The following is a 67,135-nucleotide window of genomic DNA, read 5'->3' on the forward strand; positions in this document are numbered from 1 at the left end:
GCTCCTTGGGGACCAGGATTCTCTTGCGGTGACTCTTTAAGGTCTGGCCCCTGGATGGAGGGGCACCAGGAGTAGAGGAGCAGGAAGGGGAAGGGGGTGGCCATGCGAGGGGACACTTTGAGGCCAAGTCCCAGCTTCAGCCTGATCCTCCTGGGAACCCCGGGGTGTACGTCACACCTCCTGGTTGTCCCGCTCTGAGACAAGGAGCCGGGCTTCGCATTCCCACAGCAGCCAGTCGTGGGCTGAGGACACCTGGGGCGTTGGGAACTCCCTGGCTTCTCCTTGGTTTAACATCTGGAGCTGCTTGTGAATCGTGCCGCCACACACACCCGAGTGCAGGTGTCTTCCGCACAGACTGCGGGCCTCGCTCTTCTGAATGCCGCTAGCTGGCCACCCACCCACGGGTGAACCTGGTCAGGGTACTTTCTCTCAGGGGCAGACTCTTTTCCGGGCGGGCTACCGGTGTCTCTGTTTGCTCCTTTCTTTCTTCCATTTCGGGAAAGTCTTCCTTGCTGGGTGTGGAAATCTCCTATGCCTTCCCTCGCCTATTCTGTCAGCTTTCAAATTCTCTTTCAGTTGCCACCCTCACAGATGGATTAGGAAACTCTTTCCGGTGCACTCATTAGTGAAATGACCTCAAGGAAGCTGGAATCCAATATCTAATCGCCGATTTTTAGCGAGTCCACACGCCAGGGTGGTCGGGGTCCAATGCAGCCCCGGCCAGGCCCAGGCCCCTTGGACCGGGCCACAGGAGGACACAGAGGAGGGTCCCGGCCCCCACGGTCGCGGTGCCGGCAGTTCTCCAAGGGCTTGGGCGTTTTCCAGAGGTAGGAGATGGAGGGGACTGATTTCTTCAGCGCCCCACAAACCACGCCACCCCACCCCACCCCACCCCACCCATGGGACACATCCCCAGAGAGAGATGCCCCATACACTCGCTCCCCTCCCCCTTGCGCTGTGCCCCAGCCCTGGCCCGGGGGAATAGGCGGCAGCCCGCCCACAGGGCGGGGGGCACAGCTGAAAGGGGTTGTGGGGGAGGGCGGCCCCTGGCTGGGGTCAAAGGGCGAGCGCCCGGTGCCGGTGCGCGCGTGCGCAGTCAGCGGCGGCGACGCGCTGGGGGTGGGCAGCGGGTAGGTGAAGGAGGCCAGGCGAGGAGACGAGGGGGGCTGGGAGGGCTCCACCTTGGCGGGTCCAGCCGTGGAGGCGCATCTTGTGTGAGTGTGAGTGAGTGTGAGTGTGTGTGTGTGGAGAGAGAGACAGCCCCCCGCCCCGGCCGCCCGGCCCGGCCCGTCACCCCCGTCCCTCGGAGCCCGCCGGACCCGGCCGGCGAACTCAACAGGCCCGGCCGGGCGCGGGGCCTGGGGCGGGAGGAGGCGGCGGGGAAGCGCAGAGACGCTGGGATCTTGAGCGGGGCAGGGGCGCCCTCCGCCGTCTAGGGCCACACCACCCTGAACGCCCCCCGGTCTCCTCTGGTCTCGGAAGCTAAGCAGGGTCGGGCCTGGTTAGTACTTGGATGGGAGAAGACCGCCTGGGAATACCGGGTGCCGTAGGCTTCTTCTTCTTCTTTTTTTTTTTTTTTTGCCTCTTGTTCTGTCCCCTTTCTGGGAGCGCGGCGGCGGCCCGGGGTGGGGGTCACCCCCACCCTCAGCGCCCGCCGTGGGGTGCCTGGCGCCCCAGCCCGCACCGTGGGGCCTCCTCTTGTCCCAAGCCGCGACACCGCCGCCACGCGGCAGCATGCGTGGCATCTGGACTGTCAGGTCTCAGACCAAAGGTCTGCTCTGTGGGAACCGACACGCTGGAGGAAACCTTGAGAGTCTGAGAGGGGAGGGAGTTCCAGAAGGAGGCCAGGATGTCATTTTGAGGGAGTATGGGACCAGAACTCGTCCCGTTGCTTTTGGGGTTCTATGGGCTCCACGTAGGAATCTTTGGTGGTGGCAGCTGATGTTGGGGGATCCGGAGTCACACCCAGACCTGCTCCACAGGCCTCCTTTTACTTTTCTCTTTGGAGTCGTTATTTTTAAAAAGTGTCTCTTACCTCTCTCATTGCATTTTCTTTTCTCTCTCTTTTCAAGCAGATGATGGGAGTACAAGTATTCAGGTGACATGTGTTGCCCGTGCCCCCCTCCCCCCTGTGTTCTTATTCATTTACCTCTCATGTTGTTCCAGCGTATTGTGGGGGCACCAATGTTAAGGTCGGGTACGTTGCCCTCTCCCAGCCTCCCCCCTCGGGTCAGAGCTTCAAGTGCGCCCATCCCCCAGTCGGTGCGCACCCACCCCATTCCTAATGGAGGTGTATGCCCCTCCCCTCCCCCCACCCGCCCGACACCCACCCGATGATGAAGGTGATTCCTCTCTGTCCACTTAGGTGTCCATCCGTTCGTACCCATTTGCTGGTGAGCGCGCTCACGGGGCGCTCGTGTGTCCATTCTTGGGATACTTGGCTTACTGGAACGGGTTCCAGCTCTGGCCAGGAGAACACGAGAGGCGCCCTCTCACCGCTGCTCCTCACAGCCCAATGGCACTCCGTGGTGTCCACGCGCCACATTTTATTAATGCACTCCTGGATGGATGGGCACTCGGGTCGCTTCCACATCTTTGCGATTGTGTGAATTGTGCCCTAACTGTCACCCTAACCCTTACCCAGCCCGTGTCCTCTGCCCCTGCCTGACGCACTCCTCCCCGGCCAGGCCCAGGCCCGTCACTGTCCCGGGCCCCCGCCTGACCGGCTCCTTCCCGCCCGGCCTGTCACCGTCCTCTGCCCCTGCCTGACATGCTCCTTCCCGCCCGTCCGGCCTCTCACCGTCCTCGGCCCCTGCCTGACCGGCTCCTCCGTCGCCTGGGCCTTCCAAGGGCTTGGTGTGGACGCTGCTTCCAGGAAGCCCTCCAGAAACCCGGCAGCAGGGTGGCCGCAGCAGTCTCCAGCAGCCGTCCCTAAGTCGCGTGCGGGGCCCCCGCTGTGCCGCGGGGACCCAGCCTGGTGTCTTCCCTGAGGCCCTGCGGCTGCCGCTCCCCGCAAGGGGAGAGTCGCGGAGGTGGGGACCGCCTCCTGATGGGGACGTACACGCAGCTCTCCACGTCGGATTCCGGGGCTCTCTGTCCTGCCCGAAGGCCCAGCTGGCCTGCGGGTCCTTAGAGTGGCAAAAACATCCGAAAGCTGAGATTGAGGGTCCGGTGGGTGTCTGCGCTTTTGTGCTGGGCACCCCAGGGAGGCCCGGGGGCTGGCTGGACAACGCGGTCTGCTGGGCGGGGGGGGGGGGGTTAGAGGAGCAACTGATGCCCTTTGCACTTTGGGTAGCAAGAGTCTGAGGTGTCTCTGAGCCCTGTGCCATGTCGGGGGGGGGCGGGGGGGGGGAAGAGGAGGAGGAGGAGGAGGTGGGAAGGGCCGGGGCCTGCAGCCGTGTTCCCGGGGTGGCAGGGCAAGTGGCTTCTTCCACAGGCTGCTTGGCCTGGGCTCCCTGCACCTGGGCCTTTGGAGGACCGGCCCTGTGCTTGCCAACGCTTCCTGCAGGGACCCAGAGCTGGGAGGTTGCATCTCTCAGCCCTGGGTCGGGCAGAGCCCCAGCGGGCCATGCCCACAACCTCTCTCAGCACCGGTCCCCCAGAAGGCTCCTTGGGGACCAGGATTCTCTTGCGGTGACTCTTTAAGGTCTGGCCCCTGGATGGAGGGGCACCAGGAGTAGAGGAGCAGGAAGGGGAAGGGGGTGGCCATGCGAGGGGACACTTTGAGGCCAAGTCCCAGCTTCAGCCTGATCCTCCTGGGAACCCCGGGGTGTACGTCACACCTCCTGGTTGTCCCGCTCTGAGACAAGGAGCCGGGCTTCGCATTCCCACAGCAGCCAGTCGTGGGCTGAGGACACCTGGGGCGTTGGGAACTCCCTGGCTTCTCCTTGGTTTAACATCTGGAGCTGCTTGTGAATCGTGCCGCCACACACACCCGAGTGCAGGTGTCTTCCGCACAGACTGCGGGCCTCGCTCTTCTGAATGCCGCTAGCTGGCCACCCACCCACGGGAGAACCTGGTCAGGGTACTTTCTCTCAGGGGCAGACTCTTTTCCGGGCGGGCTACCGGTGTCTCTGTTTGCTCGTTTCTTTCTTCCATTTCGGGAAAGTCTTCCTTGCTGGGTGTGGAAATCTCCTATGCCTTCCCTCGCCTATTCTGTCAGCTTTCAAATTCTCTTTCAGTTGCCACCCTCACAGATGGATTAGGAAACTCTTTCCGGTGCACTCATTAGTGAAATGACCTCAAGGAAGCTGGAATCCAATATCTAATCGCCGATTTTTAGCGAGTCCACACGCCAGGGTGGTCGGGGTCCAATGCAGCCCCGGCCAGGCCCAGGCCCCTTGGACCGGGCCACAGGAGGACACAGAGGAGGGTCCCGGCCCCCACGGTCGCGGTGCCGGCAGTTCTCCAAGGGCTTGGGCGTTTTCCAGAGGTAGGAGATGGAGGGGACTGATTTCTTCAGCGCCCCACAAACCACGCCACCCCACCCCACCCCACCCCACCCATGGGACACATCCCCAGAGAGAGATGCCCCATACACTCGCTCCCCTCCCCCTTGCGCTGTGCCCCAGCCCTGGCCCGGGGGAATAGGCGGCAGCCCGCCCACAGGGCGGGGGGCACAGCTGAAAGGGGTTGTGGGGGAGGGCGGCCCCTGGCTGGGGTCAAAGGGCGAGCGCCCGGTGCCGGTGCGCGCGTGCGCAGTCAGCGGCGGCGACGCGCTGGGGGTGGGCAGCGGGTAGGTGAAGGAGGCCAGGCGAGGAGACGAGGGGGGCTGGGAGGGCTCCACCTTGGCGGGTCCAGCCGTGGAGGCGCATCTTGTGTGAGTGTGAGTGAGTGTGAGTGTGTGTGTGTGGAGAGAGAGACAGCCCCCCGCCCCGGCCGCCCGGCCCGGCCCGTCACCCCCGTCCCTCGGAGCCCGCCGGACCCGGCCGGCGAACTCAACAGGCCCGGCCGGGCGCGGGGCCTGGGGCGGGAGGAGGCGGCGGGGAAGCGCAGAGACGCTGGGATCTTGAGCGGGGCAGGGGCGCCCTCCGCCGTCTAGGGCCACACCACCCTGAACGCCCCCCGGTCTCCTCTGGTCTCGGAAGCTAAGCAGGGTCGGGCCTGGTTAGTACTTGGATGGGAGAAGACCGCCTGGGAATACCGGGTGCCGTAGGCTTCTTCTTCTTCTTTTTTTTTTTTTTTTGCCTCTTGTTCTGTCCCCTTTCTGGGAGCGCGGCGGCGGCCCGGGGTGGGGGTCACCCCCACCCTCAGCGCCCGCCGTGGGGTGCCTGGCGCCCCAGCCCGCACCGTGGGGCCTCCTCTTGTCCCAAGCCGCGACACCGCCGCCACGCGGCAGCATGCGTGGCATCTGGACTGTCAGGTCTCAGACCAAAGGTCTGCTCTGTGGGAACCGACACGCTGGAGGAAACCTTGAGAGTCTGAGAGGGGAGGGAGTTCCAGAAGGAGGCCAGGATGTCATTTTGAGGGAGTATGGGACCAGAACTCGTCCCGTTGCTTTTGGGGTTCTATGGGCTCCACGTAGGAATCTTTGGTGGTGGCAGCTGATGTTGGGGGATCCGGAGTCACACCCAGACCTGCTCCACAGGCCTCCTTTTACTTTTCTCTTTGGAGTCGTTATTTTTAAAAAGTGTCTCTTACCTCTCTCATTGCATTTTCTTTTCTCTCTCTTTTCAAGCAGATGATGGGAGTACAAGTATTCAGGTGACATGTGTTGCCCGTGCCCCCCTCCCCCCTGTGTTCTTATTCATTTACCTCTCATGTTGTTCCAGCGTATTGTGGGGGCACCAATGTTAAGGTCGGGTACGTTGCCCTCTCCCAGCCTCCCCCCTCGGGTCAGAGCTTCAAGTGCGCCCATCCCCCAGTCGGTGCGCACCCACCCCATTCCTAATGGAGGTGTATGCCCCTCCCCTCCCCCCACCCGCCCGACACCCACCCGATGATGAAGGTGATTCCTCTCTGTCCACTTAGGTGTCCATCCGTTCGTACCCATTTGCTGGTGAGCGCGCTCACGGGGCGCTCGTGTGTCCATTCTTGGGATACTTGGCTTACTGGAACGGGTTCCAGCTCTGGCCAGGAGAACACGAGAGGCGCCCTCTCACCGCTGCTCCTCACAGCCCAATGGCACTCCGTGGTGTCCACGCGCCACATTTTATTAATGCACTCCTGGATGGATGGGCACTCGGGTCGCTTCCACATCTTTGCGATTGTGTGAATTGTGCCCTAACTGTCACCCTAACCCTTACCCAGCCCGTGTCCTCTGCCCCTGCCTGACGCACTCCTCCCCGGCCAGGCCCAGGCCCGTCACTGTCCCGGGCCCCCGCCTGACCGGCTCCTTCCCGCCCGGCCTGTCACCGTCCTCTGCCCCTGCCTGACATACTCCTTCCCGCCCGTCCGGCCTCTCACCGTCCTCGGCCCCTGCCTGACCGGCTCCTCCGTCGCCTGGGCCTTCCAAGGGCTTGGTGTGGACGCTGCTTCCAGGAAGCCCTCCAGAAACCCGGCAGCAGGGTGGCCGCAGCAGTCTCCAGCAGCCGTCCCTAAGTCGCGTGCGGGGCCCCCGCTGTGCCGCGGGGACCCAGCCTGGTGTCTTCCCTGAGGCCCTGCGGCTGCCGCTCCCCGCAAGGGGAGAGTCGCGGAGGTGGGGACCGCCTCCTGATGGGGACGTACACGCAGCTCTCCACGTCGGATTCCGGGGCTCTCTGTCCTGCCCGAAGGCCCAGCTGGCCTGCGGGTCCTTAGAGTGGCAAAAACATCCGAAAGCTGAGATTGAGGGTCCGGTGGGTGTCTGCGCTTTTGTGCTGGGCACCCCAGGGAGGCCCGGGGGCTGGCTGGACAACGCGGTCTGCTGGGCGGGGGGGGGGGTTAGAGGAGCAACTGATGCCCTTTGCACTTTGGGTAGCAAGAGTCTGAGGTGTCTCTGAGCCCTGTGCCATGTCGGAGGGGGGCGGGGGGGGGAAGAGGAGGAGGAGGAGGAGGTGGGAAGGGCCGGGGCCTGCAGCCGTGTTCCCGGGGTGGCAGGGCAAGTGGCTTCTTCCACAGGCTGCTTGGCCTGGGCTCCCTGCACCTGGGCCTTTGGAGGACCGGCCCTGTGCTTGCCAACGCTTCCTGCAGGGACCCAGAGCTGGGAGGTTGCATCTCTCAGCCCTGGGTCGGGCAGAGCCCCAGCGGGCCATGCCCACAACCTCTCTCAGCACCGGTCCCCCAGAAGGCTCCTTGGGGACCAGGATTCTCTTGCGGTGACTCTTTAAGGTCTGGCCCCTGGATGGAGGGGCACCAGGAGTAGAGGAGCAGGAAGGGGAAGGGGGTGGCCATGCGAGGGGACACTTTGAGGCCAAGTCCCAGCTTCAGCCTGATCCTCCTGGGAACCCCGGGGTGTACGTCACACCTCCTGGTTGTCCCGCTCTGAGACAAGGAGCCGGGCTTCGCATTCCCACAGCAGCCAGTCGTGGGCTGAGGACACCTGGGGCGTTGGGAACTCCCTGGCTTCTCCTTGGTTTAACATCTGGAGCTGCTTGTGAATCGTGCCGCCACACACACCCGAGTGCAGGTGTCTTCCGCACAGACTGCGGGCCTCGCTCTTCTGAATGCCGCTAGCTGGCCACCCACCCACGGGTGAACCTGGTCAGGGTACTTTCTCTCAGGGGCAGACTCTTTTCCGGGCGGGCTACCGGTGTCTCTGTTTGCTCCTTTCTTTCTTCCATTTCGGGAAAGTCTTCCTTGCTGGGTGTGGAAATCTCCTATGCCTTCCCTCGCCTATTCTGTCAGCTTTCAAATTCTCTTTCAGTTGCCACCCTCACAGATGGATTAGGAAACTCTTTCCGGTGCACTCATTAGTGAAATGACCTCAAGGAAGCTGGAATCCAATATCTAATCGCCGATTTTTAGCGAGTCCACACGCCAGGGTGGTCGGGGTCCAATGCAGCCCCGGCCAGGCCCAGGCCCCTTGGACCGGGCCACAGGAGGACACAGAGGAGGGTCCCGGCCCCCACGGTCGCGGTGCCGGCAGTTCTCCAAGGGCTTGGGCGTTTTCCAGAGGTAGGAGATGGAGGGGACTGATTTCTTCAGCGCCCCACAAACCACGCCACCCCACCCCACCCCACCCCACCCATGGGACACATCCCCAGAGAGAGATGCCCCATACACTCGCTCCCCTCCCCCTTGCGCTGTGCCCCAGCCCTGGCCCGGGGGAATAGGCGGCAGCCCGCCCACAGGGCGGGGGGCACAGCTGAAAGGGGTTGTGGGGGAGGGCGGCCCCTGGCTGGGGTCAAAGGGCGAGCGCCCGGTGCCGGTGCGCGCGTGCGCAGTCAGCGGCGGCGACGCGCTGGGGGTGGGCAGCGGGTAGGTGAAGGAGGCCAGGCGAGGAGACGAGGGGGGCTGGGAGGGCTCCACCTTGGCGGGTCCAGCCGTGGAGGCGCATCTTGTGTGAGTGTGAGTGAGTGTGAGTGTGTGTGTGTGGAGAGAGAGACAGCCCCCCGCCCCGGCCGCCCGGCCCGGCCCGTCACCCCCGTCCCTCGGAGCCCGCCGGACCCGGCCGGCGAACTCAACAGGCCCGGCCGGGCGCGGGGCCTGGGGCGGGAGGAGGCGGCGGGGAAGCGCAGAGACGCTGGGATCTTGAGCGGGGCAGGGGCGCCCTCCGCCGTCTAGGGCCACACCACCCTGAACGCCCCCCGGTCTCCTCTGGTCTCGGAAGCTAAGCAGGGTCGGGCCTGGTTAGTACTTGGATGGGAGAAGACCGCCTGGGAATACCGGGTGCCGTAGGCTTCTTCTTCTTCTTTTTTTTTTTTTTTTGCCTCTTGTTCTGTCCCCTTTCTGGGAGCGCGGCGGCGGCCCGGGGTGGGGGTCACCCCCACCCTCAGCGCCCGCCGTGGGGTGCCTGGCGCCCCAGCCCGCACCGTGGGGCCTCCTCTTGTCCCAAGCCGCGACACCGCCGCCACGCGGCAGCATGCGTGGCATCTGGACTGTCAGGTCTCAGACCAAAGGTCTGCTCTGTGGGAACCGACACGCTGGAGGAAACCTTGAGAGTCTGAGAGGGGAGGGAGTTCCAGAAGGAGGCCAGGATGTCATTTTGAGGGAGTATGGGACCAGAACTCGTCCCGTTGCTTTTGGGGTTCTATGGGCTCCACGTAGGAATCTTTGGTGGTGGCAGCTGATGTTGGGGGATCCGGAGTCACACCCAGACCTGCTCCACAGGCCTCCTTTTACTTTTCTCTTTGGAGTCGTTATTTTTAAAAAGTGTCTCTTACCTCTCTCATTGCATTTTCTTTTCTCTCTCTTTTCAAGCAGATGATGGGAGTACAAGTATTCAGGTGACATGTGTTGCCCGTGCCCCCCTCCCCCCTGTGTTCTTATTCATTTACCTCTCATGTTGTTCCAGCGTATTGTGGGGGCACCAATGTTAAGGTCGGGTACGTTGCCCTCTCCCAGCCTCCCCCCTCGGGTCAGAGCTTCAAGTGCGCCCATCCCCCAGTCGGTGCGCACCCACCCCATTCCTAATGGAGGTGTATGCCCCTCCCCTCCCCCCACCCGCCCGACACCCACCCGATGATGAAGGTGATTCCTCTCTGTCCACTTAGGTGTCCATCCGTTCGTACCCATTTGCTGGTGAGCGCGCTCACGGGGCGCTCGTGTGTCCATTCTTGGGATACTTGGCTTACTGGAACGGGTTCCAGCTCTGGCCAGGAGAACACGAGAGGCGCCCTCTCACCGCTGCTCCTCACAGCCCAATGGCACTCCGTGGTGTCCACGCGCACATTTTATTAATGCACTCCTGGATGGATGGGCACTCGGGTCGCTTCCACATCTTTGCGATTGTGTGAATTGTGCCCTAACTGTCACCCTAACCCTTACCCAGCCCGTGTCCTCTGCCCCTGCCTGACGCACTCCTCCCCGGCCAGGCCCAGGCCCGTCACTGTCCCGGGCCCCCGCCTGACCGGCTCCTTCCCGCCCGGCCTGTCACCGTCCTCTGCCCCTGCCTGACATGCTCCTTCCCGCCCGTCCGGCCTCTCACCGTCCTCGGCCCCTGCCTGACCGGCTCCTCCGTCGCCTGGGCCTTCCAAGGGCTTGGTGTGGACGCTGCTTCCAGGAAGCCCTCCAGAAACCCGGCAGCAGGGTGGCCGCAGCAGTCTCCAGCAGCCGTCCCTAAGTCGCGTGCGGGGCCCCCGCTGTGCCGCGGGGACCCAGCCTGGTGTCTTCCCTGAGGCCCTGCGGCTGCCGCTCCCCGCAAGGGGAGAGTCGCGGAGGTGGGGACCGCCTCCTGATGGGGACGTACACGCAGCTCTCCACGTCGGATTCCGGGGCTCTCTGTCCTGCCCGAAGGCCCAGCTGGCCTGCGGGTCCTTAGAGTGGCAAAAACATCCGAAAGCTGAGATTGAGGGTCCGGTGGGTGTCTGCGCTTTTGTGCTGGGCACCCCAGGGAGGCCCGGGGGCTGGCTGGACAACGCGGTCTGCTGGGCGGGGGGGGGGGGGTTAGAGGAGCAACTGATGCCCTTTGCACTTTGGGTAGCAAGAGTCTGAGGTGTCTCTGAGCCCTGTGCCATGTCGGGGGGGGGCGGGGGGGGGGAAGAGGAGGAGGAGGAGGAGGTGGGAAGGGCCGGGGCCTGCAGCCGTGTTCCCGGGGTGGCAGGGCAAGTGGCTTCTTCCACAGGCTGCTTGGCCTGGGCTCCCTGCACCTGGGCCTTTGGAGGACCGGCCCTGTGCTTGCCAACGCTTCCTGCAGGGACCCAGAGCTGGGAGGTTGCATCTCTCAGCCCTGGGTCGGGCAGAGCCCCAGCGGGCCATGCCCACAACCTCTCTCAGCACCGGTCCCCCAGAAGGCTCCTTGGGGACCAGGATTCTCTTGCGGTGACTCTTTAAGGTCTGGCCCCTGGATGGAGGGGCACCAGGAGTAGAGGAGCAGGAAGGGGAAGGGGGTGGCCATGCGAGGGGACACTTTGAGGCCAAGTCCCAGCTTCAGCCTGATCCTCCTGGGAACCCCGGGGTGTACGTCACACCTCCTGGTTGTCCCGCTCTGAGACAAGGAGCCGGGCTTCGCATTCCCACAGCAGCCAGTCGTGGGCTGAGGACACCTGGGGCGTTGGGAACTCCCTGGCTTCTCCTTGGTTTAACATCTGGAGCTGCTTGTGAATCGTGCCGCCACACACACCCGAGTGCAGGTGTCTTCCGCACAGACTGCGGGCCTCGCTCTTCTGAATGCCGCTAGCTGGCCACCCACCCACGGGAGAACCTGGTCAGGGTACTTTCTCTCAGGGGCAGACTCTTTTCCGGGCGGGCTACCGGTGTCTCTGTTTGCTCGTTTCTTTCTTCCATTTCGGGAAAGTCTTCCTTGCTGGGTGTGGAAATCTCCTATGCCTTCCCTCGCCTATTCTGTCAGCTTTCAAATTCTCTTTCAGTTGCCACCCTCACAGATGGATTAGGAAACTCTTTCCGGTGCACTCATTAGTGAAATGACCTCAAGGAAGCTGGAATCCAATATCTAATCGCCGATTTTTAGCGAGTCCACACGCCAGGGTGGTCGGGGTCCAATGCAGCCCCGGCCAGGCCCAGGCCCCTTGGACCGGGCCACAGGAGGACACAGAGGAGGGTCCCGGCCCCCACGGTCGCGGTGCCGGCAGTTCTCCAAGGGCTTGGGCGTTTTCCAGAGGTAGGAGATGGAGGGGACTGATTTCTTCAGCGCCCCACAAACCACGCCACCCCACCCCACCCCACCCCACCCATGGGACACATCCCCAGAGAGAGATGCCCCATACACTCGCTCCCCTCCCCCTTGCGCTGTGCCCCAGCCCTGGCCCGGGGGAATAGGCGGCAGCCCGCCCACAGGGCGGGGGGCACAGCTGAAAGGGGTTGTGGGGGAGGGCGGCCCCTGGCTGGGGTCAAAGGGCGAGCGCCCGGTGCCGGTGCGCGCGTGCGCAGTCAGCGGCGGCGACGCGCTGGGGGTGGGCAGCGGGTAGGTGAAGGAGGCCAGGCGAGGAGACGAGGGGGGCTGGGAGGGCTCCACCTTGGCGGGTCCAGCCGTGGAGGCGCATCTTGTGTGAGTGTGAGTGAGTGTGAGTGTGTGTGTGTGGAGAGAGAGACAGCCCCCCGCCCCGGCCGCCCGGCCCGGCCCGTCACCCCCGTCCCTCGGAGCCCGCCGGACCCGGCCGGCGAACTCAACAGGCCCGGCCGGGCGCGGGGCCTGGGGCGGGAGGAGGCGGCGGGGAAGCGCAGAGACGCTGGGATCTTGAGCGGGGCAGGGGCGCCCTCCGCCGTCTAGGGCCACACCACCCTGAACGCCCCCCGGTCTCCTCTGGTCTCGGAAGCTAAGCAGGGTCGGGCCTGGTTAGTACTTGGATGGGAGAAGACCGCCTGGGAATACCGGGTGCCGTAGGCTTCTTCTTCTTCTTTTTTTTTTTTTTTTGCCTCTTGTTCTGTCCCCTTTCTGGGAGCGCGGCGGCGGCCCGGGGTGGGGGTCACCCCCACCCTCAGCGCCCGCCGTGGGGTGCCTGGCGCCCCAGCCCGCACCGTGGGGCCTCCTCTTGTCCCAAGCCGCGACACCGCCGCCACGCGGCAGCATGCGTGGCATCTGGACTGTCAGGTCTCAGACCAAAGGTCTGCTCTGTGGGAACCGACACGCTGGAGGAAACCTTGAGAGTCTGAGAGGGGAGGGAGTTCCAGAAGGAGGCCAGGATGTCATTTTGAGGGAGTATGGGACCAGAACTCGTCCCGTTGCTTTTGGGGTTCTATGGGCTCCACGTAGGAATCTTTGGTGGTGGCAGCTGATGTTGGGGGATCCGGAGTCACACCCAGACCTGCTCCACAGGCCTCCTTTTACTTTTCTCTTTGGAGTCGTTATTTTTAAAAAGTGTCTCTTACCTCTCTCATTGCATTTTCTTTTCTCTCTCTTTTCAAGCAGATGATGGGAGTACAAGTATTCAGGTGACATGTGTTGCCCGTGCCCCCCTCCCCCCTGTGTTCTTATTCATTTACTTCTCATGTTGTTCCAGCGTATTGTGGGGGCACCAATGTTAAGGTCGGGTACGTTGCCCTCTCCCAGCCTCCCCCCTCGGGTCAGAGCTTCAAGTGCGCCCATCCCCCAGTCGGTGCGCACCCACCCCATTCCTAATGGAGGTGTATGCCCCTCCCCTCCCCCCACCCGCCCGACACCCACCCGATGATGAAGGTGATTCCTCTCTGTCCACTTAGGTGTCCATCCGTTCGTACCCATTTGCTGGTGAGCGCGCTCACGGGGCGCTCGTGTGTCCATTCTTGGGATACTTGGCTTACTGGAACGGGTTCCAGCTCTGGCCAGGAGAACACGAGAGGCGCCCTCTCACCGCTGCTCCTCACAGCCCAATGGCACTCCGTGGTGTCCACGCGCCACATTTTATTAATGCACTCCTGGATGGATGGGCACTCGGGTCGCTTCCACATCTTTGCGATTGTGTGAATTGTGCCCTAACTGTCACCCTAACCCTTACCCAGCCCGTGTCCTCTGCCCCTGCCTGACGCACTCCTCCCCGGCCAGGCCCAGGCCCGTCACTGTCCCGGGCCCCCGCCTGACCGGCTCCTTCCCGCCCGGCCTGTCACCGTCCTCTGCCCCTGCCTGACATGCTCCTTCCCGCCCGTCCGGCCTCTCACCGTCCTCGGCCCCTGCCTGACCGGCTCCTCCGTCGCCTGGGCCTTCCAAGGGCTTGGTGTGGACGCTGCTTCCAGGAAGCCCTCCAGAAACCCGGCAGCAGGGTGGCCGCAGCAGTCTCCAGCAGCCGTCCCTAAGTCGCGTGCGGGGCCCCCGCTGTGCCGCGGGGACCCAGCCTGGTGTCTTCCCTGAGGCCCTGCGGCTGCCGCTCCCCGCAAGGGGAGAGTCGCGGAGGTGGGGACCGCCTCCTGATGGGGACGTACACGCAGCTCTCCACGTCGGATTCCGGGGCTCTCTGTCCTGCCCGAAGGCCCAGCTGGCCTGCGGGTCCTTAGAGTGGCAAAAACATCCGAAAGCTGAGATTGAGGGTCCGGTGGGTGTCTGCGCTTTTGTGCTGGGCACCCCAGGGAGGCCCGGGGGCTGGCTGGACAACGCGGTCTGCTGGGCGGGGGGGGGGGTTAGAGGAGCAACTGATGCCCTTTGCACTTTGGGTAGCAAGAGTCTGAGGTGTCTCTGAGCCCTGTGCCATGTCGGGGGGGGGCGGGGGGGGGAAGAGGAGGAGGAGGAGGAGGTGGGAAGGGCCGGGGCCTGCAGCCGTGTTCCCGGGGTGGCAGGGCAAGTGGCTTCTTCCACAGGCTGCTTGGCCTGGGCTCCCTGCACCTGGGCCTTTGGAGGACCGGCCCTGTGCTTGCCAACGCTTCCTGCAGGGACCCAGAGCTGGGAGGTTGCATCTCTCAGCCCTGGGTCGGGCAGAGCCCCAGCGGGCCATGCCCACAACCTCTCTCAGCACCGGTCCCCCAGAAGGCTCCTTGGGGACCAGGATTCTCTTGCGGTGACTCTTTAAGGTCTGGCCCCTGGATGGAGGGGCACCAGGAGTAGAGGAGCAGGAAGGGGAAGGGGGTGGCCATGCGAGGGGACACTTTGAGGCCAAGTCCCAGCTTCAGCCTGATCCTCCTGGGAACCCCGGGGTGTACGTCACACCTCCTGGTTGTCCCGCTCTGAGACAAGGAGCCGGGCTTCGCATTCCCACAGCAGCCAGTCGTGGGCTGAGGACACCTGGGGCGTTGGGAACTCCCTGGCTTCTCCTTGGTTTAACATCTGGAGCTGCTTGTGAATCGTGCCGCCACACACACCCGAGTGCAGGTGTCTTCCGCACAGACTGCGGGCCTCGCTCTTCTGAATGCCGCTAGCTGGCCACCCACCCACGGGTGAACCTGGTCAGGGTACTTTCTCTCAGGGGCAGACTCTTTTCCGGGCGGGCTACCGGTGTCTCTGTTTGCTCCTTTCTTTCTTCCATTTCGGGAAAGTCTTCCTTGCTGGGTGTGGAAATCTCCTATGCCTTCCCTCGCCTATTCTGTCAGCTTTCAAATTCTCTTTCAGTTGCCACCCTCACAGATGGATTAGGAAACTCTTTCCGGTGCACTCATTAGTGAAATGACCTCAAGGAAGCTGGAATCCAATATCTAATCGCCGATTTTTAGCGAGTCCACACGCCAGGGTGGTCGGGGTCCAATGCAGCCCCGGCCAGGCCCAGGCCCCTTGGACCGGGCCACAGGAGGACACAGAGGAGGGTCCCGGCCCCCACGGTCGCGGTGCCGGCAGTTCTCCAAGGGCTTGGGCGTTTTCCAGAGGTAGGAGATGGAGGGGACTGATTTCTTCAGCGCCCCACAAACCACGCCACCCCACCCCACCCCACCCCACCCATGGGACACATCCCCAGAGAGAGATGCCCCATACACTCGCTCCCCTCCCCCTTGCGCTGTGCCCCAGCCCTGGCCCGGGGGAATAGGCGGCAGCCCGCCCACAGGGCGGGGGGCACAGCTGAAAGGGGTTGTGGGGGAGGGCGGCCCCTGGCTGGGGTCAAAGGGCGAGCGCCCGGTGCCGGTGCGCGCGTGCGCAGTCAGCGGCGGCGACGCGCTGGGGGTGGGCAGCGGGTAGGTGAAGGAGGCCAGGCGAGGAGACGAGGGGGGCTGGGAGGGCTCCACCTTGGCGGGTCCAGCCGTGGAGGCGCATCTTGTGTGAGTGTGAGTGAGTGTGAGTGTGTGTGTGTGGAGAGAGAGACAGCCCCCCGCCCCGGCCGCCCGGCCCGGCCCGTCACCCCCGTCCCTCGGAGCCCGCCGGACCCGGCCGGCGAACTCAACAGGCCCGGCCGGGCGCGGGGCCTGGGGCGGGAGGAGGCGGCGGGGAAGCGCAGAGACGCTGGGATCTTGAGCGGGGCAGGGGCGCCCTCCGCCGTCTAGGGCCACACCACCCTGAACGCCCCCCGGTCTCCTCTGGTCTCGGAAGCTAAGCAGGGTCGGGCCTGGTTAGTACTTGGATGGGAGAAGACCGCCTGGGAATACCGGGTGCCGTAGGCTTCTTCTTCTTCTTTTTTTTTTTTTTTTGCCTCTTGTTCTGTCCCCTTTCTGGGAGCGCGGCGGCGGCCCGGGGTGGGGGTCACCCCCACCCTCAGCGCCCGCCGTGGGGTGCCTGGCGCCCCAGCCCGCACCGTGGGGCCTCCTCTTGTCCCAAGCCGCGACACCGCCGCCACGCGGCAGCATGCGTGGCATCTGGACTGTCAGGTCTCAGACCAAAGGTCTGCTCTGTGGGAACCGACACGCTGGAGGAAACCTTGAGAGTCTGAGAGGGGAGGGAGTTCCAGAAGGAGGCCAGGATGTCATTTTGAGGGAGTATGGGACCAGAACTCGTCCCGTTGCTTTTGGGGTTCTATGGGCTCCACGTAGGAATCTTTGGTGGTGGCAGCTGATGTTGGGGGATCCGGAGTCACACCCAGACCTGCTCCACAGGCCTCCTTTTACTTTTCTCTTTGGAGTCGTTATTTTTAAAAAGTGTAAGTGTCTCTTACCTCTCTCATTGCATTTTCTTTTCTCTCTCTTTTCAAGCAGATGATGGGAGTACAAGTATTCAGGTGACATGTGTTGCCCGTGCCCCCTCCCCCCTGTGTTCTTATTCATTTACCCTCTCATGTTGTTCCAGCGTATTGGTGGGGCACCAATGTTAAGGTCGGGTACGTTGCCCTCTCCCAGCCTCCCCCTCGGGTCAGAGCTTCAAGTGCGCCCATCCCCCAGTCGGTGCGCACCCACCCCATTCCTAATGGAGGTGTATGCCCTCCCCTCCCCCCACCCGCCCGACACCCACCCGATGATGAAGGTGATTCTCTCTGTCCACTTAGGTGTCCATCCGTCGTACCCATTTGCTGGTGAGCGCGCTCACGGGGCGCTCGTGTGTCCATTCTTGGGATACTTGGCTTACTGGAACGGGTTCCAGCTCTGGCCAGGAGAACACGAGAGGCGCCCTCTCACCGCTGCTCCTCACAGCCCCAATGGCACTCCGTGGTGTCCACGCGCCACATTTTATTAATGCACTCCTGGATGGATGGGCACTCGGGTCGCTTCCACATCTTTGCGATTGTGTGAATTGTGCCCTAACTGTCACCCTAACCCTTACCCAGCCCGTGTCCTCTGCCCCTGCCTGACGCACTCCTCCCCGGCCAGGCCCAGGCCCGTCACTGTCCCGGGCCCCGCCTGACCGGCTCCTTCCCGCCCGGCCTGTCACCGTCCTCTGCCCCTGCCTGACATGCTCCTTCCCGCCCGTCCGGCCTCTCACCGTCCTCGGCCCCTGCCTGACCGGCTCCTCCGTCGCCTGGGCCTTCCAAGGGCTTGGTGTGGACGCTGCTTCCAGGAAGCCCTCCAGAAACCCGGCAGCAGGGTGGCCGCAGCAGTCTCCAGCAGCCGTCCCTAAGTCGCGTGCGGGGCCCCCGCTGTGCCGCGGGGACCCAGCCTGGTGTCTTCCCTGAGGCCCTGCGGCTGCCGCTCCCCGCAAGGGAGAGTCGCGGAGGTGGGGACCGCCTCCTGATGGGACGTACACGCAGCTCTCCACGTCGGATCCGGGGCTCTCTGTCCTGCCCGAAGGCCCAGCTGGCCTGCGGGTCCTTAGAGTGGCAAAAACATCCGAAAGCTGAGATTGAGGGTCCGGTGGGTGTCTGCGCTTTTGTGCTGGGCACCCCAGGGAGGCCCGGGGGCTGGCTGGACAACGCGGTCTGCTGGGCGGGGGGGGGGGGGTTAGAGGAGCAACTGATGCCCTTTGCACTTTGGGTAGCAAGAGTCTGAGGTGTCTCTGAGCCCTGTGCCATGTCGGGGGGGGGCGGGGGGGGAAGAGGAGGAGGAGGAGGAGGTGGGAAGGGCCGGGGCCTGCAGCCGTGTTCCCGGGGTGGCAGGGCAAGTGGCTTCTTCCACAGGCTGCTTGGCCTGGGCTCCCTGCACCTGGGCCTTTGGAGGACCGGCCCTGTGCTTGCCAACGCTTCCTGCAGGGTCCCAGAGCTGGGAGGTTGCATCTCTCAGCCCTGGGTCGGGCAGAGCCCCAGCGGGCCATGCCCACAACCTCTCTCCAGCACCGGTCCCCCAGAAGGCTCCTTGGGGACCAGGATTCTCTTGCGGTGACTCTTTAAGGTCTGGCCCTGGATGGAGGGGCACCAGGAGTAGAGGAGCAGGAAGGGGAAGGTGGTGGCCATGCGAGGGGACACTTTGAGGCCAAGTCCAGCTTCAGCCAGATCCCTCCTGGGAACCCCGGGGTGTACGTCACACCTCCTGGTTGTCCCGCTCTGAGACAAGGAGCCGGGCTTCGCATTCCCACAGCAGCCAGTCGTGGGCTGAGGACACCTGGGGCGTTGGGAACTCCCTGGCTTCTCCTTGGTTTACCATCTGGAGCTGCTTGTGAATCGTGCCGCCACACACACCCGAGTGCAGGTGTCTTCCGCACAGACTGCGGGCCTCGCTCTTCTGAATGCCGCTAGCTGGCCACCCACCCACGGGTGAACCTGGTCAGGGTACTTTCTCTCAGGGGCAGACTCTTTTCCGGGCGGGCTCCCGGGTGTCTCTGTTTGCTCCCTTTCTTTCTTCCATTTCGGAAAGTCTTCCTTGCTGGGTGTGGAAATCTCCTATGCCTTCCCTCGCCTATTCTGTCAGCTTTCAAATTCTCTTTCAGTTGCCACCCTCACAGATGGATTAGGAAACTCTTTCCGGTGCACTCATTAGTGAAATGACCTCAAGGAAGCTGGAATCCAATATCTAATCGCCGATTTTTAGCGAGTCCACACGCCAGGGTGGTCGGGGTCCAATGCAGCCCCGGCCAGGCCCAGGCCCCTTGGACCGGGCCACAGGAGGACACAGAGGAGGGTCCCGGCCCCCACGGTCGCGGTGCCGGCAGTTCTCCAAGGGCTTGGGCGTTTTCCAGAGGTAGGAGATGGAGGGGACTGATTTCTTCAGCGCCCCACAAACCACGCCACCCCACCCCACCCCACCCCACCCATGGGACACATCCCAGAGAGAGATGCCCCATACACTCGCTCCCCTCCCCCTTGCGCTGTGCCCAGCCCTGGCCCGGGGAATAGGCGGCAGCCCGCCCACAGGGCGGGGGGCACAGCTGAAGGGGTTGTGGGGGAGGGCGGCCCCTGGCTGGGGTCAAAGGGCGAGCGCCCGGTGCCGGTGCGCGCGTGCGCAGTCAGCGGCGGCGACGCGCTGGGGGTGGGCAGCGGGTAGGTGAAGGAGGCCAGGCGAGGAGACGAGGGGGGCTGGGAGGGCTCCACCTTGGCGGGTCCAGCCGTGGAGGCGCATCTTGTGTGAGTGTGAGTGAGTGTGAGTGTGTGTGTGTGGAGAGAGAGACAGCCCCCCGCCCCGGCCGCCCGGCCCGGCCCGTCACCCCCGTCCCTCGGAGCCCGCCGGACCCGGCCGGCGAACTCAACAGGGCCCGGCCGGGCGCGGGGCCTGGGGCGGGAGGAGGCGGCGGGGAAGCGCAGAGACGCTGGGATCTTGAGCGGGGCAGGGGCGCCCTCCGCCGTCTAGGGCCACACCACCCTGAACGCCCCCCGGTCTCCTCTGGTCTCGGAAGCTAAGCAGGGTCGGGCCTGGTTAGTACTTGGATGGGAGAAGACCGCCTGGGAATACCGGGTGCCGTAGGCTTCTTCTTCTTCTTTTTTTTTTTTTTTTGCCTCTTGTTCTGTCCCCTTTCTGGGAGCGCGGCGGCGGCCCGGGGTGGGGGTCACCCCCACCCTCAGCCGGCCCGCCGTGGGGTGCCTGGCGCCCCAGCCCGCACCGTGGGGCCTCCTCTTGTCCAAGCCGCGACACCGCCGCCACGCGGCAGCATGCGTGGCATCTGGACTGTCAGGTCTCAGACCAAAGTCTGCTCTGTGGGAACCGACACGCTGGAGGAAACCTTGAGAGTCTGAGAGGGGAGGGAGTTCCAGAAGGAGGCCAGGATGTCATTTTGAGGGAGTATGGGACCAGAACTCGTCCCGTTGCTTTTGGGGTTCTATGGGCTCCACGTAGGAATCTTTGGTGGTGGCAGCTGATGTTGGGGGATCCGGAGTCACACCCAGTCCTGCTCCTCAGGGCCTCTTTTACTTTTCTCTTTGAGTCGTTATTTTTAAAAAGTGTCTCTTACCTCTCTCATTGCATTTCTTTTCTCTCTCTTTTCAAGCAGATGATGGGAGTACAAGTATTCAGGTGACATGTGTTGCCCGTGCCCCCCTCCCCCCTGTGTTCTTATTCATTTACCTCTCATGTTGTTCAGCGTATTGTGGGGGCACCAATGTTAAGGTCGGGTACGTTGCCCTCTCCCAGCCTCCCCCTCGGGTCAAGAGCTTCAAGTGCGCCCATCCCCCAGTCGGTTGCGCCACCACCCCATTCCTAATGGAGGTGTATGCCCCTCCCCTCCCCCCACCCGCCCGAACCCACCCGAGATGAAGGTGATTCCTCTCTGTCCACTTAGGTGTCCATCCGTTCGTACCCATTTGCTGGTGAGCGCGCTCACGGGGCGCTCGTGTGTCCATTCTTGGGATACTTGGCTTACTGGAACGGGTTCCAGCTCTGGCCAGGAGAACACGAGAGGCGCCCTCTCACCGCTGCTCCTCACAGCCCAATGGCACTCCGTGGTGTCCACGCGCCACATTTTATTAATGCACTCCTGGATGGATGGGCACTCGGGTCGCTTCCACATCTTTGCGATTGTGTGAATTGTGCCCTAACTGTCACCCTAACCCTTACCCAGCCCGTGTCCTCTGCCCCTGCCTGACGCACTCCTCCCCGGCCAGGCCCAGGCCCGTCACTGTCCCGGGCCCCCGCCTGACCGGCTCCTTCCCGCCCGGCCTGTCACCGTCCTCTGCCCCTGCCTGACATGCTCCTTCCCGCCCGTCCGGCCTCTCACCGTCCTCGGCCCCTGCCTGACCGGCTCCTCCGTCGCCTGGGCCTTCCAAGGGCTTGGTGTGGACGCTGCTTCCAGGAAGCCCTCCAGAAACCCGGCAGCAGGGTGGCCGCAGCAGTCTCCAGCAGCCGTCCCTAAGTCGCGTGCGGGGCCCCCGCTGTGCCGCGGGGACCCAGCCTGGTGTCTTCCCTGAGGCCCTGCGGCTGCCGCTCCCCGCAAGGGGAGAGTCGCGGAGGTGGGGACCGCCTCCTGATGGGGACGTACACGCAGCTCTCCACGTCGGATTCCGGGGCTCTCTGTCCTGCCCGAAGGCCCAGCTGGCCTGCGGGTCCTTAGAGTGGCAAAAACATCCGAAAGCTGAGATTGAGGGTCCGGTGGGTGTCTGCGCTTTTGTGCTGGGCACCCCAGGGAGGCCCGGGGGCTGGCTGGACAACGCGGTCTGCTGGGCGGGGGGGGGGGGTTAGAGGAGCAACTGATGCCCTTTGCACTTTGGGTAGCAAGAGTCTGAGGTGTCTCTGAGCCCTGTGCCATGTCGGGGGGGGGCGGGGGGGGGAAGAGGAGGAGGAGGAGGAGGTGGGAAGGGCCGGGGCCTGCAGCCGTGTTCCCGGGGTGGCAGGGCAAGTGGCTTCTTCCACAGGCTGCTTGGCCTGGGCTCCCTGCACCTGGGCCTTTGGAGGACCGGCCCTGTGCTTGCCAACGCTTCCTGCAGGGACCCAGAGCTGGGAGGTTGCATCTCTCAGCCCTGGGTCGGGCAGAGCCCCAGCGGGCCATGCCCACAACCTCTCTCAGCACCGGTCCCCCAGAAGGCTCCTTGGGGACCAGGATTCTCTTGCGGTGACTCTTTAAGGTCTGGCCCCTGGATGGAGGGGCACCAGGAGTAGAGGAGCAGGAAGGGGAAGGGGGTGGCCATGCGAGGGGACACTTTGAGGCCAAGTCCCAGCTTCAGCCTGATCCTCCTGGGAACCCCGGGGTGTACGTCACACCTCCTGGTTGTCCCGCTCTGAGACAAGGAGCCGGGCTTCGCATTCCCACAGCAGCCAGTCGTGGGCTGAGGACACCTGGGGCGTTGGGAACTCCCTGGCTTCTCCTTGGTTTAACATCTGGAGCTGCTTGTGAATCGTGCCGCCACACACACCCGAGTGCAGGTGTCTTCCGCACAGACTGCGGGCCTCGCTCTTCTGAATGCCGCTAGCTGGCCACCCACCCACGGGAGAACCTGGTCAGGGTACTTTCTCTCAGGGGCAGACTCTTTTCCGGGCGGGCTACCGGTGTCTCTGTTTGCTCCTTTCTTTCTTCCATTTCGGGAAAGTCTTCCTTGCTGGGTGTGGAAATCTCCTATGCCTTCCCTCGCCTATTCTGTCAGCTTTCAAATTCTCTTTCAGTTGCCACCCTCACAGATGGATTAGGAAACTCTTTCCGGTGCACTCATTAGTGAAATGACCTCAAGGAAGCTGGAATCCAATATCTAATCGCCGATTTTTAGCGAGTCCACACGCCAGGGTGGTCGGGGTCCAATGCAGCCCCGGCCAGGCCCAGGCCCCTTGGACCGGGCCACAGGAGGACACAGAGGAGGGTCCCGGCCCCCACGGTCGCGGTGCCGGCAGTTCTCCAAGGGCTTGGGCGTTTTCCAGAGGTAGGAGATGGAGGGGACTGATTTCTTCAGCGCCCCACAAACCACGCCACCCCACCCCACCCCACCCCACCCATGGGACACATCCCCAGAGAGAGATGCCCCATACACTCGCTCCCCTCCCCCTTGCGCTGTGCCCCAGCCCTGGCCCGGGGGAATAGGCGGCAGCCCGCCCACAGGGCGGGGGGCACAGCTGAAAGGGGTTGTGGGGGAGGGCGGCCCCTGGCTGGGGTCAAAGGGCGAGCGCCCGGTGCCGGTGCGCGCGTGCGCAGTCAGCGGCGGCGACGCGCTGGGGGTGGGCAGCGGGTAGGTGAAGGAGGCCAGGCGAGGAGACGAGGGGGGCTGGGAGGGCTCCACCTTGGCGGGTCCAGCCGTGGAGGCGCATCTTGTGTGAGTGTGAGTGAGTGTGAGTGTGTGTGTGTGGAGAGAGAGACAGCCCCCCGCCCCGGCCGCCCGGCCCGGCCCGTCACCCCCGTCCCTCGGAGCCCGCCGGACCCGGCCGGCGAACTCAACAGGCCCGGCCGGGCGCGGGGCCTGGGGCGGGAGGAGGCGGCGGGGAAGCGCAGAGACGCTGGGATCTTGAGCGGGGCAGGGGCGCCCTCCGCCGTCTAGGGCCACACCACCCTGAACGCCCCCCGGTCTCCTCTGGTCTCGGAAGCTAAGCAGGGTCGGGCCTGGTTAGTACTTGGATGGGAGAAGACCGCCTGGGAATACCGGGTGCCGTAGGCTTCTTCTTCTTCTTTTTTTTTTTTTTTTGCCTCTTGTTCTGTCCCCTTTCTGGGAGCGCGGCGGCGGCCCGGGGTGGGGGTCACCCCCACCCTCAGCGCCCGCCGTGGGGTGCCTGGCGCCCCAGCCCGCACCGTGGGGCCTCCTCTTGTCCCAAGCCGCGACACCGCCGCCACGCGGCAGCATGCGTGGCATCTGGACTGTCAGGTCTCAGACCAAAGGTCTGCTCTGTGGGAACCGACACGCTGGAGGAAACCTTGAGAGTCTGAGAGGGGAGGGAGTTCCAGAAGGAGGCCAGGATGTCATTTTGAGGGAGTATGGGACCAGAACTCGTCCCGTTGCTTTTGGGGTTCTATGGGCTCCACGTAGGAATCTTTGGTGGTGGCAGCTGATGTTGGGGGATCCGGAGTCACACCCAGACCTGCTCCACAGGCCTCCTTTTACTTTTCTCTTTGGAGTCGTTATTTTTAAAAAGTGTCTCTTACCTCTCTCATTGCATTTTCTTTTCTCTCTCTTTTCAAGCAGATGATGGGAGTACAAGTATTCAGGTGACATGTGTTGCCCGTGCCCCCCTCCCCCCTGTGTTCTTATTCATTTACCTCTCATGTTGTTCCAGCGTATTGTGGGGGCACCAATGTTAAGGTCGGGTACGTTGCCCTCTCCCAGCCTCCCCCCTCGGGTCAGAGCTTCAAGTGCGCCCATCCCCCAGTCGGTGCGCACCCACCCCATTCCTAATGGAGGTGTATGCCCCTCCCCTCCCCCCACCCGCCCGACACCCACCCGATGATGAAGGTGATTCCTCTCTGTCCACTTAGGTGTCCATCCGTTCGTACCCATTTGCTGGTGAGCGCGCTCACGGGGCGCTCGTGTGTCCATTCTTGGGATACTTGGCTTACTGGAACGGGTTCCAGCTCTGGCCAGGAGAACACGAGAGGCGCCCTCTCACCGCTGCTCCTCACAGCCCAATGGCACTCCGTGGTGTCCACGCGCCACATTTTATTAATGCACTCCTGGATGGATGGGCACTCGGGTCGCTTCCACATCTTTGCGATTGTGTGAATTGTGCCCTAACTGTCACCCTAACCCTTACCCAGCCCGTGTCCTCTGCCCCTGCCTGACGCACTCCTCCCCGGCCAGGCCCAGGCCCGTCACTGTCCCGGGCCCCCGCCTGACCGGCTCCTTCCCGCCCGGCCTGTCACCGTCCTCTGCCCCTGCCTGACATGCTCCTTCCCGCCCGTCCGGCCTCTCACCGTCCTCGGCCCCTGCCTGACCGGCTCCTCCGTCGCCTGGGCCTTCCAAGGGCTTGGTGTGGACGCTGCTTCCAGGAAGCCCTCCAGAAACCCGGCAGCAGGGTGGCCGCAGCAGTCTCCAGCAGCCGTCCCTAAGTCGCGTGCGGGGCCCCCGCTGTGCCGCGGGGACCCAGCCTGGTGTCTTCCCTGAGGCCCTGCGGCTGCCGCTCCCCGCAAGGGGAGAGTCGCGGAGGTGGGGACCGCCTCCTGATGGGGACGTACACGCAGCTCTCCACGTCGGATTCCGGGGCTCTCTGTCCTGCCCGAAGGCCCAGCTGGCCTGCGGGTCCTTAGAGTGGCAAAAACATCCGAAAGCTGAGATTGAGGGTCCGGTGGGTGTCTGCGCTTTTGTGCTGGGCACCCCAGGGAGGCCCGGGGGCTGGCTGGACAACGCGGTCTGCTGGGCGGGGGGGGGGGTTAGAGGAGCAACTGATGCCCTTTGCACTTTGGGTAGCAAGAGTCTGAGGTGTCTCTGAGCCCTGTGCCATGTCGGGGGGGGGGGGGGCGGGGGGGGAAGAGGAGGAGGAGGAGGAGGTGGGAAGGGCCGGGGCCTGCAGCCGTGTTCCCGGGGTGGCAGGGCAAGTGGCTTCTTCCACAGGCTGCTTGGCCTGGGCTCCCTGCACCTGGGCCTTTGGAGGACCGGCCCTGTGCTTGCCAACGCTTCCTGCAGGGACCCAGAGCTGGGAGGTTGCATCTCTCAGCCCTGGGTCGGGCAGAGCCCCAGCGGGCCATGCCCACAACCTCTCTCAGCACCGGTCCCCCAGAAGGCTCCTTGGGGACCAGGATTCTCTTGCGGTGACTCTTTAAGGTCTGGCCCCTGGATGGAGGGGCACCAGGAGTAGAGGAGCAGGAAGGGGAAGGGGGTGGCCATGCGAGGGGACACTTTGAGGCCAAGTCCCAGCTTCAGCCTGATCCTCCTGGGAACCCCGGGGTGTACGTCACACCTCCTGGTTGTCCCGCTCTGAGACAAGGAGCCGGGCTTCGCATTCCCACAGCAGCCAGTCGTGGGCTGAGGACACCTGGGGCGTTGGGAACTCCCTGGCTTCTCCTTGGTTTAACATCTGGAGCTGCTTGTGAATCGTGCCGCCACACACACCCGAGTGCAGGTGTCTTCCGCACAGACTGCGGGCCTCGCTCTTCTGAATGCCGCTAGCTGGCCACCCACCCACGGGAGAACCTGGTCAGGGTACTTTCTCTCAGGGGCAGACTCTTTTCCGGGCGGGCTACCGGTGTCTCTGTTTGCTCCTTTCTTTCTTCCATTTCGGGAAAGTCTTCCTTGCTGGGTGTGGAAATCTCCTATGCCTTCCCTCGCCTATTCTGTCAGCTTTCAAATTCTCTTTCAGTTGCCACCCTCACAGATGGATTAGGAAACTCTTTCCGGTGCACTCATTAGTGAAATGACCTCAAGGAAGCTGGAATCCAATATCTAATCGCCGATTTTTAGCGAGTCCACACGCCAGGGTGGTCGGGGTCCAATGCAGCCCCGGCCAGGCCCAGGCCCCTTGGACCGGGCCACAGGAGGACACAGAGGAGGGTCCCGGCCCCCACGGTCGCGGTGCCGGCAGTTCTCCAAGGGCTTGGGCGTTTTCCAGAGGTAGGAGATGGAGGGGACTGATTTCTTCAGCGCCCCACAAACCACGCCACCCCACCCCACCCCACCCCACCCATGGGACACATCCCCAGAGAGAGATGCCCCATACACTCGCTCCCCTCCCCCTTGCGCTGTGCCCCAGCCCTGGCCCGGGGGAATAGGCGGCAGCCCGCCCACAGGGCGGGGGGCACAGCTGAAAGGGGTTGTGGGGGAGGGCGGCCCCTGGCTGGGGTCAAAGGGCGAGCGCCCGGTGCCGGTGCGCGCGTGCGCAGTCAGCGGCGGCGACGCGCTGGGGGTGGGCAGCGGGTAGGTGAAGGAGGCCAGGCGAGGAGACGAGGGGGGCTGGGAGGGCTCCACCTTGGCGGGTCCAGCCGTGGAGGCGCATCTTGTGTGAGTGTGAGTGAGTGTGAGTGTGTGTGTGTGGAGAGAGAGACAGCCCCCCGCCCCGGCCGCCCGGCCCGGCCCGTCACCCCCGTCCCTCGGAGCCCGCCGGACCCGGCCGGCGAACTCAACAGGCCCGGCCGGGCGCGGGGCCTGGGGCGGGAGGAGGCGGCGGGGAAGCGCAGAGACGCTGGGATCTTGAGCGGGGCAGGGGCGCCCTCCGCCGTCTAGGGCCACACCACCCTGAACGCCCCCCGGTCTCCTCTGGTCTCGGAAGCTAAGCAGGGTCGGGCCTGGTTAGTACTTGGATGGGAGAAGACCGCCTGGGAATACCGGGTGCCGTAGGCTTCTTCTTCTTCTTTTTTTTTTTTTTTTGCCTCTTGTTCTGTCCCCTTTCTGGGAGCGCGGCGGCGGCCCGGGGTGGGGGTCACCCCCACCCTCAGCGCCCGCCGTGGGGTGCCTGGCGCCCCAGCCCGCACCGTGGGGCCTCCTCTTGTCCCAAGCCGCGACACCGCCGCCACGCGGCAGCATGCGTGGCATCTGGACTGTCAGGTCTCAGACCAAAGGTCTGCTCTGTGGGAACCGACACGCTGGAGGAAACCTTGAGAGTCTGAGAGGGGAGGGAGTTCCAGAAGGAGGCCAGGATGTCATTTTGAGGGAGTATGGGACCAGAACTCGTCCCGTTGCTTTTGGGGTTCTATGGGCTCCACGTAGGAATCTTTGGTGGTGGCAGCTGATGTTGGGGGATCCGGAGTCACACCCAGACCTGCTCCACAGGCCTCCTTTTACTTTTCTCTTTGGAGTCGTTATTTTTAAAAAGTGTCTCTTACCTCTCTCATTGCATTTTCTTTTCTCTCTCTTTTCAAGCAGATGATGGGAGTACAAGTATTCAGGTGACATGTGTTGCCCGTGCCCCCCTCCCCCCTGTGTTCTTATTCATTTACCTCTCATGTTGTTCCAGCGTATTGTGGGGGCACCAATGTTAAGGTCGGGTACGTTGCCCTCTCCCAGCCTCCCCCCTCGGGTCAGAGCTTCAAGTGCGCCCATCCCCCAGTCGGTGCGCACCCACCCCATTCCTAATGGAGGTGTATGCCCCTCCCCTCCCCCCACCCGCCCGACACCCACCCGATGATGAAGGTGATTCCTCTCTGTCCACTTAGGTGTCCATCCGTTCGTACCCATTTGCTGGTGAGCGCGCTCACGGGGCGCTCGTGTGTCCATTCTTGGGATACTTGGCTTACTGGAACGGGTTCCAGCTCTGGCCAGGAGAACACGAGAGGCGCCCTCTCACCGCTGCTCCTCACAGCCCAATGGCACTCCGTGGTGTCCACGCGCCACATTTTATTAATGCACTCCTGGATGGATGGGCACTCGGGTCGCTTCCACATCTTTGCGATTGTGTGAATTGTGCCCTAACTGTCACCCTAACCCTTACCCAGCCCGTGTCCTCTGCCCCTGCCTGACGCACTCCTCCCCGGCCAGGCCCAGGCCCGTCACTGTCCCGGGCCCCCGCCTGACCGGCTCCTTCCCGCCCGGCCTGTCACCGTCCTCTGCCCCTGCCTGACATGCTCCTTCCCGCCCGTCCGGCCTCTCACCGTCCTCGGCCCCTGCCTGACCGGCTCCTCCGTCGCCTGGGCCTTCCAAGGGCTTGGTGTGGACGCTGCTTCCAGGAAGCCCTCCAGAAACCCGGCAGCAGGGTGGCCGCAGCAGTCTCCAGCAGCCGTCCCTAAGTCGCGTGCGGGGCCCCCGCTGTGCCGCGGGGACCCAGCCTGGTGTCTTCCCTGAGGCCCTGCGGCTGCCGCTCCCCGCAAGGGGAGAGTCGCGGAGGTGGGGACCGCCTCCTGATGGGGACGTACACGCAGCTCTCCACGTCGGATTCCGGGGCTCTCTGTCCTGCCCGAAGGCCCAGCTGGCCTGCGGGTCCTTAGAGTGGCAAAAACATCCGAAAGCTGAGATTGAGGGTCCGGTGGGTGTCTGCGCTTTTGTGCTGGGCACCCCAGGGAGGCCCGGGGGCTGGCTGGACAACGCGGTCTGCTGGGCGGGGGGGGGGGGTTAGAGGAGCAACTGATGCCCTTTGCACTTTGGGTAGCAAGAGTCTGAGGTGTCTCTGAGCCCTGTGCCATGTCGGGGGGGGGCGGGGGGGGGAAGAGGAGGAGGAGGAGGAGGTGGGAAGGGCCGGGGCCTGCAGCCGTGTTCCCGGGGTGGCAGGGCAAGTGGCTTCTTCCACAGGCTGCTTGGCCTGGGCTCCCTGCACCTGGGCCTTTGGAGGACCGGCCCTGTGCTTGCCAACGCTTCCTGCAGGGACCCAGAGCTGGGAGGTTGCATCTCTCAGCCCTGGGTCGGGCAGAGCCCCAGCGGGCCATGCCCACAACCTCTCTCAGCACCGGTCCCCCAGAAGGCTCCTTGGGGACCAGGATTCTCTTGCGGTGACTCTTTAAGGTCTGGCCCCTGGATGGAGGGGCACCAGGAGTAGAGGAGCAGGAAGGGGAAGGGGGTGGCCATGCGAGGGGACACTTTGAGGCCAAGTCCCAGCTTCAGCCTGATCCTCCTGGGAACCCCGGGGTGTACGTCACACCTCCTGGTTGTCCCGCTCTGAGACAAGGAGCCGGGCTTCGCATTCCCACAGCAGCCAGTCGTGGGCTGAGGACACCTGGGGCGTTGGGAACTCCCTGGCTTCTCCTTGGTTTAACATCTGGAGCTGCTTGTGAATCGTGCCGCCACACACACCCGAGTGCAGGTGTCTTCCGCACAGACTGCGGGCCTCGCTCTTCTGAATGCCGCTAGCTGGCCACCCACCCACGGGTGAACCTGGTCAGGGTACTTTCTCTCAGGGGCAGACTCTTTTCCGGGCGGGCTACCGGTGTCTCTGTTTGCTCCTTTCTTTCTTCCATTTCGGGAAAGTCTTCCTTGCTGGGTGTGGAAATCTCCTATGCCTTCCCTCGCCTATTCTGTCAGCTTTCAAATTCTCTTTCAGTTGCCACCCTCACAGATGGATTAGGAAACTCTTTCCGGTGCACTCATTAGTGAAATGACCTCAAGGAAGCTGGAATCCAATATCTAATCGCCGATTTTTAGCGAGTCCACACGCCAGGGTGGTCGGGGTCCAATGCAGCCCCGGCCAGGCCCAGGCCCCTTGGACCGGGCCACAGGAGGACACAGAGGAGGGTCCCGGCCCCCACGGTCGCGGTGCCGGCAGTTCTCCAAGGGCTTGGGCGTTTTCCAGAGGTAGGAGATGGAGGGGACTGATTTCTTCAGCGCCCCACAAACCACGCCACCCCACCCCACCCCACCCCACCCATGGGACACATCCCCAGAGAGAGATGCCCCATACACTCGCTCCCCTCCCCCTTGCGCTGTGCCCCAGCCCTGGCCCGGGGGAATAGGCGGCAGCCCGCCCACAGGGCGGGGGGCACAGCTGAAAGGGGTTGTGGGGGAGGGCGGCCCCTGGCTGGGGTCAAAGGGCGAGCGCCCGGTGCCGGTGCGCGCGTGCGCAGTCAGCGGCGGCGACGCGCTGGGGGTGGGCAGCGGGTAGGTGAAGGAGGCCAGGCGAGGAGACGAGGGGGGCTGGGAGGGCTCCACCTTGGCGGGTCCAGCCGTGGAGGCGCATCTTGTGTGAGTGTGAGTGAGTGTGAGTGTGTGTGTGTGGAGAGAGAGACAGCCCCCCGCCCCGGCCGCCCGGCCCGGCCCGTCACCCCCGTCCCTCGGAGCCCGCCGGACCCGGCCGGCGAACTCAACAGGCCCGGCCGGGCGCGGGGCCTGGGGCGGGAGGAGGCGGCGGGGAAGCGCAGAGACGCTGGGATCTTGAGCGGGGCAGGGGCGCCCTCCGCCGTCTAGGGCCACACCACCCTGAACGCCCCCCGGTCTCCTCTGGTCTCGGAAGCTAAGCAGGGTCGGGCCTGGTTAGTACTTGGATGGGAGAAGACCGCCTGGGAATACCGGGTGCCGTAGGCTTCTTCTTCTTCTTTTTTTTTTTTTTTTGCCTCTTGTTCTGTCCCCTTTCTGGGAGCGCGGCGGCGGCCCGGGGTGGGGGTCACCCCCACCCTCAGCGCCCGCCGTGGGGTGCCTGGCGCCCCAGCCCGCACCGTGGGGCCTCCTCTTGTCCCAAGCCGCGACACCGCCGCCACGCGGCAGCATGCGTGGCATCTGGACTGTCAGGTCTCAGACCAAAGGTCTGCTCTGTGGGAACCGACACGCTGGAGGAAACCTTGAGAGTCTGAGAGGGGAGGGAGTTCCAGAAGGAGGCCAGGATGTCATTTTGAGGGAGTATGGGACCAGAACTCGTCCCGTTGCTTTTGGGGTTCTATGGGCTCCACGTAGGAATCTTTGGTGGTGGCAGCTGATGTTGGGGGATCCGGAGTCACACCCAGACCTGCTCCACAGGCCTCCTTTTACTTTTCTCTTTGGAGTCGTTATTTTTAAAAAGTGTCTCTTACCTCTCTCATTGCATTTTCTTTTCTCTCTCTTTTCAAGCAGATGATGGGAGTACAAGTATTCAGGTGACATGTGTTGCCCGTGCCCCCCTCCCCCCTGTGTTCTTATTCATTTACCTCTCATGTTGTTCCAGCGTATTGTGGGGGCACCAATGTTAAGGTCGGGTACGTTGCCCTCTCCCAGCCTCCCCCCTCGGGTCAGAGCTTCAAGTGCGCCCATCCCCCAGTCGGTGCGCACCCACCCCATTCCTAATGGAGGTGTATGCCCCTCCCCTCCCCCCACCCGCCCGACACCCACCCGATGATGAAGGTGATTCCTCTCTGTCCACTTAGGTGTCCATCCGTTCGTACCCATTTGCTGGTGAGCGCGCTCACGGGGCGCTCGTGTGTCCATTCTTGGGATACTTGGCTTACTGGAACGGGTTCCAGCTCTGGCCAGGAGAACACGAGAGGCGCCCTCTCACCGCTGCTCCTCACAGCCCAATGGCACTCCGTGGTGTCCACGCGCCACATTTTATTAATGCACTCCTGGATGGATGGGCACTCGGGTCGCTTCCACATCTTTGCGATTGTGTGAATTGTGCCCTAACTGTCACCCTAACCCTTACCCAGCCCGTGTCCTCTGCCCCTGCCTGACGCACTCCTCCCCGGCCAGGCCCAGGCCCGTCACTGTCCCGGGCCCCCGCCTGACCGGCTCCTTCCCGCCCGGCCTGTCACCGTCCTCTGCCCCTGCCTGACATGCTCCTTCCCGCCCGTCCGGCCTCTCACCGTCCTCGGCCCCTGCCTGACCGGCTCCTCCGTCGCCTGGGCCTTCCAAGGGCTTGGTGTGGACGCTGCTTCCAGGAAGCCCTCCAGAAACCCGGCAGCAGGGTGGCCGCAGCAGTCTCCAGCAGCCGTCCCTAAGTCGCGTGCGGGGCCCCCGCTGTGCCGCGGGGACCCAGCCTGGTGTCTTCCCTGAGGCCCTGCGGCTGCCGCTCCCCGCAAGGGGAGAGTCGCGGAGGTGGGGACCGCCTCCTGATGGGGACGTACACGCAGCTCTCCACGTCGGATTCCGGGGCTCTCTGTCCTGCCCGAAGGCCCAGCTGGCCTGCGGGTCCTTAGAGTGGCAAAAACATCCGAAAGCTGAGATTGAGGGTCCGGTGGGTGTCTGCGCTTTTGTGCTGGGCACCCCAGGGAGGCCCGGGGGCTGGCTGGACAACGCGGTCTGCTGGGCGGGGGGGGGGGGTTAGAGGAGCAACTGATGCCCTTTGCACTTTGGGTAGCAAGAGTCTGAGGTGTCTCTGAGCCCTGTGCCATGTCGGGGGGGGGCGGGGGGGGGGAAGAGGAGGAGGAGGAGGAGGTGGGAAGGGCCGGGGCCTGCAGCCGTGTTCCCGGGGTGGCAGGGCAAGTGGCTTCTTCCACAGGCTGCTTGGCCTGGGCTCCCTGCACCTGGGCCTTTGGAGGACCGGCCCTGTGCTTGCCAACGCTTCCTGCAGGGACCCAGAGCTGGGAGGTTGCATCTCTCAGCCCTGGGTCGGGCAGAGCCCCAGCGGGCCATGCCCACAACCTCTCTCAGCACCGGTCCCCCAGAAGGCTCCTTGGGGACCAGGATTCTCTTGCGGTGACTCTTTAAGGTCTGGCCCCTGGATGGAGGGGCACCAGGAGTAGAGGAGCAGGAAGGGGAAGGGGGTGGCCATGCGAGGGGACACTTTGAGGCCAAGTCCCAGCTTCAGCCTGATCCTCCTGGGAACCCCGGGGTGTACGTCACACCTCCTGGTTGTCCCGCTCTGAGACAAGGAGCCGGGCTTCGCATTCCCACAGCAGCCAGTCGTGGGCTGAGGACACCTGGGGCGTTGGGAACTCCCTGGCTTCTCCTTGGTTTAACATCTGGAGCTGCTTGTGAATCGTGCCGCCACACACACCCGAGTGCAGGTGTCTTCCGCACAGACTGCGGGCCTCGCTCTTCTGAATGCCGCTAGCTGGCCACCCACCCACGGGAGAACCTGGTCAGGGTACTTTCTCTCAGGGGCAGACTCTTTTCCGGGCGGGCTACCGGTGTCTCTGTTTGCTCGTTTCTTTCTTCCATTTCGGGAAAGTCTTCCTTGCTGGGTGTGGAAATCTCCTATGCCTTCCCTCGCCTATTCTGTCAGCTTTCAAATTCTCTTTCAGTTGCCACCCTCACAGATGGATTAGGAAACTCTTTCCGGTGCACTCATTAGTGAAATGACCTCAAGGAAGCTGGAATCCAATATCTAATCGCCGATTTTTAGCGAGTCCACACGCCAGGGTGGTCGGGGTCCAATGCAGCCCCGGCCAGGCCCAGGCCCCTTGGACCGGGCCACAGGAGGACACAGAGGAGGGTCCCGGCCCCCACGGTCGCGGTGCCGGCAGTTCTCCAAGGGCTTGGGCGTTTTCCAGAGGTAGGAGATGGAGGGGACTGATTTCTTCAGCGCCCCACAAACCACGCCACCCCACCCCACCCCACCCCACCCATGGGACACATCCCCAGAGAGAGATGCCCCATACACTCGCTCCCCTCCCCCTTGCGCTGTGCCCCAGCCCTGGCCCGGGGGAATAGGCGGCAGCCCGCCCACAGGGCGGGGGGCACAGCTGAAAGGGGTTGTGGGGGAGGGCGGCCCCTGGCTGGGGTCAAAGGGCGAGCGCCCGGTGCCGGTGCGCGCGTGCGCAGTCAGCGGCGGCGACGCGCTGGGGGTGGGCAGCGGGTAGGTGAAGGAGGCCAGGCGAGGAGACGAGGGGGGCTGGGAGGGCTCCACCTTGGCGGGTCCAGCCGTGGAGGCGCATCTTGTGTGAGTGTGAGTGAGTGTGAGTGTGTGTGTGTGGAGAGAGAGACAGCCCCCCGCCCCGGCCGCCCGGCCCGGCCCGTCACCCCCGTCCCTCGGAGCCCGCCGGACCCGGCCGGCGAACTCAACAGGCCCGGCCGGGCGCGGGGCCTGGGGCGGGAGGAGGCGGCGGGGAAGCGCAGAGACGCTGGGATCTTGAGCGGGGCAGGGGCGCCCTCCGCCGTCTAGGGCCACACCACCCTGAACGCCCCCCGGTCTCCTCTGGTCTCGGAAGCTAAGCAGGGTCGGGCCTGGTTAGTACTTGGATGGGAGAAGACCGCCTGGGAATACCGGGTGCCGTAGGCTTCTTCTTCTTCTTTTTTTTTTTTTTTTGCCTCTTGTTCTGTCCCCTTTCTGGGAGCGCGGCGGCGGCCCGGGGTGGGGGTCACCCCCACCCTCAGCGCCCGCCGTGGGGTGCCTGGCGCCCCAGCCCGCACCGTGGGGCCTCCTCTTGTCCCAAGCCGCGACACCGCCGCCACGCGGCAGCATGCGTGGCATCTGGACTGTCAGGTCTCAGACCAAAGGTCTGCTCTGTGGGAACCGACACGCTGGAGGAAACCTTGAGAGTCTGAGAGGGGAGGGAGTTCCAGAAGGAGGCCAGGATGTCATTTTGAGGGAGTATGGGACCAGAACTCGTCCCGTTGCTTTTGGGGTTCTATGGGCTCCACGTAGGAATCTTTGGTGGTGGCAGCTGATGTTGGGGGATCCGGAGTCACACCCAGACCTGCTCCACAGGCCTCCTTTTACTTTTCTCTTTGGAGTCGTTATTTTTAAAAAGTGTCTCTTACCTCTCTCATTGCATTTTCTTTTCTCTCTCTTTTCAAGCAGATGATGGGAGTACAAGTATTCAGGTGACATGTGTTGCCCGTGCCCCCCTCCCCCCTGTGTTCTTATTCATTTACCTCTCATGTTGTTCCAGCGTATTGTGGGGGCACCAATGTTAAGGTCGGGTACGTTGCCCTCTCCCAGCCTCCCCCCTCGGGTCAGAGCTTCAAGTGCGCCCATCCCCCAGTCGGTGCGCACCCACCCCATTCCTAATGGAGGTGTATGCCCCTCCCCTCCCCCCACCCGCCCGACACCCACCCGATGATGAAGGTGATTCCTCTCTGTCCACTTAGGTGTCCATCCGTTCGTACCCATTTGCTGGTGAGCGCGCTCACGGGGCGCTCGTGTGTCCATTCTTGGGATACTTGGCTTACTGGAACGGGTTCCAGCTCTGGCCAGGAGAACACGAGAGGCGCCCTCTCACCGCTGCTCCTCACAGCCCAATGGCACTCCGTGGTGTCCACGCGCCACATTTTATTAATGCACTCCTGGATGGATGGGCACTCGGGTCGCTTCCACATCTTTGCGATTGTGTGAATTGTGCCCTAACTGTCACCCTAACCCTTACCCAGCCCGTGTCCTCTGCCCCTGCCTGACGCACTCCTCCCCGGCCAGGCCCAGGCCCGTCACTGTCCCGGGCCCCCGCCTGACCGGCTCCTTCCCGCCCGGCCTGTCACCGTCCTCTGCCCCTGCCTGACATGCTCCTTCCCGCCCGTCCGGCCTCTCACCGTCCTCGGCCCCTGCCTGACCGGCTCCTCCGTCGCCTGGGCCTTCCAAGGGCTTGGTGTGGACGCTGCTTCCAGGAAGCCCTCCAGAAACCCGGCAGCAGGGTGGCCGCAGCAGTCTCCAGCAGCCGTCCCTAAGTCGCGTGCGGGGCCCCCGCTGTGCCGCGGGGACCCAGCCTGGTGTCTTCCCTGAGGCCCTGCGGCTGCCGCTCCCCGCAAGGGGAGAGTCGCGGAGGTGGGGACCGCCTCCTGATGGGGACGTACACGCAGCTCTCCACGTCGGATTCCGGGGCTCTCTGTCCTGCCCGAAGGCCCAGCTGGCCTGCGGGTCCTTAGAGTGGCAAAAACATCCGAAAGCTGAGATTGAGGGTCCGGTGGGTGTCTGCGCTTTTGTGCTGGGCACCCCAGGGAGGCCCGGGGGCTGGCTGGACAACGCGGTCTGCTGGGCGGGGGGGGGGGGGTTAGAGGAGCAACTGATGCCCTTTGCACTTTGGGTAGCAAGAGTCTGAGGTGTCTCTGAGCCCTGTGCCATGTCGGGGGGGGGCGGGGGGGGGGAAGAGGAGGAGGAGGAGGAGGTGGGAAGGGCCGGGGCCTGCAGCCGTGTTCCCGGGGTGGCAGGGCAAGTGGCTTCTTCCACAGGCTGCTTGGCCTGGGCTCCCTGCACCTGGGCCTTTGGAGGACCGGCCCTGTGCTTGCCAACGCTTCCTGCAGGGACCCAGAGCTGGGAGGTTGCATCTCTCAGCCCTGGGTCGGGCAGAGCCCCAGCGGGCCATGCCCACAACCTCTCTCAGCACCGGTCCCCCAGAAGGCTCCTTGGGGACCAGGATTCTCTTGCGGTGACTCTTTAAGGTCTGGCCCCTGGATGGAGGGGCACCAGGAGTAGAGGAGCAGGAAGGGGAAGGGGGTGGCCATGCGAGGGGACACTTTGAGGCCAAGTCCCAGCTTCAGCCTGATCCTCCTGGGAACCCCGGGGTGTACGTCACACCTCCTGGTTGTCCCGCTCTGAGACAAGGAGCCGGGCTTCGCATTCCCACAGCAGCCAGTCGTGGGCTGAGGACACCTGGGGCGTTGGGAACTCCCTGGCTTCTCCTTGGTTTAACATCTGGAGCTGCTTGTGAATCGTGCCGCCACACACACCCGAGTGCAGGTGTCTTCCGCACAGACTGCGGGCCTCGCTCTTCTGAATGCCGCTAGCTGGCCACCCACCCACGGGAGAACCTGGTCAGGGTACTTTCTCTCAGGGGCAGACTCTTTTCCGGGCGGGCTACCGGTGTCTCTGTTTGCTCCTTTCTTTCTTCCATTTCGGGAAAGTCTTCCTTGCTGGGTGTGGAAATCTCCTATGCCTTCCCTCGCCTATTCTGTCAGCTTTCAAATTCTCTTTCAGTTGCCACCCTCACAGATGGATTAGGAAACTCTTTCCGGTGCACTCATTAGTGAAATGACCTCAAGGAAGCTGGAATCCAATATCTAATCGCCGATTTTTAGCGAGTCCACACGCCAGGGTGGTCGGGGTCCAATGCAGCCCCGGCCAGGCCCAGGCCCCTTGGACCGGGCCACAGGAGGACACAGAGGAGGGTCCCGGCCCCCACGGTCGCGGTGCCGGCAGTTCTCCAAGGGCTTGGGCGTTTTCCAGAGGTAGGAGATGGAGGGGACTGATTTCTTCAGCGCCCCACAAACCACGCCACCCCACCCCACCCCACCCCACCCATGGGACACATCCCCAGAGAGAGATGCCCCATACACTCGCTCCCCTCCCCCTTGCGCTGTGCCCCAGCCCTGGCCCGGGGGAATAGGCGGCAGCCCGCCCACAGGGCGGGGGGCACAGCTGAAAGGGGTTGTGGGGGAGGGCGGCCCCTGGCTGGGGTCAAAGGGCGAGCGCCCGGTGCCGGTGCGCGCGTGCGCAGTCAGCGGCGGCGACGCGCTGGGGGTGGGCAGCGGGTAGGTGAAGGAGGCCAGGCGAGGAGACGAGGGGGGCTGGGAGGGCTCCACCTTGGCGGGTCCAGCCGTGGAGGCGCATCTTGTGTGAGTGTGAGTGAGTGTGAGTGTGTGTGTGTGGAGAGAGAGACAGCCCCCCGCCCCGGCCGCCCGGCCCGGCCCGTCACCCCCGTCCCTCGGAGCCCGCCGGACCCGGCCGGCGAACTCAACAGGCCCGGCCGGGCGCGGGGCCTGGGGCGGGAGGAGGCGGCGGGGAAGCGCAGAGACGCTGGGATCTTGAGCGGGGCAGGGGCGCCCTCCGCCGTCTAGGGCCACACCACCCTGAACGCCCCCCGGTCTCCTCTGGTCTCGGAAGCTAAGCAGGGTCGGGCCTGGTTAGTACTTGGATGGGAGAAGACCGCCTGGGAATACCGGGTGCCGTAGGCTTCTTCTTCTTCTTTTTTTTTTTTTTTTGCCTCTTGTTCTGTCCCCTTTCTGGGAGCGCGGCGGCGGCCCGGGGTGGGGGTCACCCCCACCCTCAGCGCCCGCCGTGGGGTGCCTGGCGCCCCAGCCCGCACCGTGGGGCCTCCTCTTGTCCCAAGCCGCGACACCGCCGCCACGCGGCAGCATGCGTGGCATCTGGACTGTCAGGTCTCAGACCAAAGGTCTGCTCTGTGGGAACCGACACGCTGGAGGAAACCTTGAGAGTCTGAGAGGGGAGGGAGTTCCAGAAGGAGGCCAGGATGTCATTTTGAGGGAGTATGGGACCAGAACTCGTCCCGTTGCTTTTGGGGTTCTATGGGCTCCACGTAGGAATCTTTGGTGGTGGCAGCTGATGTTGGGGGATCCGGAGTCACACCCAGACCTGCTCCACAGGCCTCCTTTTACTTTTCTCTTTGGAGTCGTTATTTTTAAAAAGTGTCTCTTACCTCTCTCATTGCATTTTCTTTTCTCTCTCTTTTCAAGCAGATGATGGGAGTACAAGTATTCAGGTGACATGTGTTGCCCGTGCCCCCCTCCCCCCTGTGTTCTTATTCATTTACCTCTCATGTTGTTCCAGCGTATTGTGGGGGCACCAATGTTAAGGTCGGGTACGTTGCCCTCTCCCAGCCTCCCCCCTCGGGTCAGAGCTTCAAGTGCGCCCATCCCCCAGTCGGTGCGCACCCACCCCATTCCTAATGGAGGTGTATGCCCCTCCCCTCCCCCCACCCGCCCGACACCCACCCGATGATGAAGGTGATTCCTCTCTGTCCACTTAGGTGTCCATCCGTTCGTACCCATTTGCTGGTGAGCGCGCTCACGGGGCGCTCGTGTGTCCATTCTTGGGATACTTGGCTTACTGGAACGGGTTCCAGCTCTGGCCAGGAGAACACGAGAGGCGCCCTCTCACCGCTGCTCCTCACAGCCCAATGGCACTCCGTGGTGTCCACGCGCCACATTTTATTAATGCACTCCTGGATGGATGGGCACTCGGGTCGCTTCCACATCTTTGCGATTGTGTGAATTGTGCCCTAACTGTCACCCTAACCCTTACCCAGCCCGTGTCCTCTGCCCCTGCCTGACGCACTCCTCCCCGGCCAGGCCCAGGCCCGTCACTGTCCCGGGCCCCCGCCTGACCGGCTCCTTCCCGCCCGGCCTGTCACCGTCCTCTGCCCCTGCCTGACATGCTCCTTCCCGCCCGTCCGGCCTCTCACCGTCCTCGGCCCCTGCCTGACCGGCTCCTCCGTCGCCTGGGCCTTCCAAGGGCTTGGTGTGGACGCTGCTTCCAGGAAGCCCTCCAGAAACCCGGCAGCAGGGTGGCCGCAGCAGTCTCCAGCAGCCGTCCCTAAGTCGCGTGCGGGGCCCCCGCTGTGCCGCGGGGACCCAGCCTGGTGTCTTCCCTGAGGCCCTGCGGCTGCCGCTCCCCGCAAGGGGAGAGTCGCGGAGGTGGGGACCGCCTCCTGATGGGGACGTACACGCAGCTCTCCACGTCGGATTCCGGGGCTCTCTGTCCTGCCCGAAGGCCCAGCTGGCCTGCGGGTCCTTAGAGTGGCAAAAACATCCGAAAGCTGAGATTGAGGGTCCGGTGGGTGTCTGCGCTTTTGTGCTGGGCACCCCAGGGAGGCCCGGGGGCTGGCTGGACAACGCGGTCTGCTGGGCGGGGGGGGGGGGTTAGAGGAGCAACTGATGCCCTTTGCACTTTGGGTAGCAAGAGTCTGAGGTGTCTCTGAGCCCTGTGCCATGTCGGGGGGGGGCGGGGGGGGGGAAGAGGAGGAGGAGGAGGAGGTGGGAAGGGCCGGGGCCTGCAGCCGTGTTCCCGGGGTGGCAGGGCAAGTGGCTTCTTCCACAGGCTGCTTGGCCTGGGCTCCCTGCACCTGGGCCTTTGGAGGACCGGCCCTGTGCTTGCCAACGCTTCCTGCAGGGACCCAGAGCTGGGAGGTTGCATCTCTCAGCCCTGGGTCGGGCAGAGCCCCAGCGGGCCATGCCCACAACCTCTCTCAGCACCGGTCCCCCAGAAGGCTCCTTGGGGACCAGGATTCTCTTGCGGTGACTCTTTAAGGTCTGGCCCCTGGATGGAGGGGCACCAGGAGTAGAGGAGCAGGAAGGGGAAGGGGGTGGCCATGCGAGGGGACACTTTGAGGCCAAGTCCCAGCTTCAGCCTGATCCTCCTGGGAACCCCGGGGTGTACGTCACACCTCCTGGTTGTCCCGCTCTGAGACAAGGAGCCGGGCTTCGCATTCCCACAGCAGCCAGTCGTGGGCTGAGGACACCTGGGGCGTTGGGAACTCCCTGGCTTCTCCTTGGTTTAACATCTGGAGCTGCTTGTGAATCGTGCCGCCACACACACCCGAGTGCAGGTGTCTTCCGCACAGACTGCGGGCCTCGCTCTTCTGAATGCCGCTAGCTGGCCACCCACCCACGGGAGAACCTGGTCAGGGTACTTTCTCTCAGGGGCAGACTCTTTTCCGGGCGGGCTACCGGTGTCTCTGTTTGCTCGTTTCTTTCTTCCATTTCGGGAAAGTCTTCCTTGCTGGGTGTGGAAATCTCCTATGCCTTCCCTCGCCTATTCTGTCAGCTTTCAAATTCTCTTTCAGTTGCCACCCTCACAGATGGATTAGGAAACTCTTTCCGGTGCACTCATTAGTGAAATGACCTCAAGGAAGCTGGAATCCAATATCTAATCGCCGATTTTTAGCGAGTCCACACGCCAGGGTGGTCGGGGTCCAATGCAGCCCCGGCCAGGCCCAGGCCCCTTGGACCGGGCCACAGGAGGACACAGAGGAGGGTCCCGGCCCCCACGGTCGCGGTGCCGGCAGTTCTCCAAGGGCTTGGGCGTTTTCCAGAGGTAGGAGATGGAGGGGACTGATTTCTTCAGCGCCCCACAAACCACGCCACCCCACCCCACCCCACCCCACCCATGGGACACATCCCCAGAGAGAGATGCCCCATACACTCGCTCCCCTCCCCCTTGCGCTGTGCCCCAGCCCTGGCCCGGGGGAATAGGCGGCAGCCCGCCCACAGGGCGGGGGGCACAGCTGAAAGGGGTTGTGGGGGAGGGCGGCCCCTGGCTGGGGTCAAAGGGCGAGCGCCCGGTGCCGGTGCGCGCGTGCGCAGTCAGCGGCGGCGACGCGCTGGGGGTGGGCAGCGGGTAGGTGAAGGAGGCCAGGCGAGGAGACGAGGGGGGCTGGGAGGGCTCCACCTTGGCGGGTCCAGCCGTGGAGGCGCATCTTGTGTGAGTGTGAGTGAGTGTGAGTGTGTGTGTGTGGAGAGAGAGACAGCCCCCCGCCCCGGCCGCCCGGCCCGGCCCGTCACCCCCGTCCCTCGGAGCCCGCCGGACCCGGCCGGCGAACTCAACAGGCCCGGCCGGGCGCGGGGCCTGGGGCGGGAGGAGGCGGCGGGGAAGCGCAGAGACGCTGGGATCTTGAGCGGGGCAGGGGCGCCCTCCGCCGTCTAGGGCCACACCACCCTGAACGCCCCCCGGTCTCCTCTGGTCTCGGAAGCTAAGCAGGGTCGGGCCTGGTTAGTACTTGGATGGGAGAAGACCGCCTGGGAATACCGGGTGCCGTAGGCTTCTTCTTCTTCTTTTTTTTTTTTTTTGCCTCTTGTTCTGTCCCCTTTCTGGGAGCGCGGCGGCGGCCCGGGGTGGGGGTCACCCCCACCCTCAGCGCCCGCCGTGGGGTGCCTGGCGCCCCAGCCCGCACCGTGGGGCCTCCTCTTGTCCCAAGCCGCGACACCGCCGCCACGCGGCAGCATGCGTGGCATCTGGACTGTCAGGTCTCAGACCAAAGGTCTGCTCTGTGGGAACCGACACGCTGGAGGAAACCTTGAGAGTCTGAGAGGGGAGGGAGTTCCAGAAGGAGGCCAGGATGTCATTTTGAGGGAGTATGGGACCAGAACTCGTCCCGTTGCTTTTGGGGTTCTATGGGCTCCACGTAGGAATCTTTGGTGGTGGCAGCTGATGTTGGGGGATCCGGAGTCACACCCAGACCTGCTCCACAGGCCTCCTTTTACTTTTCTCTTTGGAGTCGTTATTTTTAAAAAGTGTCTCTTACCTCTCTCATTGCATTTTCTTTTCTCTCTCTTTTCAAGCAGATGATGGGAGTACAAGTATTCAGGTGACATGTGTTGCCCGTGCCCCCCTCCCCCCTGTGTTCTTATTCATTTACCTCTCATGTTGTTCCAGCGTATTGTGGGGGCACCAATGTTAAGGTCGGGTACGTTGCCCTCTCCCAGCCTCCCCCCTCGGGTCAGAGCTTCAAGTGCGCCCATCCCCCAGTCGGTGCGCACCCACCCCATTCCTAATGGAGGTGTATGCCCCTCCCCTCCCCCCACCCGCCCGACACCCACCCGATGATGAAGGTGATTCCTCTCTGTCCACTTAGGTGTCCATCCGTTCGTACCCATTTGCTGGTGAGCGCGCTCACGGGGCGCTCGTGTGTCCATTCTTGGGATACTTGGCTTACTGGAACGGGTTCCAGCTCTGGCCAGGAGAACACGAGAGGCGCCCTCTCACCGCTGCTCCTCACAGCCCAATGGCACTCCGTGGTGTCCACGCGCCACATTTTATTAATGCACTCCTGGATGGATGGGCACTCGGGTCGCTTCCACATCTTTGCGATTGTGTGAATTGTGCCCTAACTGTCACCCTAACCCTTACCCAGCCCGTGTCCTCTGCCCCTGCCTGACGCACTCCTCCCCGGCCAGGCCCAGGCCCGTCACTGTCCCGGGCCCCCGCCTGACCGGCTCCTTCCCGCCCGGCCTGTCACCGTCCTCTGCCCCTGCCTGACATACTCCTTCCCGCCCGTCCGGCCTCTCACCGTCCTCGGCCCCTGCCTGACCGGCTCCTCCGTCGCCTGGGCCTTCCAAGGGCTTGGTGTGGACGCTGCTTCCAGGAAGCCCTCCAGAAACCCGGCAGCAGGGTGGCCGCAGCAGTCTCCAGCAGCCGTCCCTAAGTCGCGTGCGGGGCCCCCGCTGTGCCGCGGGGACCCAGCCTGGTGTCTTCCCTGAGGCCCTGCGGCTGCCGCTCCCCGCAAGGGGAGAGTCGCGGAGGTGGGGACCGCCTCCTGATGGGGACGTACACGCAGCTCTCCACGTCGGATTCCGGGGCTCTCTGTCCTGCCCGAAGGCCCAGCTGGCCTGCGGGTCCTTAGAGTGGCAAAAACATCCGAAAGCTGAGATTGAGGGTCCGGTGGGTGTCTGCGCTTTTGTGCTGGGCACCCCAGGGAGGCCCGGGGGCTGGCTGGACAACGCGGTCTGCTGGGCGGGGGGGGGGGTTAGAGGAGCAACTGATGCCCTTTGCACTTTGGGTAGCAAGAGTCTGAGGTGTCTCTGAGCCCTGTGCCATGTCGGGGGGGGGCGGGGGGGGGAAGAGGAGGAGGAGGAGGAGGTGGGAAGGGCCGGGGCCTGCAGCCGTGTTCCCGGGGTGGCAGGGCAAGTGGCTTCTTCCACAGGCTGCTTGGCCTGGGCTCCCTGCACCTGGGCCTTTGGAGGACCGGCCCTGTGCTTGCCAACGCTTCCTGCAGGGACCCAGAGCTGGGAGGTTGCATCTCTCAGCCCTGGGTCGGGCAGAGCCCCAGCGGGCCATGCCCACAACCTCTCTCAGCACCGGTCCCCCAGAAGGCTCCTTGGGGACCAGGATTCTCTTGCGGTGACTCTTTAAGGTCTGGCCCCTGGATGGAGGGGCACCAGGAGTAGAGGAGCAGGAAGGGGAAGGGGGTGGCCATGCGAGGGGACACTTTGAGGCCAAGTCCCAGCTTCAGCCTGATCCTCCTGGGAACCCCGGGGTGTACGTCACACCTCCTGGTTGTCCCGCTCTGAGACAAGGAGCCGGGCTTCGCATTCCCACAGCAGCCAGTCGTGGGCTGAGGACACCTGGGGCGTTGGGAACTCCCTGGCTTCTCCTTGGTTTAACATCTGGAGCTGCTTGTGAATCGTGCCGCCACACACACCCGAGTGCAGGTGTCTTCCGCACAGACTGCGGGCCTCGCTCTTCTGAATGCCGCTAGCTGGCCACCCACCCACGGGTGAACCTGGTCAGGGTACTTTCTCTCAGGGGCAGACTCTTTTCCGGGCGGGCTACCGGTGTCTCTGTTTGCTCCTTTCTTTCTTCCATTTCGGGAAAGTCTTCCTTGCTGGGTGTGGAAATCTCCTATGCCTTCCCTCGCCTATTCTGTCAGCTTTCAAATTCTCTTTCAGTTGCCACCCTCACAGATGGATTAGGAAACTCTTTCCGGTGCACTCATTAGTGAAATGACCTCAAGGAAGCTGGAATCCAATATCTAATCGCCGATTTTTAGCGAGTCCACACGCCAGGGTGGTCGGGGTCCAATGCAGCCCCGGCCAGGCCCAGGCCCCTTGGACCGGGCCACAGGAGGACACAGAGGAGGGTCCCGGCCCCCACGGTCGCGGTGCCGGCAGTTCTCCAAGGGCTTGGGCGTTTTCCAGAGGTAGGAGATGGAGGGGACTGATTTCTTCAGCGCCCCACAAACCACGCCACCCCACCCCACCCCACCCCACCCATGGGACACATCCCCAGAGAGAGATGCCCCATACACTCGCTCCCCTCCCCCTTGCGCTGTGCCCCAGCCCTGGCCCGGGGGAATAGGCGGCAGCCCGCCCACAGGGCGGGGGGCACAGCTGAAAGGGGTTGTGGGGGAGGGCGGCCCCTGGCTGGGGTCAAAGGGCGAGCGCCCGGTGCCGGTGCGCGCGTGCGCAGTCAGCGGCGGCGACGCGCTGGGGGTGGGCAGCGGGTAGGTGAAGGAGGCCAGGCGAGGAGACGAGGGGGGCTGGGAGGGCTCCACCTTGGCGGGTCCAGCCGTGGAGGCGCATCTTGTGTGAGTGTGAGTGAGTGTGAGTGTGTGTGTGTGGAGAGAGAGACAGCCCCCCGCCCCGGCCGCCCGGCCCGGCCCGTCACCCCCGTCCCTCGGAGCCCGCCGGACCCGGCCGGCGAACTCAACAGGCCCGGCCGGGCGCGGGGCCTGGGGCGGGAGGAGGCGGCGGGGAAGCGCAGAGACGCTGGGATCTTGAGCGGGGCAGGGGCGCCCTCCGCCGTCTAGGGCCACACCACCCTGAACGCCCCCCGGTCTCCTCTGGTCTCGGAAGCTAAGCAGGGTCGGGCCTGGTTAGTACTTGGATGGGAGAAGACCGCCTGGGAATACCGGGTGCCGTAGGCTTCTTCTTCTTCTTTTTTTTTTTTTTTTGCCTCTTGTTCTGTCCCCTTTCTGGGAGCGCGGCGGCGGCCCGGGGTGGGGGTCACCCCCACCCTCAGCGCCCGCCGTGGGGTGCCTGGCGCCCCAGCCCGCACCGTGGGGCCTCCTCTTGTCCCAAGCCGCGACACCGCCGCCACGCGGCAGCATGCGTGGCATCTGGACTGTCAGGTCTCAGACCAAAGGTCTGCTCTGTGGGAACCGACACGCTGGAGGAAACCTTGAGAGTCTGAGAGGGGAGGGAGTTCCAGAAGGAGGCCAGGATGTCATTTTGAGGGAGTATGGGACCAGAACTCGTCCCGTTGCTTTTGGGGTTCTATGGGCTCCACGTAGGAATCTTTGGTGGTGGCAGCTGATGTTGGGGGATCCGGAGTCACACCCAGACCTGCTCCACAGGCCTCCTTTTACTTTTCTCTTTGGAGTCGTTATTTTTAAAAAGTGTCTCTTACCTCTCTCATTGCATTTTCTTTTCTCTCTCTTTTCAAGCAGATGATGGGAGTACAAGTATTCAGGTGACATGTGTTGCCCGTGCCCCCCTCCCCCCTGTGTTCTTATTCATTTACCTCTCATGTTGTTCCAGCGTATTGTGGGGGCACCAATGTTAAGGTCGGGTACGTTGCCCTCTCCCAGCCTCCCCCCTCGGGTCAGAGCTTCAAGTGCGCCCATCCCCCAGTCGGTGCGCACCCACCCCATTCCTAATGGAGGTGTATGCCCCTCCCCTCCCCCCACCCGCCCGACACCCACCCGATGATGAAGGTGATTCCTCTCTGTCCACTTAGGTGTCCATCCGTTCGTACCCATTTGCTGGTGAGCGCGCTCACGGGGCGCTCGTGTGTCCATTCTTGGGATACTTGGCTTACTGGAACGGGTTCCAGCTCTGGCCAGGAGAACACGAGAGGCGCCCTCTCACCGCTGCTCCTCACAGCCCAATGGCACTCCGTGGTGTCCACGCGCCACATTTTATTAATGCACTCCTGGATGGATGGGCACTCGGGTCGCTTCCACATCTTTGCGATTGTGTGAATTGTGCCCTAACTGTCACCCTAACCCTTACCCAGCCCGTGTCCTCTGCCCCTGCCTGACGCACTCCTCCCCGGCCAGGCCCAGGCCCGTCACTGTCCCGGGCCCCCGCCTGACCGGCTCCTTCCCGCCCGGCCTGTCACCGTCCTCTGCCCCTGCCTGACATGCTCCTTCCCGCCCGTCCGGCCTCTCACCGTCCTCGGCCCCTGCCTGACCGGCTCCTCCGTCGCCTGGGCCTTCCAAGGGCTTGGTGTGGACGCTGCTTCCAGGAAGCCCTCCAGAAACCCGGCAGCAGGGTGGCCGCAGCAGTCTCCAGCAGCCGTCCCTAAGTCGCGTGCGGGGCCCCCGCTGTGCCGCGGGGACCCAGCCTGGTGTCTTCCCTGAGGCCCTGCGGCTGCCGCTCCCCGCAAGGGGAGAGTCGCGGAGGTGGGGACCGCCTCCTGATGGGGACGTACACGCAGCTCTCCACGTCGGATTCCGGGGCTCTCTGTCCTGCCCGAAGGCCCAGCTGGCCTGCGGGTCCTTAGAGTGGCAAAAACATCCGAAAGCTGAGATTGAGGGTCCGGTGGGTGTCTGCGCTTTTGTGCTGGGCACCCCAGGGAGGCCCGGGGGCTGGCTGGACAACGCGGTCTGCTGGGCGGGGGGGGGGGGGTTAGAGGAGCAACTGATGCCCTTTGCACTTTGGGTAGCAAGAGTCTGAGGTGTCTCTGAGCCCTGTGCCATGTCGGGGGGGGGCGGGGGGGGGGAAGAGGAGGAGGAGGAGGAGGTGGGAAGGGCCGGGGCCTGCAGCCGTGTTCCCGGGGTGGCAGGGCAAGTGGCTTCTTCCACAGGCTGCTTGGCCTGGGCTCCCTGCACCTGGGCCTTTGGAGGACCGGCCCTGTGCTTGCCAACGCTTCCTGCAGGGACCCAGAGCTGGGAGGTTGCATCTCTCAGCCCTGGGTCGGGCAGAGCCCCAGCGGGCCATGCCCACAACCTCTCTCAGCACCGGTCCCCCAGAAGGCTCCTTGGGGACCAGGATTCTCTTGCGGTGACTCTTTAAGGTCTGGCCCCTGGATGGAGGGGCACCAGGAGTAGAGGAGCAGGAAGGGGAAGGGGGTGGCCATGCGAGGGGACACTTTGAGGCCAAGTCCCAGCTTCAGCCTGATCCTCCTGGGAACCCCGGGGTGTACGTCACACCTCCTGGTTGTCCCGCTCTGAGACAAGGAGCCGGGCTTCGCATTCCCACAGCAGCCAGTCGTGGGCTGAGGACACCTGGGGCGTTGGGAACTCCCTGGCTTCTCCTTGGTTTAACATCTGGAGCTGCTTGTGAATCGTGCCGCCACACACACCCGAGTGCAGGTGTCTTCCGCACAGACTGCGGGCCTCGCTCTTCTGAATGCCGCTAGCTGGCCACCCACCCACGGGAGAACCTGGTCAGGGTACTTTCTCTCAGGGGCAGACTCTTTTCCGGGCGGGCTACCGGTGTCTCTGTTTGCTCGTTTCTTTCTTCCATTTCGGGAAAGTCTTCCTTGCTGGGTGTGGAAATCTCCTATGCCTTCCCTCGCCTATTCTGTCAGCTTTCAAATTCTCTTTCAGTTGCCACCCTCACAGATGGATTAGGAAACTCTTTCCGGTGCACTCATTAGTGAAATGACCTCAAGGAAGCTGGAATCCAATATCTAATCGCCGATTTTTAGCGAGTCCACACGCCAGGGTGGTCGGGGTCCAATGCAGCCCCGGCCAGGCCCAGGCCCCTTGGACCGGGCCACAGGAGGACACAGAGGAGGGTCCCGGCCCCCACGGTCGCGGTGCCGGCAGTTCTCCAAGGGCTTGGGCGTTTTCCAGAGGTAGGAGATGGAGGGGACTGATTTCTTCAGCGCCCCACAAACCACGCCACCCCACCCCACCCCACCCCACCCATGGGACACATCCCCAGAGAGAGATGCCCCATACACTCGCTCCCCTCCCCCTTGCGCTGTGCCCCAGCCCTGGCCCGGGGGAATAGGCGGCAGCCCGCCCACAGGGCGGGGGGCACAGCTGAAAGGGGTTGTGGGGGAGGGCGGCCCCTGGCTGGGGTCAAAGGGCGAGCGCCCGGTGCCGGTGCGCGCGTGCGCAGTCAGCGGCGGCGACGCGCTGGGGGTGGGCAGCGGGTAGGTGAAGGAGGCCAGGCGAGGAGACGAGGGGGGCTGGGAGGGCTCCACCTTGGCGGGTCCAGCCGTGGAGGCGCATCTTGTGTGAGTGTGAGTGAGTGTGAGTGTGTGTGTGTGGAGAGAGAGACAGCCCCCCGCCCCGGCCGCCCGGCCCGGCCCGTCACCCCCGTCCCTCGGAGCCCGCCGGACCCGGCCGGCGAACTCAACAGGCCCGGCCGGGCGCGGGGCCTGGGGCGGGAGGAGGCGGCGGGGAAGCGCAGAGACGCTGGGATCTTGAGCGGGGCAGGGGCGCCCTCCGCCGTCTAGGGCCACACCACCCTGAACGCCCCCCGGTCTCCTCTGGTCTCGGAAGCTAAGCAGGGTCGGGCCTGGTTAGTACTTGGATGGGAGAAGACCGCCTGGGAATACCGGGTGCCGTAGGCTTCTTCTTCTTCTTTTTTTTTTTTTTTTGCCTCTTGTTCTGTCCCCTTTCTGGGAGCGCGGCGGCGGCCCGGGGTGGGGGTCACCCCCACCCTCAGCGCCCGCCGTGGGGTGCCTGGCGCCCCAGCCCGCACCGTGGGGCCTCCTCTTGTCCCAAGCCGCGACACCGCCGCCACGCGGCAGCATGCGTGGCATCTGGACTGTCAGGTCTCAGACCAAAGGTCTGCTCTGTGGGAACCGACACGCTGGAGGAAACCTTGAGAGTCTGAGAGGGGAGGGAGTTCCAGAAGGAGGCCAGGATGTCATTTTGAGGGAGTATGGGACCAGAACTCGTCCCGTTGCTTTTGGGGTTCTATGGGCTCCACGTAGGAATCTTTGGTGGTGGCAGCTGATGTTGGGGGATCCGGAGTCACACCCAGACCTGCTCCACAGGCCTCCTTTTACTTTTCTCTTTGGAGTCGTTATTTTTAAAAAGTGTCTCTTACCTCTCTCATTGCATTTTCTTTTCTCTCTCTTTTCAAGCAGATGATGGGAGTACAAGTATTCAGGTGACATGTGTTGCCCGTGCCCCCCTCCCCCCTGTGTTCTTATTCATTTACCTCTCATGTTGTTCCAGCGTATTGTGGGGGCACCAATGTTAAGGTCGGGTACGTTGCCCTCTCCCAGCCTCCCCCCTCGGGTCAGAGCTTCAAGTGCGCCCATCCCCCAGTCGGTGCGCACCCACCCCATTCCTAATGGAGGTGTATGCCCCTCCCCTCCCCCCACCCGCCCGACACCCACCCGATGATGAAGGTGATTCCTCTCTGTCCACTTAGGTGTCCATCCGTTCGTACCCATTTGCTGGTGAGCGCGCTCACGGGGCGCTCGTGTGTCCATTCTTGGGATACTTGGCTTACTGGAACGGGTTCCAGCTCTGGCCAGGAGAACACGAGAGGCGCCCTCTCACCGCTGCTCCTCACAGCCCAATGGCACTCCGTGGTGTCCACGCGCCACATTTTATTAATGCACTCCTGGATGGATGGGCACTCGGGTCGCTTCCACATCTTTGCGATTGTGTGAATTGTGCCCTAACTGTCACCCTAACCCTTACCCAGCCCGTGTCCTCTGCCCCTGCCTGACGCACTCCTCCCCGGCCAGGCCCAGGCCCGTCACTGTCCCGGGCCCCCGCCTGACCGGCTCCTTCCCGCCCGGCCTGTCACCGTCCTCTGCCCCTGCCTGACATACTCCTTCCCGCCCGTCCGGCCTCTCACCGTCCTCGGCCCCTGCCTGACCGGCTCCTCCGTCGCCTGGGCCTTCCAAGGGCTTGGTGTGGACGCTGCTTCCAGGAAGCCCTCCAGAAACCCGGCAGCAGGGTGGCCGCAGCAGTCTCCAGCAGCCGTCCCTAAGTCGCGTGCGGGGCCCCCGCTGTGCCGCGGGGACCCAGCCTGGTGTCTTCCCTGAGGCCCTGCGGCTGCCGCTCCCCGCAAGGGGAGAGTCGCGGAGGTGGGGACCGCCTCCTGATGGGGACGTACACGCAGCTCTCCACGTCGGATTCCGGGGCTCTCTGTCCTGCCCGAAGGCCCAGCTGGCCTGCGGGTCCTTAGAGTGGCAAAAACATCCGAAAGCTGAGATTGAGGGTCCGGTGGGTGTCTGCGCTTTTGTGCTGGGCACCCCAGGGAGGCCCGGGGGCTGGCTGGACAACGCGGTCTGCTGGGCGGGGGGGGGGGTTAGAGGAGCAACTGATGCCCTTTGCACTTTGGGTAGCAAGAGTCTGAGGTGTCTCTGAGCCCTGTGCCATGTCGGAGGGGGGCGGGGGGGGGAAGAGGAGGAGGAGGAGGAGGTGGGAAGGGCCGGGGCCTGCAGCCGTGTTCCCGGGGTGGCAGGGCAAGTGGCTTCTTCCACAGGCTGCTTGGCCTGGGCTCCCTGCACCTGGGCCTTTGGAGGACCGGCCCTGTGCTTGCCAACGCTTCCTGCAGGGACCCAGAGCTGGGAGGTTGCATCTCTCAGCCCTGGGTCGGGCAGAGCCCCAGCGGGCCATGCCCACAACCTCTCTCAGCACCGGTCCCCCAGAAGGCTCCTTGGGGACCAGGATTCTCTTGCGGTGACTCTTTAAGGTCTGGCCCCTGGATGGAGGGGCACCAGGAGTAGAGGAGCAGGAAGGGGAAGGGGGTGGCCATGCGAGGGGACACTTTGAGGCCAAGTCCCAGCTTCAGCCTGATCCTCCTGGGAACCCCGGGGTGTACGTCACACCTCCTGGTTGTCCCGCTCTGAGACAAGGAGCCGGGCTTCGCATTCCCACAGCAGCCAGTCGTGGGCTGAGGACACCTGGGGCGTTGGGAACTCCCTGGCTTCTCCTTGGTTTAACATCTGGAGCTGCTTGTGAATCGTGCCGCCACACACACCCGAGTGCAGGTGTCTTCCGCACAGACTGCGGGCCTCGCTCTTCTGAATGCCGCTAGCTGGCCACCCACCCACGGGTGAACCTGGTCAGGGTACTTTCTCTCAGGGGCAGACTCTTTTCCGGGCGGGCTACCGGTGTCTCTGTTTGCTCCTTTCTTTCTTCCATTTCGGGAAAGTCTTCCTTGCTGGGTGTGGAAATCTCCTATGCCTTCCCTCGCCTATTCTGTCAGCTTTCAAATTCTCTTTCAGTTGCCACCCTCACAGATGGATTAGGAAACTCTTTCCGGTGCACTCATTAGTGAAATGACCTCAAGGAAGCTGGAATCCAATATCTAATCGCCGATTTTTAGCGAGTCCACACGCCAGGGTGGTCGGGGTCCAATGCAGCCCCGGCCAGGCCCAGGCCCCTTGGACCGGGCCACAGGAGGACACAGAGGAGGGTCCCGGCCCCCACGGTCGCGGTGCCGGCAGTTCTCCAAGGGCTTGGGCGTTTTCCAGAGGTAGGAGATGGAGGGGACTGATTTCTTCAGCGCCCCACAAACCACGCCACCCCACCCCACCCCACCCCACCCATGGGACACATCCCCAGAGAGAGATGCCCCATACACTCGCTCCCCTCCCCCTTGCGCTGTGCCCCAGCCCTGGCCCGGGGGAATAGGCGGCAGCCCGCCCACAGGGCGGGGGGCACAGCTGAAAGGGGTTGTGGGGGAGGGCGGCCCCTGGCTGGGGTCAAAGGGCGAGCGCCCGGTGCCGGTGCGCGCGTGCGCAGTCAGCGGCGGCGACGCGCTGGGGGTGGGCAGCGGGTAGGTGAAGGAGGCCAGGCGAGGAGACGAGGGGGGCTGGGAGGGCTCCACCTTGGCGGGTCCAGCCGTGGAGGCGCATCTTGTGTGAGTGTGAGTGAGTGTGAGTGTGTGTGTGTGGAGAGAGAGACAGCCCCCCGCCCCGGCCGCCCGGCCCGGCCCGTCACCCCCGTCCCTCGGAGCCCGCCGGACCCGGCCGGCGAACTCAACAGGCCCGGCCGGGCGCGGGGCCTGGGGCGGGAGGAGGCGGCGGGGAAGCGCAGAGACGCTGGGATCTTGAGCGGGGCAGGGGCGCCCTCCGCCGTCTAGGGCCACACCACCCTGAACGCCCCCCGGTCTCCTCTGGTCTCGGAAGCTAAGCAGGGTCGGGCCTGGTTAGTACTTGGATGGGAGAAGACCGCCTGGGAATACCGGGTGCCGTAGGCTTCTTCTTCTTCTTTTTTTTTTTTTTTTGCCTCTTGTTCTGTCCCCTTTCTGGGAGCGCGGCGGCGGCCCGGGGTGGGGGTCACCCCCACCCTCAGCGCCCGCCGTGGGGTGCCTGGCGCCCCAGCCCGCACCGTGGGGCCTCCTCTTGTCCCAAGCCGCGACACCGCCGCCACGCGGCAGCATGCGTGGCATCTGGACTGTCAGGTCTCAGACCAAAGGTCTGCTCTGTGGGAACCGACACGCTGGAGGAAACCTTGAGAGTCTGAGAGGGGAGGGAGTTCCAGAAGGAGGCCAGGATGTCATTTTGAGGGAGTATGGGACCAGAACTCGTCCCGTTGCTTTTGGGGTTCTATGGGCTCCACGTAGGAATCTTTGGTGGTGGCAGCTGATGTTGGGGGATCCGGAGTCACACCCAGACCTGCTCCACAGGCCTCCTTTTACTTTTCTCTTTGGAGTCGTTATTTTTAAAAAGTGTCTCTTACCTCTCTCATTGCATTTTCTTTTCTCTCTCTTTTCAAGCAGATGATGGGAGTACAAGTATTCAGGTGACATGTGTTGCCCGTGCCCCCCTCCCCCCTGTGTTCTTATTCATTTACCTCTCATGTTGTTCCAGCGTATTGTGGGGGCACCAATGTTAAGGTCGGGTACGTTGCCCTCTCCCAGCCTCCCCCCTCGGGTCAGAGCTTCAAGTGCGCCCATCCCCCAGTCGGTGCGCACCCACCCCATTCCTAATGGAGGTGTATGCCCCTCCCCTCCCCCCACCCGCCCGACACCCACCCGATGATGAAGGTGATTCCTCTCTGTCCACTTAGGTGTCCATCCGTTCGTACCCATTTGCTGGTGAGCGCGCTCACGGGGCGCTCGTGTGTCCATTCTTGGGATACTTGGCTTACTGGAACGGGTTCCAGCTCTGGCCAGGAGAACACGAGAGGCGCCCTCTCACCGCTGCTCCTCACAGCCCAATGGCACTCCGTGGTGTCCACGCGCCACATTTTATTAATGCACTCCTGGATGGATGGGCACTCGGGTCGCTTCCACATCTTTGCGATTGTGTGAATTGTGCCCTAACTGTCACCCTAACCCTTACCCAGCCCGTGTCCTCTGCCCCTGCCTGACGCACTCCTCCCCGGCCAGGCCCAGGCCCGTCACTGTCCCGGGCCCCCGCCTGACCGGCTCCTTCCCGCCCGGCCTGTCACCGTCCTCTGCCCCTGCCTGACATGCTCCTTCCCGCCCGTCCGGCCTCTCACCGTCCTCGGCCCCTGCCTGACCGGCTCCTCCGTCGCCTGGGCCTTCCAAGGGCTTGGTGTGGACGCTGCTTCCAGGAAGCCCTCCAGAAACCCGGCAGCAGGGTGGCCGCAGCAGTCTCCAGCAGCCGTCCCTAAGTCGCGTGCGGGGCCCCCGCTGTGCCGCGGGGACCCAGCCTGGTGTCTTCCCTGAGGCCCTGCGGCTGCCGCTCCCCGCAAGGGGAGAGTCGCGGAGGTGGGGACCGCCTCCTGATGGGGACGTACACGCAGCTCTCCACGTCGGATTCCGGGGCTCTCTGTCCTGCCCGAAGGCCCAGCTGGCCTGCGGGTCCTTAGAGTGGCAAAAACATCCGAAAGCTGAGATTGAGGGTCCGGTGGGTGTCTGCGCTTTTGTGCTGGGCACCCCAGGGAGGCCCGGGGGCTGGCTGGACAACGCGGTCTGCTGGGCGGGGGGGGGGGTTAGAGGAGCAACTGATGCCCTTTGCACTTTGGGTAGCAAGAGTCTGAGGTGTCTCTGAGCCCTGTGCCATGTCGGGGGGGGGCGGGGGGGGGAAGAGGAGGAGGAGGAGGAGGTGGGAAGGGCCGGGGCCTGCAGCCGTGTTCCCGGGGTGGCAGGGCAAGTGGCTTCTTCCACAGGCTGCTTGGCCTGGGCTCCCTGCACCTGGGCCTTTGGAGGACCGGCCCTGTGCTTGCCAACGCTTCCTGCAGGGACCCAGAGCTGGGAGGTTGCATCTCTCAGCCCTGGGTCGGGCAGAGCCCCAGCGGGCCATGCCCACAACCTCTCTCAGCACCGGTCCCCCAGAAGGCTCCTTGGGGACCAGGATTCTCTTGCGGTGACTCTTTAAGGTCTGGCCCCTGGATGGAGGGGCACCAGGAGTAGAGGAGCAGGAAGGGGAAGGGGGTGGCCATGCGAGGGGACACTTTGAGGCCAAGTCCCAGCTTCAGCCTGATCCTCCTGGGAACCCCGGGGTGTACGTCACACCTCCTGGTTGTCCCGCTCTGAGACAAGGAGCCGGGCTTCGCATTCCCACAGCAGCCAGTCGTGGGCTGAGGACACCTGGGGCGTTGGGAACTCCCTGGCTTCTCCTTGGTTTAACATCTGGAGCTGCTTGTGAATCGTGCCGCCACACACACCCGAGTGCAGGTGTCTTCCGCACAGACTGCGGGCCTCGCTCTTCTGAATGCCGCTAGCTGGCCACCCACCCACGGGTGAACCTGGTCAGGGTACTTTCTCTCAGGGGCAGACTCTTTTCCGGGCGGGCTACCGGTGTCTCTGTTTGCTCCTTTCTTTCTTCCATTTCGGGAAAGTCTTCCTTGCTGGGTGTGGAAATCTCCTATGCCTTCCCTCGCCTATTCTGTCAGCTTTCAAATTCTCTTTCAGTTGCCACCCTCACAGATGGATTAGGAAACTCTTTCCGGTGCACTCATTAGTGAAATGACCTCAAGGAAGCTGGAATCCAATATCTAATCGCCGATTTTTAGCGAGTCCACACGCCAGGGTGGTCGGGGTCCAATGCAGCCCCGGCCAGGCCCAGGCCCCTTGGACCGGGCCACAGGAGGACACAGAGGAGGGTCCCGGCCCCCACGGTCGCGGTGCCGGCAGTTCTCCAAGGGCTTGGGCGTTTTCCAGAGGTAGGAGATGGAGGGGACTGATTTCTTCAGCGCCCCACAAACCACGCCACCCCACCCCACCCCACCCCACCCATGGGACACATCCCCAGAGAGAGATGCCCCATACACTCGCTCCCCTCCCCCTTGCGCTGTGCCCCAGCCCTGGCCCGGGGGAATAGGCGGCAGCCCGCCCACAGGGCGGGGGGCACAGCTGAAAGGGGTTGTGGGGGAGGGCGGCCCCTGGCTGGGGTCAAAGGGCGAGCGCCCGGTGCCGGTGCGCGCGTGCGCAGTCAGCGGCGGCGACGCGCTGGGGGTGGGCAGCGGGTAGGTGAAGGAGGCCAGGCGAGGAGACGAGGGGGGCTGGGAGGGCTCCACCTTGGCGGGTCCAGCCGTGGAGGCGCATCTTGTGTGAGTGTGAGTGAGTGTGAGTGTGTGTGTGTGGAGAGAGAGACAGCCCCCCGCCCCGGCCGCCCGGCCCGGCCCGTCACCCCCGTCCCTCGGAGCCCGCCGGACCCGGCCGGCGAACTCAACAGGCCCGGCCGGGCGCGGGGCCTGGGGCGGGAGGAGGCGGCGGGGAAGCGCAGAGACGCTGGGATCTTGAGCGGGGCAGGGGCGCCCTCCGCCGTCTAGGGCCACACCACCCTGAACGCCCCCCGGTCTCCTCTGGTCTCGGAAGCTAAGCAGGGTCGGGCCTGGTTAGTACTTGGATGGGAGAAGACCGCCTGGGAATACCGGGTGCCGTAGGCTTCTTCTTCTTCTTTTTTTTTTTTTTTTGCCTCTTGTTCTGTCCCCTTTCTGGGAGCGCGGCGGCGGCCCGGGGTGGGGGTCACCCCCACCCTCAGCGCCCGCCGTGGGGTGCCTGGCGCCCCAGCCCGCACCGTGGGGCCTCCTCTTGTCCCAAGCCGCGACACCGCCGCCACGCGGCAGCATGCGTGGCATCTGGACTGTCAGGTCTCAGACCAAAGGTCTGCTCTGTGGGAACCGACACGCTGGAGGAAACCTTGAGAGTCTGAGAGGGGAGGGAGTTCCAGAAGGAGGCCAGGATGTCATTTTGAGGGAGTATGGGACCAGAACTCGTCCCGTTGCTTTTGGGGTTCTATGGGCTCCACGTAGGAATCTTTGGTGGTGGCAGCTGATGTTGGGGGATCCGGAGTCACACCCAGACCTGCTCCACAGGCCTCCTTTTACTTTTCTCTTTGGAGTCGTTATTTTTAAAAAGTGTCTCTTACCTCTCTCATTGCATTTTCTTTTCTCTCTCTTTTCAAGCAGATGATGGGAGTACAAGTATTCAGGTGACATGTGTTGCCCGTGCCCCCCTCCCCCCTGTGTTCTTATTCATTTACCTCTCATGTTGTTCCAGCGTATTGTGGGGGCACCAATGTTAAGGTCGGGTACGTTGCCCTCTCCCAGCCTCCCCCCTCGGGTCAGAGCTTCAAGTGCGCCCATCCCCCAGTCGGTGCGCACCCACCCCATTCCTAATGGAGGTGTATGCCCCTCCCCTCCCCCCACCCGCCCGACACCCACCCGATGATGAAGGTGATTCCTCTCTGTCCACTTAGGTGTCCATCCGTTCGTACCCATTTGCTGGTGAGCGCGCTCACGGGGCGCTCGTGTGTCCATTCTTGGGATACTTGGCTTACTGGAACGGGTTCCAGCTCTGGCCAGGAGAACACGAGAGGCGCCCTCTCACCGCTGCTCCTCACAGCCCAATGGCACTCCGTGGTGTCCACGCGCCACATTTTATTAATGCACTCCTGGATGGATGGGCACTCGGGTCGCTTCCACATCTTTGCGATTGTGTGAATTGTGCCCTAACTGTCACCCTAACCCTTACCCAGCCCGTGTCCTCTGCCCCTGCCTGACGCACTCCTCCCCGGCCAGGCCCAGGCCCGTCACTGTCCCGGGCCCCCGCCTGACCGGCTCCTTCCCGCCCGGCCTGTCACCGTCCTCTGCCCCTGCCTGACATGCTCCTTCCCGCCCGTCCGGCCTCTCACCGTCCTCGGCCCCTGCCTGACCGGCTCCTCCGTCGCCTGGGCCTTCCAAGGGCTTGGTGTGGACGCTGCTTCCAGGAAGCCCTCCAGAAACCCGGCAGCAGGGTGGCCGCAGCAGTCTCCAGCAGCCGTCCCTAAGTCGCGTGCGGGGCCCCCGCTGTGCCGCGGGGACCCAGCCTGGTGTCTTCCCTGAGGCCCTGCGGCTGCCGCTCCCCGCAAGGGGAGAGTCGCGGAGGTGGGGACCGCCTCCTGATGGGGACGTACACGCAGCTCTCCACGTCGGATTCCGGGGCTCTCTGTCCTGCCCGAAGGCCCAGCTGGCCTGCGGGTCCTTAGAGTGGCAAAAACATCCGAAAGCTGAGATTGAGGGTCCGGTGGGTGTCTGCGCTTTTGTGCTGGGCACCCCAGGGAGGCCCGGGGGCTGGCTGGACAACGCGGTCTGCTGGGCGGGGGGGGGGGGGTTAGAGGAGCAACTGATGCCCTTTGCACTTTGGGTAGCAAGAGTCTGAGGTGTCTCTGAGCCCTGTGCCATGTCGGGGGGGGGCGGGGGGGGGGAAGAGGAGGAGGAGGAGGAGGTGGGAAGGGCCGGGGCCTGCAGCCGTGTTCCCGGGGTGGCAGGGCAAGTGGCTTCTTCCACAGGCTGCTTGGCCTGGGCTCCCTGCACCTGGGCCTTTGGAGGACCGGCCCTGTGCTTGCCAACGCTTCCTGCAGGGACCCAGAGCTGGGAGGTTGCATCTCTCAGCCCTGGGTCGGGCAGAGCCCCAGCGGGCCATGCCCACAACCTCTCTCAGCACCGGTCCCCCAGAAGGCTCCTTGGGGACCAGGATTCTCTTGCGGTGACTCTTTAAGGTCTGGCCCCTGGATGGAGGGGCACCAGGAGTAGAGGAGCAGGAAGGGGAAGGGGGTGGCCATGCGAGGGGACACTTTGAGGCCAAGTCCCAGCTTCAGCCTGATCCTCCTGGGAACCCCGGGGTGTACGTCACACCTCCTGGTTGTCCCGCTCTGAGACAAGGAGCCGGGCTTCGCATTCCCACAGCAGCCAGTCGTGGGCTGAGGACACCTGGGGCGTTGGGAACTCCCTGGCTTCTCCTTGGTTTAACATCTGGAGCTGCTTGTGAATCGTGCCGCCACACACACCCGAGTGCAGGTGTCTTCCGCACAGACTGCGGGCCTCGCTCTTCTGAATGCCGCTAGCTGGCCACCCACCCACGGGAGAACCTGGTCAGGGTACTTTCTCTCAGGGGCAGACTCTTTTCCGGGCGGGCTACCGGTGTCTCTGTTTGCTCCTTTCTTTCTTCCATTTCGGGAAAGTCTTCCTTGCTGGGTGTGGAAATCTCCTATGCCTTCCCTCGCCTATTCTGTCAGCTTTCAAATTCTCTTTCAGTTGCCACCCTCACAGATGGATTAGGAAACTCTTTCCGGTGCACTCATTAGTGAAATGACCTCAAGGAAGCTGGAATCCAATATCTAATCGCCGATTTTTAGCGAGTCCACACGCCAGGGTGGTCGGGGTCCAATGCAGCCCCGGCCAGGCCCAGGCCCCTTGGACCGGGCCACAGGAGGACACAGAGGAGGGTCCCGGCCCCCACGGTCGCGGTGCCGGCAGTTCTCCAAGGGCTTGGGCGTTTTCCAGAGGTAGGAGATGGAGGGGACTGATTTCTTCAGCGCCCCACAAACCACGCCACCCCACCCCACCCCACCCCACCCATGGGACACATCCCCAGAGAGAGATGCCCCATACACTCGCTCCCCTCCCCCTTGCGCTGTGCCCCAGCCCTGGCCCGGGGGAATAGGCGGCAGCCCGCCCACAGGGCGGGGGGCACAGCTGAAAGGGGTTGTGGGGGAGGGCGGCCCCTGGCTGGGGTCAAAGGGCGAGCGCCCGGTGCCGGTGCGCGCGTGCGCAGTCAGCGGCGGCGACGCGCTGGGGGTGGGCAGCGGGTAGGTGAAGGAGGCCAGGCGAGGAGACGAGGGGGGCTGGGAGGGCTCCACCTTGGCGGGTCCAGCCGTGGAGGCGCATCTTGTGTGAGTGTGAGTGAGTGTGAGTGTGTGTGTGTGGAGAGAGAGACAGCCCCCCGCCCCGGCCGCCCGGCCCGGCCCGTCACCCCCGTCCCTCGGAGCCCGCCGGACCCGGCCGGCGAACTCAACAGGCCCGGCCGGGCGCGGGGCCTGGGGCGGGAGGAGGCGGCGGGGAAGCGCAGAGACGCTGGGATCTTGAGCGGGGCAGGGGCGCCCTCCGCCGTCTAGGGCCACACCACCCTGAACGCCCCCCGGTCTCCTCTGGTCTCGGAAGCTAAGCAGGGTCGGGCCTGGTTAGTACTTGGATGGGAGAAGACCGCCTGGGAATACCGGGTGCCGTAGGCTTCTTCTTCTTCTTTTTTTTTTTTTTTTGCCTCTTGTTCTGTCCCCTTTCTGGGAGCGCGGCGGCGGCCCGGGGTGGGGGTCACCCCCACCCTCAGCGCCCGCCGTGGGGTGCCTGGCGCCCCAGCCCGCACCGTGGGGCCTCCTCTTGTCCCAAGCCGCGACACCGCCGCCACGCGGCAGCATGCGTGGCATCTGGACTGTCAGGTCTCAGACCAAAGGTCTGCTCTGTGGGAACCGACACGCTGGAGGAAACCTTGAGAGTCTGAGAGGGGAGGGAGTTCCAGAAGGAGGCCAGGATGTCATTTTGAGGGAGTATGGGACCAGAACTCGTCCCGTTGCTTTTGGGGTTCTATGGGCTCCACGTAGGAATCTTTGGTGGTGGCAGCTGATGTTGGGGGATCCGGAGTCACACCCAGACCTGCTCCACAGGCCTCCTTTTACTTTTCTCTTTGGAGTCGTTATTTTTAAAAAGTGTCTCTTACCTCTCTCATTGCATTTTCTTTTCTCTCTCTTTTCAAGCAGATGATGGGAGTACAAGTATTCAGGTGACATGTGTTGCCCGTGCCCCCCTCCCCCCTGTGTTCTTATTCATTTACCTCTCATGTTGTTCCAGCGTATTGTGGGGGCACCAATGTTAAGGTCGGGTACGTTGCCCTCTCCCAGCCTCCCCCCTCGGGTCAGAGCTTCAAGTGCGCCCATCCCCCAGTCGGTGCGCACCCACCCCATTCCTAATGGAGGTGTATGCCCCTCCCCTCCCCCCACCCGCCCGACACCCACCCGATGATGAAGGTGATTCCTCTCTGTCCACTTAGGTGTCCATCCGTTCGTACCCATTTGCTGGTGAGCGCGCTCACGGGGCGCTCGTGTGTCCATTCTTGGGATACTTGGCTTACTGGAACGGGTTCCAGCTCTGGCCAGGAGAACACGAGAGGCGCCCTCTCACCGCTGCTCCTCACAGCCCAATGGCACTCCGTGGTGTCCACGCGCCACATTTTATTAATGCACTCCTGGATGGATGGGCACTCGGGTCGCTTCCACATCTTTGCGATTGTGTGAATTGTGCCCTAACTGTCACCCTAACCCTTACCCAGCCCGTGTCCTCTGCCCCTGCCTGACGCACTCCTCCCCGGCCAGGCCCAGGCCCGTCACTGTCCCGGGCCCCCGCCTGACCGGCTCCTTCCCGCCCGGCCTGTCACCGTCCTCTGCCCCTGCCTGACATGCTCCTTCCCGCCCGTCCGGCCTCTCACCGTCCTCGGCCCCTGCCTGACCGGCTCCTCCGTCGCCTGGGCCTTCCAAGGGCTTGGTGTGGACGCTGCTTCCAGGAAGCCCTCCAGAAACCCGGCAGCAGGGTGGCCGCAGCAGTCTCCAGCAGCCGTCCCTAAGTCGCGTGCGGGGCCCCCGCTGTGCCGCGGGGACCCAGCCTGGTGTCTTCCCTGAGGCCCTGCGGCTGCCGCTCCCCGCAAGGGGAGAGTCGCGGAGGTGGGGACCGCCTCCTGATGGGGACGTACACGCAGCTCTCCACGTCGGATTCCGGGGCTCTCTGTCCTGCCCGAAGGCCCAGCTGGCCTGCGGGTCCTTAGAGTGGCAAAAACATCCGAAAGCTGAGATTGAGGGTCCGGTGGGTGTCTGCGCTTTTGTGCTGGGCACCCCAGGGAGGCCCGGGGGCTGGCTGGACAACGCGGTCTGCTGGGCGGGGGGGGGGGGTTAGAGGAGCAACTGATGCCCTTTGCACTTTGGGTAGCAAGAGTCTGAGGTGTCTCTGAGCCCTGTGCCATGTCGGGGGGGGGCGGGGGGGGGGAAGAGGAGGAGGAGGAGGAGGTGGGAAGGGCCGGGGCCTGCAGCCGTGTTCCCGGGGTGGCAGGGCAAGTGGCTTCTTCCACAGGCTGCTTGGCCTGGGCTCCCTGCACCTGGGCCTTTGGAGGACCGGCCCTGTGCTTGCCAACGCTTCCTGCAGGGACCCAGAGCTGGGAGGTTGCATCTCTCAGCCCTGGGTCGGGCAGAGCCCCAGCGGGCCATGCCCACAACCTCTCTCAGCACCGGTCCCCCAGAAGGCTCCTTGGGGACCAGGATTCTCTTGCGGTGACTCTTTAAGGTCTGGCCCCTGGATGGAGGGGCACCAGGAGTAGAGGAGCAGGAAGGGGAAGGGGGTGGCCATGCGAGGGGACACTTTGAGGCCAAGTCCCAGCTTCAGCCTGATCCTCCTGGGAACCCCGGGGTGTACGTCACACCTCCTGGTTGTCCCGCTCTGAGACAAGGAGCCGGGCTTCGCATTCCCACAGCAGCCAGTCGTGGGCTGAGGACACCTGGGGCGTTGGGAACTCCCTGGCTTCTCCTTGGTTTAACATCTGGAGCTGCTTGTGAATCGTGCCGCCACACACACCCGAGTGCAGGTGTCTTCCGCACAGACTGCGGGCCTCGCTCTTCTGAATGCCGCTAGCTGGCCACCCACCCACGGGAGAACCTGGTCAGGGTACTTTCTCTCAGGGGCAGACTCTTTTCCGGGCGGGCTACCGGTGTCTCTGTTTGCTCCTTTCTTTCTTCCATTTCGGGAAAGTCTTCCTTGCTGGGTGTGGAAATCTCCTATGCCTTCCCTCGCCTATTCTGTCAGCTTTCAAATTCTCTTTCAGTTGCCACCCTCACAGATGGATTAGGAAACTCTTTCCGGTGCACTCATTAGTGAAATGACCTCAAGGAAGCTGGAATCCAATATCTAATCGCCGATTTTTAGCGAGTCCACACGCCAGGGTGGTCGGGGTCCAATGCAGCCCCGGCCAGGCCCAGGCCCCTTGGACCGGGCCACAGGAGGACACAGAGGAGGGTCCCGGCCCCCACGGTCGCGGTGCCGGCAGTTCTCCAAGGGCTTGGGCGTTTTCCAGAGGTAGGAGATGGAGGGGACTGATTTCTTCAGCGCCCCACAAACCACGCCACCCCACCCCACCCCACCCCACCCATGGGACACATCCCCAGAGAGAGATGCCCCATACACTCGCTCCCCTCCCCCTTGCGCTGTGCCCCAGCCCTGGCCCGGGGGAATAGGCGGCAGCCCGCCCACAGGGCGGGGGGCACAGCTGAAAGGGGTTGTGGGGGAGGGCGGCCCCTGGCTGGGGTCAAAGGGCGAGCGCCCGGTGCCGGTGCGCGCGTGCGCAGTCAGCGGCGGCGACGCGCTGGGGGTGGGCAGCGGGTAGGTGAAGGAGGCCAGGCGAGGAGACGAGGGGGGCTGGGAGGGCTCCACCTTGGCGGGTCCAGCCGTGGAGGCGCATCTTGTGTGAGTGTGAGTGAGTGTGAGTGTGTGTGTGTGGAGAGAGAGACAGCCCCCCGCCCCGGCCGCCCGGCCCGGCCCGTCACCCCCGTCCCTCGGAGCCCGCCGGACCCGGCCGGCGAACTCAACAGGCCCGGCCGGGCGCGGGGCCTGGGGCGGGAGGAGGCGGCGGGGAAGCGCAGAGACGCTGGGATCTTGAGCGGGGCAGGGGCGCCCTCCGCCGTCTAGGGCCACACCACCCTGAACGCCCCCCGGTCTCCTCTGGTCTCGGAAGCTAAGCAGGGTCGGGCCTGGTTAGTACTTGGATGGGAGAAGACCGCCTGGGAATACCGGGTGCCGTAGGCTTCTTCTTCTTCTTTTTTTTTTTTTTTTGCCTCTTGTTCTGTCCCCTTTCTGGGAGCGCGGCGGCGGCCCGGGGTGGGGGTCACCCCCACCCTCAGCGCCCGCCGTGGGGTGCCTGGCGCCCCAGCCCGCACCGTGGGGCCTCCTCTTGTCCCAAGCCGCGACACCGCCGCCACGCGGCAGCATGCGTGGCATCTGGACTGTCAGGTCTCAGACCAAAGGTCTGCTCTGTGGGAACCGACACGCTGGAGGAAACCTTGAGAGTCTGAGAGGGGAGGGAGTTCCAGAAGGAGGCCAGGATGTCATTTTGAGGGAGTATGGGACCAGAACTCGTCCCGTTGCTTTTGGGGTTCTATGGGCTCCACGTAGGAATCTTTGGTGGTGGCAGCTGATGTTGGGGGATCCGGAGTCACACCCAGACCTGCTCCACAGGCCTCCTTTTACTTTTCTCTTTGGAGTCGTTATTTTTAAAAAGTGTCTCTTACCTCTCTCATTGCATTTTCTTTTCTCTCTCTTTTCAAGCAGATGATGGGAGTACAAGTATTCACGTGACATGTGTTGCCCGTGCCCCCCTCCCCCCTGTGTTCTTATTCATTTACCTCTCATGTTGTTCCAGCGTATTGTGGGGGCACCAATGTTAAGGTCGGGTACGTTGCCCTCTCCCAGCCTCCCCCCTCGGGTCAGAGCTTCAAGTGCGCCCATCCCCCAGTCGGTGCGCACCCACCCCATTCCTAATGGAGGTGTATGCCCCTCCCCTCCCCCCACCCGCCCGACACCCACCCGATGATGAAGGTGATTCCTCTCTGTCCACTTAGGTGTCCATCCGTTCGTACCCATTTGCTGGTGAGCGCGCTCACGGGGCGCTCGTGTGTCCATTCTTGGGATACTTGGCTTACTGGAACGGGTTCCAGCTCTGGCCAGGAGAACACGAGAGGCGCCCTCTCACCGCTGCTCCTCACAGCCCAATGGCACTCCGTGGTGTCCACGCGCCACATTTTATTAATGCACTCCTGGATGGATGGGCACTCGGGTCGCTTCCACATCTTTGCGATTGTGTGAATTGTGCCCTAACTGTCACCCTAACCCTTACCCAGCCCGTGTCCTCTGCCCCTGCCTGACGCACTCCTCCCCGGCCAGGCCCAGGCCCGTCACTGTCCCGGGCCCCCGCCTGACCGGCTCCTTCCCGCCCGGCCTGTCACCGTCCTCTGCCCCTGCCTGACATGCTCCTTCCCGCCCGTCCGGCCTCTCACCGTCCTCGGCCCCTGCCTGACCGGCTCCTCCGTCGCCTGGGCCTTCCAAGGGCTTGGTGTGGACGCTGCTTCCAGGAAGCCCTCCAGAAACCCGGCAGCAGGGTGGCCGCAGCAGTCTCCAGCAGCCGTCCCTAAGTCGCGTGCGGGGCCCCCGCTGTGCCGCGGGGACCCAGCCTGGTGTCTTCCCTGAGGCCCTGCGGCTGCCGCTCCCCGCAAGGGGAGAGTCGCGGAGGTGGGGACCGCCTCCTGATGGGGACGTACACGCAGCTCTCCACGTCGGATTCCGGGGCTCTCTGTCCTGCCCGAAGGCCCAGCTGGCCTGCGGGTCCTTAGAGTGGCAAAAACATCCGAAAGCTGAGATTGAGGGTCCGGTGGGTGTCTGCGCTTTTGTGCTGGGCACCCCAGGGAGGCCCGGGGGCTGGCTGGACAACGCGGTCTGCTGGGCGGGGGGGGGGGGTTAGAGGAGCAACTGATGCCCTTTGCACTTTGGGTAGCAAGAGTCTGAGGTGTCTCTGAGCCCTGTGCCATGTCGGGGGGGGGCGGGGGGGGGAAGAGGAGGAGGAGGAGGAGGTGGGAAGGGCCGGGGCCTGCAGCCGTGTTCCCGGGGTGGTAGGGCAAGTGGCTTCTTCCACAGGCTGCTTGGCCTGGGCTCCCTGCACCTGGGCCTTTGGAGGACCGGCCCTGTGCTTGCCAACGCTTCCTGCAGGGACCCAGAGCTGGGAGGTTGCATCTCTCAGCCCTGGGTCGGGCAGAGCCCCAGCGGGCCATGCCCACAACCTCTCTCAGCACCGGTCCCCCAGAAGGCTCCTTGGGGACCAGGATTCTCTTGCGGTGACTCTTTAAGGTCTGGCCCCTGGATGGAGGGGCACCAGGAGTAGAGGAGCAGGAAGGGGAAGGGGGTGGCCATGCGAGGGGACACTTTGAGGCCAAGTCCCAGCTTCAGCCTGATCCTCCTGGGAACCCCGGGGTGTACGTCACACCTCCTGGTTGTCCCGCTCTGAGACAAGGAGCCGGGCTTCGCATTCCCACAGCAGCCAGTCGTGGGCTGAGGACACCTGGGGCGTTGGGAACTCCCTGGCTTCTCCTTGGTTTAACATCTGGAGCTGCTTGTGAATCGTGCCGCCACACACACCCGAGTGCAGGTGTCTTCCGCACAGACTGCGGGCCTCGCTCTTCTGAATGCCGCTAGCTGGCCACCCACCCACGGGAGAACCTGGTCAGGGTACTTTCTCTCAGGGGCAGACTCTTTTCCGGGCGGGCTACCGGTGTCTCTGTTTGCTCCTTTCTTTCTTCCATTTCGGGAAAGTCTTCCTTGCTGGGTGTGGAAATCTCCTATGCCTTCCCTCGCCTATTCTGTCAGCTTTCAAATTCTCTTTCAGTTGCCACCCTCACAGATGGATTAGGAAACTCTTTCCGGTGCACTCATTAGTGAAATGACCTCAAGGAAGCTGGAATCCAATATCTAATCGCCGATTTTTAGCGAGTCCACACGCCAGGGTGGTCGGGGTCCAATGCAGCCCCGGCCAGGCCCAGGCCCCTTGGACCGGGCCACAGGAGGACACAGAGGAGGGTCCCGGCCCCCACGGTCGCGGTGCCGGCAGTTCTCCAAGGGCTTGGGCGTTTTCCAGAGGTAGGAGATGGAGGGGACTGATTTCTTCAGCGCCCCACAAACCACGCCACCCCACCCCACCCCACCCCACCCATGGGACACATCCCCAGAGAGAGATGCCCCATACACTCGCTCCCCTCCCCCTTGCGCTGTGCCCCAGCCCTGGCCCGGGGGAATAGGCGGCAGCCCGCCCACAGGGCGGGGGGCACAGCTGAAAGGGGTTGTGGGGGAGGGCGGCCCCTGGCTGGGGTCAAAGGGCGAGCGCCCGGTGCCGGTGCGCGCGTGCGCAGTCAGCGGCGGCGACGCGCTGGGGGTGGGCAGCGGGTAGGTGAAGGAGGCCAGGCGAGGAGACGAGGGGGGCTGGGAGGGCTCCACCTTGGCGGGTCCAGCCGTGGAGGCGCATCTTGTGTGAGTGTGAGTGAGTGTGAGTGTGTGTGTGTGGAGAGAGAGACAGCCCCCCGCCCCGGCCGCCCGGCCCGGCCCGTCACCCCCGTCCCTCGGAGCCCGCCGGACCCGGCCGGCGAACTCAACAGGCCCGGCCGGGCGCGGGGCCTGGGGCGGGAGGAGGCGGCGGGGAAGCGCAGAGACGCTGGGATCTTGAGCGGGGCAGGGGCGCCCTCCGCCGTCTAGGGCCACACCACCCTGAACGCCCCCCGGTCTCCTCTGGTCTCGGAAGCTAAGCAGGGTCGGGCCTGGTTAGTACTTGGATGGGAGAAGACCGCCTGGGAATACCGGGTGCCGTAGGCTTCTTCTTCTTCTTTTTTTTTTTTTTTTGCCTCTTGTTCTGTCCCCTTTCTGGGAGCGCGGCGGCGGCCCGGGGTGGGGGTCACCCCCACCCTCAGCGCCCGCCGTGGGGTGCCTGGCGCCCCAGCCCGCACCGTGGGGCCTCCTCTTGTCCCAAGCCGCGACACCGCCGCCACGCGGCAGCATGCGTGGCATCTGGACTGTCAGGTCTCAGACCAAAGGTCTGCTCTGTGGGAACCGACACGCTGGAGGAAACCTTGAGAGTCTGAGAGGGGAGGGAGTTCCAGAAGGAGGCCAGGATGTCATTTTGAGGGAGTATGGGACCAGAACTCGTCCCGTTGCTTTTGGGGTTCTATGGGCTCCACGTAGGAATCTTTGGTGGTGGCAGCTGATGTTGGGGGATCCGGAGTCACACCCAGACCTGCTCCACAGGCCTCCTTTTACTTTTCTCTTTGGAGTCGTTATTTTTAAAAAGTGTCTCTTACCTCTCTCATTGCATTTTCTTTTCTCTCTCTTTTCAAGCAGATGATGGGAGTACAAGTATTCACGTGACATGTGTTGCCCGTGCCCCCCTCCCCCCTGTGTTCTTATTCATTTACCTCTCATGTTGTTCCAGCGTATTGTGGGGGCACCAATGTTAAGGTCGGGTACGTTGCCCTCTCCCAGCCTCCCCCCTCGGGTCAGAGCTTCAAGTGCGCCCATCCCCCAGTCGGTGCGCACCCACCCCAT

The 67,135-nt window shown here is 63.9% G+C and overlaps 19 pseudogenes; all 19 read left to right on the forward strand.

The window, feature by feature from the left end:
• The first annotated feature begins 1,430 nt into the window (after window positions 1-1,430).
• Window positions 1,431-1,553, forward strand: LOC142869124 (uncharacterized; annotated as a pseudogene).
• A 3,482-nt stretch (window positions 1,554-5,035) lies between these two features.
• LOC142869135 (uncharacterized) lies at window positions 5,036-5,158 on the forward strand (annotated as a pseudogene).
• Window positions 5,159-8,637: 3,479 nt separating this feature from the next.
• On the forward strand, window positions 8,638-8,760 carry LOC142869145 (uncharacterized; annotated as a pseudogene).
• Window positions 8,761-12,241: 3,481 nt separating this feature from the next.
• On the forward strand, window positions 12,242-12,364 carry LOC142869146 (uncharacterized; annotated as a pseudogene).
• A 3,479-nt stretch (window positions 12,365-15,843) lies between these two features.
• On the forward strand, window positions 15,844-15,966 carry LOC142869147 (uncharacterized; annotated as a pseudogene).
• A 3,477-nt stretch (window positions 15,967-19,443) lies between these two features.
• Window positions 19,444-19,566, forward strand: LOC142869125 (uncharacterized; annotated as a pseudogene).
• A 3,476-nt stretch (window positions 19,567-23,042) lies between these two features.
• On the forward strand, window positions 23,043-23,165 carry LOC142869126 (uncharacterized; annotated as a pseudogene).
• A 3,483-nt stretch (window positions 23,166-26,648) lies between these two features.
• Window positions 26,649-26,771, forward strand: LOC142869127 (uncharacterized; annotated as a pseudogene).
• Window positions 26,772-30,251: 3,480 nt separating this feature from the next.
• Window positions 30,252-30,374, forward strand: LOC142869128 (uncharacterized; annotated as a pseudogene).
• A 3,481-nt stretch (window positions 30,375-33,855) lies between these two features.
• On the forward strand, window positions 33,856-33,978 carry LOC142869129 (uncharacterized; annotated as a pseudogene).
• Window positions 33,979-37,460: 3,482 nt separating this feature from the next.
• Window positions 37,461-37,583, forward strand: LOC142869130 (uncharacterized; annotated as a pseudogene).
• Window positions 37,584-41,064: 3,481 nt separating this feature from the next.
• Window positions 41,065-41,187, forward strand: LOC142869131 (uncharacterized; annotated as a pseudogene).
• A 3,478-nt stretch (window positions 41,188-44,665) lies between these two features.
• Window positions 44,666-44,788, forward strand: LOC142869132 (uncharacterized; annotated as a pseudogene).
• Window positions 44,789-48,270: 3,482 nt separating this feature from the next.
• LOC142869133 (uncharacterized) lies at window positions 48,271-48,393 on the forward strand (annotated as a pseudogene).
• A 3,479-nt stretch (window positions 48,394-51,872) lies between these two features.
• Window positions 51,873-51,995, forward strand: LOC142869134 (uncharacterized; annotated as a pseudogene).
• Window positions 51,996-55,474: 3,479 nt separating this feature from the next.
• Window positions 55,475-55,597, forward strand: LOC142869136 (uncharacterized; annotated as a pseudogene).
• Window positions 55,598-59,079: 3,482 nt separating this feature from the next.
• Window positions 59,080-59,202, forward strand: LOC142869137 (uncharacterized; annotated as a pseudogene).
• Window positions 59,203-62,683: 3,481 nt separating this feature from the next.
• Window positions 62,684-62,806, forward strand: LOC142869138 (uncharacterized; annotated as a pseudogene).
• Window positions 62,807-66,286: 3,480 nt separating this feature from the next.
• LOC142869139 (uncharacterized) lies at window positions 66,287-66,409 on the forward strand (annotated as a pseudogene).
• Window positions 66,410-67,135: the final 726 nt, after the last annotated feature.

This window comes from Microcebus murinus, unplaced genomic scaffold, assembly GCF_040939455.1.
Source record: "Microcebus murinus isolate Inina unplaced genomic scaffold, M.murinus_Inina_mat1.0 scaf059_hap2_Mmur4.0, whole genome shotgun sequence".
NCBI classification, from domain to species: Eukaryota; Metazoa; Chordata; class Mammalia; order Primates; family Cheirogaleidae; genus Microcebus; species Microcebus murinus.